Below are 72089 nucleotides of genomic sequence, written 5' to 3' on the forward strand. Positions count from 1 at the left end.
GTTGATAAAATAAAAATTATATGAAAATCTTTCTCATAGCTTATTTAGTTAAAATAAAAGCAAATATAGTAGATGCTCTGTAAATATTGGTTGAATAGATAAAATGCAAACTTAAAAAATATTAAACTACCCTTAAAAGTATAAATTCTACCCCAGAGCAGGAAAAATCTATTGTATAAGCAGTTTCTCAAGTGGGGCTTCCTAAATGGGGATAGAAGATGTATCATGATCGGGGGTGGTGGGGGGACGGTGGCAGGTGGACTTCTCAAAGTCTTTGTTAAACATACTGTATCTTCTGGAATACAAATATTCTAAGCTTTTATTTATATATGAAAAACAGTAGGTATGAGATTTAAACAAATATTTAAGATAAACAAGACTTTAGAGAAGTGTTTATTTCCTAAAGAGTGTGTTGGGCCACTTTCCCAGGGCTGTGCATTTACACACATGGGTGTGTGTGTGTGTGTGTGTGTGTGTGTGTAGCTGGCACTCTTCTCTCCCAGGACGTCACTGGAAAAGTTTAAGAAACACTGAGAGAAATAATAAACATCAGACTTGGACAAGCTTAGTAGGCATAGGGAGGGATTGACAGAACCCTTTAAAAATCCTTCATTTGAAGAAAGGAGTGAAGCATTATACAGTGTAACCAACTTGGTTATTTTTGTATGTGGCACTAATGAGACTCAATCATTAATTCTGTTGCTGAGCAGACTGGTTAATTGAACTCCTCAGTTTTGCTGAGATGGCCCAACCTTGGCCAGCCTAGTGTGTCACTGCTTGGCCATTAGCCAAAGTGAAGGAGAGAATGTGGAAGACACAGCACAACACAATAGGGCTTTGGACAAACAACGAAACAAATGTTTTAGGAGGGTAAGCAGTGCTTTCTTCATGGAGATCTGCACCCTGAGTTCTCAGTTCCACTGAGGCACTGTGAAATCCCAAGTGAGGGCCATCCTTCTTTCTGTTTTCTCAGTTCTGCAACACGGAATTGGTGATAGTAGGCAGGAGAGTCAGAAAACAAGAAACAGTATCAGGGGATAGGTGGCTTGGTCTTCGTTTTGCCTAGGACACTAAGTAGTGATCAAGTTCAATCAACTTTGCTAGGCCCCTTTTTCCTCATTTGCAAACGAGCGTTCTGGTCACCAGAAACATCTCTAAAGTTCCTTTAATTCTAATGTTCTGGATTATTTTTGAACACCTCCCTGCAAAGTTCTCCTTCACGTTTGTAAACACCACCTCTCCCCCCCCCCCCCCAAAGTGTAAACTTAATGAGATTCAAAAAAGCCCTAATCAGATAGCTTTCACGAACTCTGTTAGGATCAGTGGGTTTCCAAGCTTCTCAAAAAACCCATAGTTTTGGATTTTGAATTGGAAGTATCAGGATGAAAGAATGATGTATATTAAAAAAAAGTATTTCCTAGCTCTGTGCCCCAAAGAGGTGTAGAAATAGAGACCAAACCAGGAGCAGTGGGCACTCCTATCACCCAGACTAAGGTCTCTAAGTATTAGTTTTTTCTAAAAGTAATCAAGGCACAGAGTGGATACCGTGTATACCCCCCAGATTCTCCTTTCAGGAGGATGTCCTCATTCCCCGCCATGCTGAGGACATCAGCAGCTGTTGGCTCTCAGCTCAGTCACTATCCAGGCATTGCCCTAAAACAATTTCTCAACCTCAGTACTATTGATATTTTGGACTGGATAATTATTTGTTGTAAATGACAACCCTTGCAATGTGATAATCATTTGAGGAACAAACTGACTGTAATCTTGGCAGGTTCTCGCTTTTTCTCTAAAGGCTTCTTGCTGTGTTCTTTAGAGAACTCAATTGTTCTGAAGTAGGATCTCCCTTAATAAAACAGTTAAACATTCTTAGTTCTCCTTTCACAGTTGGTCACTGTTGAAGCTAGGTGAAAGGTACTTCAGGTCCTTTTTTCTACTTGTCTAATTTTGTACATACTCTTCAACTTCCATAAGAAAATATTAGGATATAGCGGGGCTACACACAGCGCCAAAGATACGGTTAGTGCTTTCAGGCAACACAGGGTTTAATCCGGTTTTAACTAGTTTCCATACTTGAAGTCTACTTTGAGGCTGTGTTCAATTGTAGAGCAGAGGCTACTGGAGATGATAAACCATCATAAAGATGGCACTGGAGTTGGCTACATAGAATCGAGGAAAGTTATCTTTTGTGGTAGTGAAGCTGAGGTTTTCTGGCCTCACTAGTGATGTTAGGTTCCTCAATGTCAAGCAATGAAGGGAGCCAGAATTTCCCTCGTACTTGCTATAGTCAGTGTGCATGTAAATATATACGGTCTTTCAGTTATGATGGTTCAACTTGTAATTTTTCGACTTTACAATGATGCAAAAGTGAGCAAAAAATCATACACATTCAGTACAGTGTACTTCTGGTTTTGAACTGTGATCTTTTCCCGGGCTAGTCCTACATCGTACCTCCTCTTCCGTGACGTCGTGTGGCTCCCCGTCAGCCGCACAACCATGAGGGTAAACAATCGATATACTGACAGCCACCCTGAACCTACACAACCACTCTCTCTGTCACTCTCAGTATCAATTCCATGAGACGCTTAACATTTTATGATAAAACGGGCTTTGTGTTAGAGGATTTTGCTCAACTGCAGGCTGATGCATGTGTTCTGAGCACATCTAAGGTAGGCTAGTCTATTAGTGTATTAAAAGCATTTTCCACTTACATTTTTCCATTTATGATAAGTTTATCGGGATGTAATCCCATCGTAAGTCGAGGAAGATCTGTTGATCCAAAAGCTATGGCAACTGAAAACTATTTGTTTTAATCAGTGTTTGGGAAACAAAAGCTGGTATTTGGCTTCAGGATTGGCTTCTTCAGCATTGATATTGGCAGATCCAATTCACAATAAAGTCCTACAGCACTTGTGTTGTTTTTAAAAATCCCATATGGACTTACTTTGTAAACCTCTTGGCACATGAGCACATTTTTGTTTCCTGGAGGTTCCTTTGGATTTGTTTGGCTTTGGTATCATGATTATTTATTATATTTTCCCTTGAAATACAGAAAGAAAGAATACACTTGTTACATTTTGTCATTAATGTATTTAACAAGTATTTATTGATCTGTGTCCAAGCCGTTGTTCTTGGCACTCTGCAAAGATGTAAAAATGAATCTGATAAATATTGTGATCTCAAGGTACTTTCAGCCCAATAATGAAGACAAGTGATGGGCCAAGCATTGAACCCTAGTTCAATGTTTATAAATACAGAGATTAGAGAAGGCTTTGTGGGCAGAATAATCTGGAAACTGTAGTTCTAAAGGAAAAATTTGAGTTGGCCAGAAAAAGTGGAGTGGGATAGAAGGTGTCCTTTAAGAAGTAGAAAAATGAATACACGGAGAAGTGTTGGGATGACTTGATGTAATGAGCACTGGGTGTTGTATATAACTGATGAATCACTAAAGTCTACCCTTAAACTATTTAAAAAAAAAAGTGTTGGGATGGGGGAAAAGATGGTGTCGTTTATTTGCAGATCTAGAAGCCTGATCCTTCAGGTGTCAGGGTGGATTGCAATCAGTCTGGAGATAGAGCCACAGGAATCAAATCATGGTGGTCTTACACATAAAGCGACTAATACCTTGATAATCCTATTAAGGAAATAAGTATCATGCAGACCAGAATGCCCATGACCTGAGTATTTCTCTTCCCATCAACAGATCTGAGAAGCTTTTTTATGCTTATTGAGATTGCTTTGTAATCCTGGCATCACAAGTGGGGGTTAGTTGCATGATTCTGTGGTTCTAGTCTAGCAGTGCTGATGCATGCATCTCTGCAAAATGGATGGAATTACTACCAGGTATAGATTGACAATTTTTTTTTTTTTGAGAGAGAGAGAGAGAGAGGGAGATAAATACTGAGTGCATGTTGGGGGTGGGTAGGGGGAGAAGGGGAGAGGGAGAGAGAATCTTAAGCAGGATCCATGCATGGAGGCTGATTTGGGGCTTGATCTCACAACCCTGAGATCATGACTTGAGCCAAAAATCAAGAGTTGGACTCTTAACTGAGCTACCCAGGCACCCTTAGACTGATGAAGTTTGAGGACCCTATCTCTTTAAGTAGTGCTAGATGTTACACATTGATCACGTTTTTTCTTTTTAAAGATTTTATTTTTAAGCAATCTCTACACACCCCCGCCCCCGCCCCAGAACTCAAAACCAAGATCAAGAGCTGCATGCTCTACTGACTGAGCCAGCCAGGTGCCCGGATCACCATATTTTTTTCTGTGACTACCTCTCTTCTGTTTTTCTGCACTGACCATCCAGGTTATAATTGTCATCTTATTTTTTTATATGACCAGTCAATTGCCAAGTCTTACTAGTTCAGCTTCTTTAATGTCTCTTGAATTTACATACTTTTAATCACCACTGTCTTCATAATCTCTTGCCCTCATTATTGACATAATCTCCTAAATGGTCATATTCTCCCCCAGTTTTGTCCTCCTCTAATTTCTTCACACTATGGCCATGATGAGCTTTCTAAAGTACAAATCTGATCATGTGATGCCACTGTTAAACCCTTCACTGTCTCACCGTAGTCTTTGGGATTATATCAGTGAGGGTCTTGTTAAGAAACATTAACCTCAGATAGGTCGGTGGAGGAGACTTTAATGAGAGTGCTACTTGCAGATACACAGATAGGGTGAAGAAAGCAAATGAGGAATGGGAGCTACCAAGAGATTAGCCACAGGAGCAGGTTGTTACCACCCTAGGGTGGAGGGAACAAGGAGAAGGAAGGGATTTACTGGCTCTGAGCAAGAGCTGGAGGAAGGGCCAATTGGTGGAGCTTGAATTGCAGAGGGCGCAATTACTGTTACAGATAAGACATCAAAGCAGAAAGGGAGTAGGGAAGAGATACCATGACCTTTCCTTCCTCCTATCCCCAGGTGATCTCCTGGGGCTTCCCATTATCCAAACTGTATGAGAAATCAGCTGGCAAGGGAGTTGGGTAACACAGTCTGCAGTGGTTAGCTTGGTGGGGCACAGAGCAGGACAGAATAGGGTAGAAAATGGAGTGGAGCAGGGGTGAGGGTGAGATATGGCAAATGACGAATAATCAGCATGGGGATTCAGAACATTTAGCTTGCTTAACAGTGTTATTAAGGGGACTAAAGGAGGTGTTGGTGAAAGTACTTATCAGAGTGGGCACTCAGTGAGTTGTCTTTTTTTTTTTTTTTTTAATCATAACCCAGCTCCTGGTAGCAAGTGGATGCTAGCTAAATGTTTGATAAGCCAGTTCTAGAGTTTCTCTTTATGCCATTTTATTATTATTTCCCGTAAGGAGAAGTTTAGTGGACTTTTTACACCTCTCTCCTTTCGGGCCCTAAAAAAAGAACTTCCTTCCCTGTCAGGACTGGAGATCAGTGATTCTTCTTCCCTTTCTGATGTTTAAAGATTTAATGGAAACTTTCAAGCATACATAAAAACAGAATAAAACGAACATCCATAGGTCTCCCATTCACTCTAAGAAATTAAACAACAGCTTGCTTATTTTGTTTTCCATTCACCCGCTCTACCTTTTTTTCTCCCTAGCACATTTTAAAACAAACCCTAGAAATCAGGTCATTACAGTATAAACCTCTTTAGCCAACAAAGCATTTTATCTTTTACCAAACCATTCCCCCTTTTCACTTTTAATAAAACAAAGGTAAATCTTCAATTTTATCAAATGTCCAATCCATGTTCAAACTTTTCAAATTGTCTCAAGCTGTCTTTTCTGGTTGGTTTGTTCATGTCAGCAATGGAACAAAGTCCCCACATCTGTAATTCCTTTTAAATTCTAATTCAGCCTGAGAATGGGGTCTGCCCTGGAGGCAAATTGTGGCAAGGACCTGGGTATAGGACATTGTGGGGCCGCCCTCACAGGTAATAGTTCCTCCCATGTTCTTTATCATCCACACGAAGGAGGCAAGCAGCTCTAGATCCCCCAAACTGCTGGTAGCTTTCCAGCCTACCCAGTGTGGTGGAATCTTCTGAATCTAAGGAGGAGGTGATTTGATGTGAGTTATCTGCCAAATAGGACAATGTGCAGTGCTATCTCTTCCAACTCTGTTTAAGACTTTTGGTCATTGCCTTGTAGGTAGGGGCTGGGGCTGAAATGGTAAGGATGCTTAGTTTAGGTGGCATAGGTTTAGGTGAAGTTCCTCAACCTTAATCCTACCTACTGATCGCAGTTGCTCATAAAGTCAGCTGTTAGAGATTCTAGAAGAAAAAGATAAATTACCACCAAGCTTCTTTGGCCCTTTTCCTTTTGTGACTTCTTTAGGGTCAAAGGGAAATGACTGAAATTCATGCACTGAGATGAAGAGGGAAGTTACAGTTTATTAAATCCAAACTTCGAACCAGCAGGAGGCTGCGTCTGGTAATAAGAACCAACACCTTTGCAAGCAAGTGGTCAAATGACTCAAAACCACATCTGGGGGCTCCAAATCCTACCCCCCCAGGGGGCCAGGGGGCCTCTGTGTGAGCCTCTTGAGGGAACGAAGACCTGTAGCTCTCATGGTCAGCAGGTGTCCTCCTGTGTTTCAGTGAAATCCTTCTTCCTCTGTTGGGAGGTTTGCTCTGTTGTTCCGCAGAACATCACAATTTTGGGGGTGGGAGATATAAATCTATGATAGCTGGAACATGCACTTTAATTTATAGTAAGACAGTCTTGTTGCCTCAGTACAATTAGATTAAAAGCGTACCAGGCTACCAAGCACAAACAGTGTGCACAGGGGACACCATACACAAGACCGCTCCTTCAAGTTTTGAAGAAGTAGCCAGTTTGCCTAATCCATAGAAAAAAGTCAAGCAAGATGGGGAGATGGAAGAATATGCTCCAGAAAAAAGAACAAGAAAAAAAAGCTCAGAAAAAGAAGTGAAACAGAGATAAGTAAGATGCCTGATAAAAAATTACAAGTAATGATCCTAAAGGTCCTCACTGGGCTGGAGAAAAGAGGAAGAACTCCATGGAAGTTTAATAAAGCAATAGAAAATATTAAAAAGAATCAGAGTTGAAGAATACAGTAATGAACTAAGCAGCACAGTAGAGGGAATCACCAGCAGACTAGCGGATGCAGAAGAATGTATCCATGATCCGGAAAAGAGTGTAATGGGAAGCACACAGCTGAATAGCAAGAAGAGAAGAATGTTTTTAAAGATGAGGAGAGAAAAAAAAAAGGAAAGATTAAGAGATCTCTTGGACAACAAGCAAGCAAACCTTTCCATCATAGAGATCTGAGAAGAAGAAAAGAGAAAGATGTAGAAAACTCATTTGAAGAAATCAGTAACTGAAAACTTCTCTAACCTAGGAAGGGAAATAGACATCCAAGTCTAAGAAACACAGAGGGCTCCCAACAAGATAAGCCCAAGGAGGTCCATGCCATGGCATATAATAAAAGTGTCAAAGATTAAAGATGAAGAGTCTTAAAAGCAGCAAGAGAGGGGCGCCTGGGTGGCACAGCGGTTAAGCGTCTGCCTTCGGCTCAGGGCATGATCCCAGCGTTCTGGGTTCGAGCCCCACATCAGGCTCCTCTGCTATGAGCCTGCTTCTTCCTCTCCCACTCCCCCTGCTTGTGTTTCCTCTCTCGTTGGCTGTCTCTATCTCTGTTAAATAAATAAATAAAATCTTAAAAAAAAAAAAAAAGCAGCAAGAGAGAAACAAAAAGTTACCTACAAGGGAAAACCTATAAAGCTATCAGCTGACTTTTGGGAGGGAGTGGCATGATATAGTTAAAATGCTGAAAGGAAAAAAAACCTACAACCAAGAACACTCTACCTGGCAAGAGTATCATTCAGGTTTTTTTAAAAAATTAAATATTTAATTTTTTTTTAAAGATTTTATTTGAGAGACAGAGCAGGGGAAGGGGGAGAAGGAGAGAGAGAATTTCAAGCAGGCTCTGCAATCAGTGGGGCTCACCCTTGTGACCCTGAGATCATGACCTGAGCTGAAACCAAGAGTTAGACACTTAACTGACTGAGCCATCCAAGCACCCCTATTTATTGAGAGAGAGAGAGAGAGAGAGAGAGAGAGAAAGAAGACAAGGACTGGGGGTGGGGGAAGAGAGAGAGAATTCCAAGCAGGCTCCATACCTGGTGTGGAGCCTGATGCGGGGCTTGATCTCACAACCCTAAGATCATGATCTGAGCCAAAAATCAAGAGTCAGATGCTTAACTGACTGAGCCACCCAGGTATCCCTATCATTGAAATGAGAGATAATGAGTTTCCCCAGACACACACACACAAAATGATAAGGGAGTTTATCACCACTAAACCAGCCTTATAAGAAATGTTAAGGAAACTTCTTTAAGTGGAAAAGAAATGGCCGTAATTAGACATAAGAAAACTATGAATAAAAAGATGTAAAGTATGACATCATATACATAAAATGTAGAAAAAGGAGTAAAAAGAGAAGAGAGGCGAAAAAAGGATTTTTTCTATTTAGAATGTATTTTAATTTCAATGACCAGTTTAATTTTAGAATGTATTTTAATTTCAATGACCAGTTTAACATGGATTGCTATTTACTCAGGATGTTGTAAAGGAGCCTTGTGGTAACCACAAACCCAAAACATATGATACACAAAAACTGGAAAGAAAGCCAAAACACTACAGATACTCAGAGAAAGAGAAGGAACAAAGAACTACAAAAACAAGAAACTTTTTAAAAATGGCAATAAGTACATAATTATCAATAATTACTTTAAATGTAAATGGCCTAAGTGCTCCAATCAAAAGACACAGAATGGCAGAATGGATTTAAAAAAAAGCCAGACCGATCTCCACGCCGCTACACAAGACTCACCTCAGCCCTAAAAACATACAGACTGAAAGTGATGGGATGGAAAACATTCACCGCACAGACGGAAGCAAACAACAGCAACAACAAAAGCAAAGTCTAATTTGGTAAGAGCATTAACTGTTTTTTATTTGAGAGAGAGTGAGAGGGAGAGAGAAAGCATGGGAGGGGGAGGGTCTGAGAGGCCGATTCCGTGCTGAGCAGAGAGCCAGATGTACTCAGTCCCGGGACTCCAGGATCATGACCTGGGCCGAAGGCAGACGCTTAACCGACTGAGCCACCCAGGTGCTCCAAGTTAGACTTCTTTATTTTTAAGATTTTATTTATGAGAGAGAGAGAGCATGCAGGTACACGAGTGTGGGGTGGGAGGGGAAAAGGGAGAGGGAAAAGCAGACCTCCCGCTGAGCAGGGAGGCCGATGCACTGCTCGATCCCAAGACCCTGAGATCATGACCTGAGCAGAAGGCAGACACTTAACCGACCGAGCCACCCAGGTGCCCCCAAATTAGACTTTAAAACAAAAACAGGAAACAGAAGGGTATTACATAATGATAAAGGGATAAATCCAACAACAGGATATAACAACTGTAAATATCTACACACCTAACACTAGAGCACCTACGCAAGGCACCTGAGGCAAACAGTAACAGACACGAAAGGAGAAATTGATGGTAAGACAGTAATAGCAGGGGCCTTTCACGCTCCACTCATATCAATGGATAGATCACCCAGACAATCAATATGGAACCAATGTCTTTCAATGACACGTTGGACCAGAAGGACATAACATATACATAGAACATTCCGTCCAAAACCAGAACACATACTCTTTGTAAGTGCAAGTGGAACATTCTCCAGAATAGATCACATATTAGGCCATAAAACAAGCCTCAATAAATTTCAGATTGAAATCATAACATAAATCTTTTCCAACCACAGTAGTATGAAACTAGAAATCAATCACAGGAAAAAAAAAAAAACCTGGAAAAAACACAAACTTGTGGAGACTAAACAACCAACCAATTGATCAATGAAGTCATCAAAAAACACATGGGGACAGATGAAGATGAAAACACAAAGGTACACAATCTCTGGGACACAGAGAAAGCAGTTCTAAGAGTGAAGTATATAGCAATACAGGTCTACCTCAAGAAACAAGAAAAACCACCACCACCACCACCACCACCACCACCATCACCACCACCACCACCTAATCTTATACCTAAAGGAACTAGAAAAAGAAAAAACAAAGCCCAAGGTGAGTAGAGAAAAGGAAATAAAGATCAGAGCAGAAATAAGTGAAACAGAGACTTAAAAAGTAATAGGAAAAAAACCAAAACAAAACAATGAAACCAAGAGCTGGTTCTTTGAAAAGACAAACAAAATTGACATCCTTATCCAGACTCGGGGCGGGGGGGGGGGGGAAGAAAGGACCCAAATAAAAAAAATGAAAGGGAAGTAACAACTACTAGAAGTAATGAATTCAATCTGATGTTCACAGACAGGAGTTTTATGGATCAAGGACAAGGAAGAGCTCGATGCCGTGGTGACCCCTCAGCTAGGATCTGCTGCTGGTTGATTGCCCAAGGGGACAGTTGGGCAGATCAAGCCACCAAGTTGGCAACCCACACAAAGACTCCAAACCCCGCTAACTAAATATCAACCCCAATATTCCTGGAAGGATGGGAAGACCCCAGAAGAGCTAAGGAATGGGGATTTAAACACTATGGTGCCCCTAAAGCTGACTGGAAATATAATGAATCCTTATCCTAGAAAAATTTATGGAAGAAAGGATTCCCGCATTCACCAATGTACCCATTATGGGTAAGAGGCTGCTGTTTGGCATTCCCACAAGAATCCACAGGTTCCCTACACTCTGTTAGCAAGGAGAACATTGAAAAGAACACTGCTTGGACCAGCAAGCTTCTGATAGACCGGGAACTACTACTCAGGGGAGAGCTTGTCTGAAGAAACTGATAAATACAACAAGCCACTTGACTACAACCAACCTCCCTTAAAGACCTTAGATAAAATACAACACAAGAGCTCACAAATTGTGATACTGCAGAATGCTGGGTTTCAACCTGGGACTAAGGAATATTTCTGAATATATGCAGAAATGTTCCATTCCTCCAACCCTGATCTTGGCTTGGAAGTAACTACAGCAGTTGTGAAGTTGAATTTTGGGAAGTATTTCTGAAATACCAGAAGGTTTTAAAGCACAGGACTAAATAAGATCATAGATCATTGCAAAACTTAGTTATCTATTGAGCCAAGGTGGCAATAAGATTCTAAAGGCAAAGGCAGAAGGTTATATAGTTAACAAGACTTAGCTCTTTTAATATTGAGAAGATTCAACTTTAATAAAACTTAGTTTTTCTAGGCAGATGAAAGATAAAAACCTTTCTTTACAACTTAGACCAATAATCTAAGAAAACTGTCATTTCAACAGGGAGAAAAGTCAAACTCCAATCTTATATCAGTGTACTTCTGATATTAAAACTCATGCATTCCAACAAGAGGAGTTAAAAAAGCTTATGCAGTCTCTCTCTCCCTCCCCGTCATCTCCCATGTTGATAAAGGATGTTCTGATCAGAATCTCCATCAGGAATGAAGGGCTCTCAGCTGTAGGAATGTTGTCAACAGGCCTTAACTCTCAGAGGCCATGAGGAATTTGACTGAAGATAGCTGCCTCGCCAGGGTCATGCCCTCTTCCCAGGTGGTCACATCCAATGACTGTTATAAAAGTCCAGGCCTTTTGCCCTCATTTAGGATGGTTCTGAAGGGCAACCCTGCTCGGGAACTCCTCAATCAGTTAAGGCTTCTGTTGATACCATATCACTGCCCGGACATCGGCCTGATCTTCTCTTACTTTCCCTTCTCTTCCCCAAGTGTCGATAACTCCCAAATAAACTCTTTTACGTATATACTTGTCCCCATAATCTTCATCAGTCCTGACCATGCACCAAAGTCTTTTCAAAAGATTCCCTCTTACAGTCTTCTACAACTTTCCTTTTTACATACGAGTTTGTCTTAAGGTTTCCCTCTTTGAACAACCAGTCTTGCTTTCCTCACAACGAATTGTTTCCCTTATTATTTCCAGTAGTCTTAGTTACATGTATTAACGTTATTTACATTTGTTTATTTGTTCTTAGATTACCCATAAATCTTCATCAGGCATCAAAGTACTAAGGTTTTTCTCTGAAGCAAAAACAAATGAACGAACAAAACAGAAACAAACTCAAATAAGAGCTGGTGGTAGAAAGACAAATACCACACGCCTTTTCTTTTCTGATGAGTTTTGCAACAGAGAGCACGTGAACCTGCTTGACTTTCAGTAAACACATGCAGAACAGAAAATCTACATCTAACGCTGACAACGCTAAAGACAGGTGTATTTTAATGAAACCAACAACCTGAAATGAGCTTTAATATCAAACATTTTCCCAGATGACATAAACTTGAAAAATGTTTGGGTTTCTATTTTTCTGAGTTTTAGAATGCCCAATTATTATAAGTGTTTGCCCTTCAGCCAACTAAACGGAGCTCTTTTACAAATGAATTTTAGCAATACCAGCCAGAGATAGAGAAAACAGCTCACATTGACAATATACATGGACGCAAATACACAAAGATGCAAACAAAATCTTGAAGGCCTAACTTCCAAATATCATTTTACAAAACAAATCCATTGCAAGATGGGATTATAACTTATAGATCCATTAATTGGGCATTTTTCTCAGGAGTCTAATGACTATTGTAGCCAAGCAGTATTGCAAAAACAAAAAACCACCCAATTTTAGAGAATACACCCCAAAGGGCTGCCTATGGGGGTCAAACTGTCATTTCCCATATCCCAATGAGAACATGGCTCGTTTTATTCAAAGATACCAAAACTTGCAGCAACAAACCAAATGAAGCCCAGGGTCCCCCTGTGAGCACTGATTCCTCCCCAAAAGTCAGAGCTTCACTGAATGAACCAAGCAGAAGAAACAGGGTCAGTGCCATCGCACATGAAGTACTCACCAAGGGACGTCCGTCCAAACCATGCCCCCAAACTAGTTCCTTGCCACACGAGTTACATTCCGCGCCCAAGGTTGGCTGGACCCGGGTGGGGTGGGGGCCCCCGGTGATTGTCCCTAGGACCAAGAGCCTAGGCAGCCGCTTGGACGGTCACCGGACATCCCTTACTGGCTGGGGGCCGATGAACCGTGAGCAAGGAGCTTGGGTCACCAAACCCAAGGTGTCTGCCTGAGACATCGAGTAGGCAGCAAGGAAAGGGCTTATCGGAGAGGCGACCAGAAGCGGAGCCCCACGGACAACCTCAACTCCACCTCCTCCAAAGGAGACTGAGAGTCGGGGAAATTTAAAGGCAAATAAAAGGGGCCTGGGTAAAAAATGGCGGCTGTGCTTAGCCTCATTAACCCTCTGGTTACCAGCTTCGGCAACATAAAGTAAGTTGTTAACACAATTCACCAGCTTCTGTTTGTTACCATGCTTCCCTCTTCCTAGGTGAAAGGAACGCCTTTTAAACTAAAATAACCCACTGACCTCCCCGACTCGGGCAGAGTGTGAACAAGTCCTGCAAACCTTTAAGCTGACGTATAGAGGCGACTCTACATCGATCTGAAAAATGAACCGTCCATGCATTCAACAAATACTGTCTGCTCTGTGCCAGGTGCTGTCTTGGGTGTGGGAGGTACGACGCTGACAGGGCAGATAGGATCCCTATCCCGATGGAGGGGCAGCCTTTTAGGGGCCCGAGGAGGGCGGCACAGGGCATAAAAGGACAGATTAGAGAGCCAGGACATCTGAAGAAAGTGGGAACTTCGATGTTTTGGAGCAATTAATCAGTCCTTCAGATCACGGGGTCATCCTTTTTGCTTTAAGTGTTGTAAGTCGGGGCACCTGGGTGGCTCAGTCGGTGAAGCGTCTGCCTTCAGCTCAGGTCATGATCTCAGGGTCCTGGGATCGAGCCAGGCATCGGGCTCCCTGCTCAGCGGGGAGCCGGCTTCTCCCTCTCCCTCTGCTGCTCCCCCTGCTTGTGCTCTCTCTCTGCCAAATAAGTAAATAAAATCTTTAAAAAAATGTTGTAAGTCCACAAAATACACTTCCTGGAAGCAGGCCTAAGTGACGTGTTTGTCGCCCACCCTGTTCTCTGCCCCCGTGTGGCGGGTACTTGGGCGGTGATTCCCATCACTGCACGTGAAGCTGCTCTGACCCAGGCCGGCAGCGCGGGGCTCCACACGTCAGGCAAATGACCAAGCGCGAGAAACAAGATCTACGGAAAGCTTAAAATACCAAGCTAGAGGGGTTTGCTGGTGATAATAAGTAAGAGCCCTCAGACCTTCACGTAAACAACCGGTGTTAGGCCAAGAAACTTCTCTGTGAATTTGAGTCCAAAAGGATACGAAAGAGGTCCCTACAACCAAAAGGAAGAATCATGACCGTTATCAGCAATATCGTGTTGATGCTTCGGTAGGAGAAACACAAAAGCAGAACGAGGCGCGCTATCAGCGCTCGGCACGCACAGACGCCTGGAAGCCGAGACTCAGATTCAGTTCCAGTTTGTAAAGTACTTCCAAGTTGGATATTTCCAAGTTTGGATGTGAGGAGAAAGAAAAAGAGGTCCCCTGAGGCCACATGCAGAGGAAGGGCTGTAGACACAGACAGACTAACATTCTGCTTCCTGCTTTTGATTTGATTTGATTCTCTGAAAAAAACAGACCTAAGAATTGCGATGCACAGGCCAGCCCGATGCCAGGGGACGTGGGCTTTGCAAAGATTCTGTAATTTCTGTCTCTTTATGATCAGAAGTGCTGCTGTACAGAGTAAGAAAAACAGAACCTAGAGGTGGGATTCCCAAGTCCCGCAGCCACAACCTTATCCCTACCAAGGAAAGCACATCCCTTGAAAGTCAGAAATAACCCATCAATTGATATTTATTTTCTACTATGTGCCTGACCACAGGCAAGGTGCTTTCTCGTAAGGTTGATCTGGGGGAGAAGATGGGATGGGGGTACGGCCAAACCCGGGGATCCAATGGGGGCTAATGGAGATCACATGCTCACCCCCACGACCTGATATGAGCATTTGCATAGACATTCTGAGTCTTTTCCTCATAGAAAGCAGGAGAAGCTTGCTCCTCTTTTCTTTCGCATTCCCATTTGTTCAAGTGTTTCTCATGCGTCCTAATAACCATATATTTCATTTTCCACCCATCCAGACTCCTTGCTCCTCCCCATTCGGTCTGGGGAGAATTCGTAAATGTCATTGGTCACAAAGCCACTCTCCACGCTCGCCAGAGTCACGAATCCACTTTCGGAGGGGTTCACAGCTATGTTGTCATAATCACAAGACGTGTCATCGGGAGTGGCTTCGCCCGAACACACTCGGAATGAAATGTTCTTCAGGTCTGGCCGGGTCTCAGCTAAATCGGCTTCACTTTGTTTTCGTATGATGTTGTAAACCTCTAGGTCTGGGCTGTTCCCTTGCTGAGGAGAGGGCCAGATGGTGTGCTGCTCCTTTGTGCTGGGGCCTGGTTGCTCCCGTTTCCTAGGAGGGGAGAAAACCAGGGCTGAGTATTTTGGACAAGGGGATGGAGAATATCCCCGTGTCTCCTGCTCAGACAGGAGGAAGTAGTCCCGGGCAATCAGTACCCTGCACTTCTCACCTACGGAAACTTCTGGGTCAGGGCTCCGGGGGTGGGGGGTGGGTACCAAAACAGGAAAGTGATTGCATATCTACCATTCACTGCTGCCAAAGCAGAGAACAGAGGTGGTTGTGCTGGGATACCCAGAGCTTCCAGAGCATCCATGGATAAAATTGGATGGTGAAAAGTATCACATTTTTAAAAACCCATCTTCAAGTGAAAGTTAGCCTGTCCTCCAATTCTAAACATAGGCAATAAATTGGAGTAGAATTAGTAATATCTTTGACTTGATCACCAACAGAATCACGGATATTTTCATATCACATCACAGTTATCATGGATGCCTTAAAATATTCTATCCTCATCTCTACTTCAAAATTATGCTAATTATGCCCACCACTAAACAAAGAAGCATTAATAAAGAAACATGTGTATTACCGAATCACTTTCATTTTTTGGAAATATTTTGCTAAACTGTTATATCAGTACAATTGCTTCCCTTGCAATCCAATATATTTTATTTTATATATTTAGAGATATTGTTCTGGGAAGGGGTCCATAGGCTTTACCTAACTGTTACAGAGGTCTGTGGCACAAAAAGGTTAAAAACCCCTGAGACAGACTCCAGCTTCAGAGTCACAATTCCCAAATCCTGGTGAGGTGCTAAACAGACTAAGAAAGGGAAACAACAATAACAACAACAACAAAAAAAACAAAAGACAACTGCAGAGTAAGCAGTTGGGAAATATATTCCTAATTTTTAAATTGAATTCTGTTTTTAGATCAAAATGAATTAACTAATAAAAATGATCATAGTAAGAGCTAACATTTTTGAGTGCTTATTATATGCCCGTTCTGCATGAATTAACTGTTTTAATTCTTCTCATAATCCTATTAGGAAGATATTATTAAATGCAGCACGTTCTACTGTTGACCCTTGAACAATGAGGAGATTACGGGTACCAACCCCCATGCAGTTGAAAATCTGCATGTAACCTTGACCCTAAACTGAAGCATTAATAGCCTACCGCTGACTGGAAGCCTAACCCATATTTTGTATGTTGTATGTAATATATACTGTATCCTTACAATAAAGTAAGTGAGAGAAAAGAAAATGTTATTAAGTCATAAAGAAGAGAAAATGCATTTACAGTGCTATATTGTATTTATTGAAAAATCCCCAAAACACGTATAAGTGGACCCACACAGTTCAAACTCATGTTGTTCTAGGGTCAACTGTGCGTTGAAACCTTACTAATTTATCATAAAATGGTCATCAAAGGGAGCCGGATCTTTAACTGGAACTCAGTTGTCCTGTTGTAAAATGGGCAGACCAGCCTTCTTCTGTGTATGGCATGATGCTGGGGAACAAAAAGGCAACTGAGAAGAGCTGTGGGAACCTCAAAAATGGTGGCACACGATCCATAAATAGAGATGCTCTGGGCCACTTGGCACGACTATTTGGTAGCAATCTATAACTGCAGACTCAATTAAAAGCAAAGGCAACTAAAAGGCTTTAGCTATTTCACTTTGAATAAAGTGACTCGGTTTCAATTGTTTGCCAGAAGGCTTTGGGACAGTCATTTTTCAACGGCTCACTCTTTATTCCTTCACCCAACTAACAAACATTTTTGGAGTGAGAGCATACGTTCACGAAAGCACTTTGCTGAGTGATGTGTGGATCCAAAGGGGGTGAATAACAGTTTCACCCCTCAAGTCATTTGAAATCTTGCACACACAAAAATGAAAGACTCTAAGATCACTCCCTTAATCACAACCAAGCACAAACGCTTAGTACTTCTGAATGCCCTGAGGCCACCAGAGAATCGACTCTCCAATCTGCGATGGTAATTCTCTTGGAGCTGTTGTGGCATTTCATGAAGCAAACAGAGCAATGCCCAAATCTCAAAGAGTCCAGAAGATACGCAGGTTTACACAATGAGGGTTTTACTTGCCTCCTTCTAAAGATCCAAACCCAAAACACAACCGTGATGACCACGAGGAGAAGGACGGTGCTGGGGATTAGAATGTAAGCGAGATTCAAGGCAGCTTCTGAAAGGAAGACCATATTATTATCAGCATTAGTGATGTTTTTATGAACTTCAAAACAGGCTTAAAAAAGCATAATCGACACAGAGTGTTGCAAAGAGCATATTCCTGAAAGGAGATATGTATACACTTAGCCAGTCAGCAAAGCCTTCTCGTTTCAATGAGTGAGCATTTTCTGCCTGTCCTATGGCCCCTAAGTAATAGAGAAAAGAAGTTTACATGTTGGAGTTTCTTGCAAAATATCAGAAGGGCACTGTTTTTTTTTTTTTTTAAAGATTTTATTTATTTATTCGACAGAGAGAGAGACAGCCAGCGAGAGAGGGAACACAAGCAGGGGGAGTGGGAGAGGAAGAAGCAGGCTCATAGCAGAGGAGCCTGATGTGGGGCTCGATCCCAGAACGCCGGGATCACGCCCTGAGCCGAAGGCAAACACTTAACCGCTGTGCCACCCAGGCGCCCCAGAAGGGCACTGTTTTAATCACGTTTTTTTTTTTTCCCAGAGGTAAGAGATTCTCTCTTTTCTTGTTCTTGCTCTCCCTTAACGAAGGGGCTGCTTGGGCAGTGTTGATGGCTTTGGCTCTGAGGACAGAAATGGTAGTTCTCGAGGTGGGGCGGGGAGGAGGGAGGGAGGGAGGGAGGGAGGGAGAAGCAAGTCTCAGTGCTATTACCAGGAAAGAGGTCACATGAAGCACATGAATCAGACTGTAACCTTCCCAACAAATCTGACTAAGGCTAATTGGATCCAGTTGGGGCCAAGAGCAGTGACTGTGGAGGGCTTTCAGAGCCTGCTTTCCTGACCTTACCTGTCCTTTAAGATTTAGAACCAAAGAATTTTCTGTCATGGGGCTTTAGGAAGAATCAAGGACTGGGGACTGACCCCTTTCTTACTCCCACTGGTCCAAGGTTCCCAACCTTCTAGAAGCTGCTGCTTTGTTTTCCTGTGAGGCTGCAAACCTGACAACCACACACACACACGCAAAGGGCCCAAAACGAAATCCAGTTTAAACGCTACCATGATAACGTTGAGCAACGAAAACGCCACCCATCCCTACACAGCACTTTGTACTTTTTTCAAAGCATTTTCAGCATGTTTAACTGTTCTATAATAAAAAAAGTAAATGAGTGACCTTTGTCCTTGGTTCCTGAAAGAGAGGCTCTAAATCTCTGCAATTTCTTTGTTATTCATGAGCCCCTCAGACCACATCAGAGTTTATGCTGATGTCTCAGGACAGTTGGGGTGGGGGCGCTAGAGATTGAGTTCAGTTACATGGTCATTGGACTAAGTCAGTCATGTCTGTGTAATAAATAACACCGCAGTAAGTCTCTGCACACCAAAGCTCAACGGAGCCTTCTGGTTGGTGAACACATTGATGTGCCAGGAGGGTGAGAATGCATCCTGATTCCACAGGGACAGGTTGCAGAAACTCCCTTTATGGGCCTTCCTGGACCTCACCCTACCTGTCTCTGCAGCTGGCTGCCCCTGACTTGGACCCTTTACAGTAAAATACAGTCCTAATATAGTGTTTTCCTGAAGTCTAGGAGTCGTTCCAGCGAGTTATCAAAACAGAGGGTTGTGGGCATCTTCCTGATCTGTAGCCGGCTGATCTGAAGTGGGAACGGCCTGGGGACCCCTGAACTTGTGACTGACGTCTGAAAGGGAAGGCAGTCTTGTCGGGGACTGAGCCCTTCAACTGTGGGGTCTGCCCAAAGTTGGGGCGGCTGGTGTCAGAAGTGCACTGCAGTATTACAAGATCTTATTTCATTGCGGGGACATGGTAATGCTCTCAGATAGGTGAGAAACACGGCATTACTTCCATGATGCAAAAGAGGACACCACAGCCCAGAGAAATGACGTGGATTTTCAACGTCATCCAGTGACATAAGCCCAGATCTCCCTCTTAGCATTCAAGGTGAGAGGCTTGAGGATGAAATTCCATTAGCACTCCAGTTTATCACCCCGTTTTTCTTTGATCCTTTATGATTTGAGTTGTAAAATGTTTTTGCCCATTTCCTCTATTTTTTTCACAAGTGAGCATCAAGTGCGGACGTCACGCATCCCGCATCCCGCCTGGGCTTTTCTGTGCTTGTTTCTGTGTAGCCGCTCTCCCAGGACCCGGCCTCCACCCCATGACTGCTCAGGGCTCCCCCCACCCATCCTCACGCAGGCATTTCACTTCCTGGCCAGCCTACTCTCCCCAGGCGCTTCCCTGACAAACCCCAACGCTGCACACGCTTTCCGCAAAGCCTCAGATGTCCTGTCTAGTTCATTTTTTTAAGTTGCTGTGGGAAAGAACAAAGTAGAAAATGTAACCCTGTGTAATTTGTGATCAAGAGAGTCCCATCGTCTATTTTCCCCAGAAGAGTTTTGTCCGTACCGTCGTTTCCTTTAAATGTCTCTCTGGCATCTTCTTTCCCCGTGTCTTCCGGAAGCATGGGTGTTGCTGGCTCTGTTCCTTCATCTGGAAACAGACACATGGACTTGAGAACCCGGGGGAAGGCCTCACAATCCATATAGTCTCTGAGGTCCCACCAGGTTGTCGGGGGTATGACAAAAAGCAGTGGCGATTTGACCAAGGCCATTTATGAACATAGAAAAGTAAAGGGTTGAATTTGCTGGCCTACAGGTTTAATTGCCTTCATCTTCCTGGTGAGATTTTCGCTGCCAAGAATCCTTTACTGAAACAGACAGCAGGCAGCTGGCGTTGAGGCACATAAAATGCAGAGGTGCCAAAGGGCAGGGACAATGACTCACTTCTAGGACCATAAATTATCTGTGTAGCTCATTTCTTTTCTCATTAGATTGAATTATTCCTCTCATATTGTCAATAATGACAAGCCGCATCCCAACCTGAATTTGTGGTTGTTGCTTTTCAGCTTTGGGAGAAATCGGCGACACGGAAGAGAAAGATTAATGAACTGCTTGACAGGGCTGGGTGTGGATACACCTCTCCAAATGGTCTGACTTCACACCAGCTCTCTTCCTGTTGGAAAATCGGGTCTAAAGAACATACGGTTCTAAACCCATAAAAGGGGCCTGGGAAACAGCCCAAATTAACCCAAATCCCAAATGATAGGCTTACCTCCAGGCATTGTAGAAGGAGCTGTTGGTTTCTCTGTGGCAGAAAGAAACAAATATGAAAATAGTAACTAAATTTCCATGCCATCTGGATGAAATTGGCCAGATCGTGGCATGTACTTATTTACTCATTCAGTCATCTGATAAACTTTATTCAGTGTTACTAGATGCCAAGATCGGGGTTAGTAAATCACAAGAATCACTTTTGCAGCAAGACTAGCCTTCCCTCAGCTTTACTTGGGTATTTTTTAAAAAGTATTTTAAAATTTTAAATATGGGAGTTTCCAAATAGATACCAAAATGGAAAGACTGGCAGAATGAACCAGCTTGTACCATCACTCAGCTTCAACCCTTATCAACATATGGCTAATCTAGTTTCAGAAGTAACCCCGACCGCTTCCCAGCGACACGCATGCCTGGATTACTTTAAAGCAATCAAAGACTTTTTAACAATTCCCACTGGGGATGTTTCAGAGAGTAACAAACACTGATCTCCCAGGTGTGGAACTGGTTGTGGTGGGGGGCGGGGAAGCAGACCGCTGCCAGCCCCAAGGAGGACGCTGGTGATCTAGAACCTGAGTCATCTTAAATATCTCCAAGAGCCTCAGGACAATCAGGCGGCACAGATAATCTCCATCCAATGTTTTTACCTTTGGCTGGGAGTGCGTCCCCTATGGTACTGGCAGTAAATCTCTCATGCTCAAACACATGCTCTGGGGTTCACAGGGAAGGGGTCCTTAAGGGCGTGATTTTGGAATTCACAGTCCTAAGGCCAGGATGCCAAGGCTATTCTGAAGCTTCTGAAGAAACTTTTAATCCTCTTCCTGTGTGTGTGTGTCCGTGCACATGTAAGCATGCAAAGGTGATGCAAATCTACTCATTTATTTTAAAAAACCCCACCTATGCGGTGCCTTCTATATGATAGAAACATCGTCATGTTCTAAGTGTTTTATAAAAACAAACGCGATTTACCCTGGCAACAGCCTTATGAGGTGGGTGCTATAATTCTGGTGATTTTGTACGTCACATATCCGAGGTACAGGGAGATTAAACTACTTGCCTAAATCTCACAGCTAGTGAGTAGCTGAGCTGGAATTTGAACCAAATAAATTCAAGTGAAAATTCAAATTGCAAGGAGACGAACTGTGCTAGGTAGTGGCGGTACAAGAGCAAATGAGAATAGGTCTAGTCTTCTTTGGCTCTTAGGCTCTACAGGCTGGCCGTAACATACGGAAATATGGGGTAATATTAACAAATATTAACTTTGTGATATTACACTATAATACATAGGATATTCAATAACATGACACGACCCTCCATCGTTCAATCCACTGTGCAAAACGGCATTAAACATGGCTGCACATTAATGCATTTCCATCAGTCCCTGCAATGCATCTGCAGTGCGTTGCCTCCGCTGATTTGTCTCTGATTTTCACTGAAGACACCGACGCCTTCAGCAGACCCCAGAAGTGAGCAGGGCTCCGATCTGGCTAGCACGCACCTACTCCACACGGTCCTGTTGTCAAGGCCAGTGTTAGATGCTCTTCAGCCAGTCCCTTGCCCAGAGAGATCTGCCATCTATAATGCCAGATATGCTTTATCCGGCTTGATAGCTTCATATGCTATTATCTGGAATAATCGATGGTGTGACATCCTGTGGGAACTGCACTGGATGACCTTCCCCTCACCTATCAAGTACAAGCATTAACTGGTCAAACATGTATGTCTCTAGACCACATGCCAACCATGTAGTGAAGGGGACAAACTTATAAACAGGGAGTTAAAGTACTAGCTGTGTGAGGTGCTGAAACCTAACTTGCTTCTGAGGGGCCCCTGGAAAGTTTCCCGGAGGAAATTTTCTTAACTTCTTATTTTGAAAAATTTCAGATTTATGAAAATATATGTCACCCAGATGTTACGATTTTTATCAGATTTCATTGATTTATTCTATTATCTCTAAATTTATATCTATCTATATTTTTATTTATGTCTATATATATACCCACATATGTATGAAAAACACATAGAGACATATGTGTAACTTTTTTCCTGAGATTAAGTTGCAGACATGGTTACTCTTTACTTCTAATTACTTCAATATCTATTTAAAAAGATGGGGGGGGGGCAGGCTCTTACGTAACCACGGTAGAGTGACCAGAACCAAGAAACCAACACTGATAGTCTAATACCTAATCTACAGACCTTATTCAGATTCTGCCAATCGTCCTAATACTGCCGTTTATGGGAAACCATCATCATCGTCCAGGTTTCAATCTACAATCACCTGTTGCACTTAGCTGTGTTATGAAAGAAGATAACGTTCAGCATGAACCCGAAAGGTAAGAATGAGTTGTATGGGAAAGGGTAGGAATGTTCCAAGCACAGGGAACAGCAGTTAGGGTCTCTCGGACAACTTCACAAAGTACACAGGGGAAGGATGAGGGAGGAGGGGGGAAAACATCTTGTAGCAGCAAAAATCACAGCAAAAGCATAGCCAAGTTCAAACAATTTTAGGATTACTTAGTCTTCAACCAGACATAACTAACAAGTCATTCTATTCTGGCCAGGAAACGGTGCAGAACTGGGACCCGGCAGTTGGCTTCGGGGATCTGAGAAACTTCAGGGACAGATCAGAACTCACCTCAAGTTTAGATCTAAGTCAGTTATGAGGGAGGAGTTTGGGAAACCCCAGCAGAGTGAGACTGCAGGCTTGTAGCCAATTCAAAACACTTCACAGATCTAGAAGCAAATGCCAGTTGAATTTGCAAGGCATAGCTAGAGGGTGGTGTAAGCCTGTTCCTCAAGGTGACTGCTGTCTGTCCGACGCCAGTAAAATCAGGGTACTCCATCATCTACCTCCTCTGGTCATTATCCTGTTGCCGTAAAGCCCCAGACAATCATGTCACGTGGCTGTTAGAAGACTTGCAGGAACAAGGGCCAGCTTCCTTTCACATTTCTTCTTTTTTCCAAGTTCCTACAGCCAACCTCACATGTGGAAAGAATAAGAATTTGTGATTGTCCACTTAGAGGGCTTTTTGTTTCCTGCACTTCTCATAATTCTCGCTTTGTCATACATAAATTAGACCCTCTCTCTTCTTCATGCCTTCTCTTGGCATCAGACACTCCCCTCCCTTGCTAGGAATACTCCTCGGTGAGGAATTGTCACTGCATTCCCCAGTGTTTAACACGGCTGGCATCTGCAACAACCTTTCTCAGAGACCACGTAACAAATTCTGGGGGCTAGCGGCTGCTTATGAAGTAAGAGAGGAAGTTGACCGTTCAGCCACATAACTTGGGAAGGGACTCATTACCATCGGAATATTTGCAAATGAAATTGTTCTTCATGTTGCATCGGTCATCATTCCACTGGAACATATAGGCGCCCCCGACACCAGCAGGTGCAGACGGCTGATGGTACATGACCACGCAGACCTCGCTGCCGCACGAAGGTTCATCCACATACCAGTTCCTGTAGGAAAGGGGTCAAGAGTGGACACCATTGGAGGAGGAGACCCTAAGACTTCAAAACCTTTGTTTTCCCATCAAGTTCCGTTGAGCCACGAACTTAGAACTCTGCTTCAGAAGACAAGAGAGGAGAGGCAGGGTTTGAAGTCCTGCCAATAAGTAGAACCACGTGCTCTCTAATATGGACATCTCGATCAATCATCTGACATGTACCACAACCTCTTTGTAGGGAGGAATATATTACCATATGATATCTGCAAAGTAATTATGAGAAAAAGCAGCTAGCAGGGCCAGTCCGGTTGATCTTATTTCTTCCTTGCTTTTTGCTAACTGGCTTTTGTTTCTCTTTGGTTTAGAAATCAGAGGCACTGAGAAGAGGCATGGTTTATCTCAGCCAGAGCTTGCCCTGCTCACATCTCTCTGTGCTTTCCAACTGTCAAAACTGACTTTCTAGCTCCGGGAAGTAAATGGAACATTCAAGTGTCTGAGCAAGACTTTCCAAAATGTAGAGGCTGCCAAAGCAGGTGTGGGGGGAGGGGGAACAGGAGCAGAAGGCCCACATAGTCTTTTTCAGTTTTTAAGCTGTTTCCACTTTATCAGGCAGATGAGCCCTCCTTCTGCCTCTGCTGCCAGATTTCTTGTCTTTGTCTTCCTAGCTCCTGGACCGGGGGGGGGGGGGGCAGTAGCCACCGGAGCTCACTCTGCAGTGATGCTTGGAACTAAACGGTGCTACCGCCCAGCTGGACATAACAATGCCAGGGTAAGGCCTTGGATTCCAGAGTCTAAATGCTGTGAGCACTCGCTGCACGCACTGAACCAAGGCTGGGCTCCGTCGTCTGCGTGGTTACCCACCTGAGCTGCTTCCTTCAGAGGCTCAGGTCTCGCCCTGATGCTCAGATTGTTCAGCTGGGTCCTGCTGCTCTGCCTCGATCTCATCAGAGCCCCTCCTTAAGAGGCAGCTGAGAGACGGGTCTCCTTGTGGTACCTCAGCGTGGCTCTGCTTGAGTGCTGCTACCCTCCCCCGAAGGGAAGAGCCTTTGTTGCACCCACTGGGTTGAATTTGCCTGGACAATAACTGACCTTGCAGCAGTGCTCGGATGCGGTGCTTAGACAGCTGGGGGCCCTGACTTAGTCTGGGTTCGGACCCATTAGTTACCTCCAGGCCATTTTCCAGCTCAGTTGGTGGACCTCCTACCTTGACTTGCCATGTTCTCTTCCCCACTGACCTTATGGCTTTATGTTATTTCATTTCACAGATGATGGAATGGATGAAATCTTATGCACCCAGTTTGTGACTCAAGCCAGCTCTCAGGCTTGGAACTCACTGATAGAAGAGGAGGCCAGGTTCTCAGGAGGAAGGACCCTGCAACATCACCGCTGGTACGCATGGTAATAATTTTTCCTGTTCTGCTGAAGGGACCTATGACCATTTAGTACAGTATCCATGCACTGGGGGAAGGGGAATATCCAAATGTTATAAGAAATATTGCGCACAGGGTACAAGGTGACTTTTACATTCTAAGACTTGAAATGTCATCAAGGCTACCCATTAGAGTGGGAGCTTATTGAAGCCAGGTAGTAAATGGAGTTCTGGCTCAGGACCAGCTCATGGTGGGACCCAACCAGTGTCATTTCCCCAGTCCCCAAATACATGACTTGAACAGCCAGATTTGGTAGTTGGTATAGTCCCATGCTGGTTCCTTAGCCTATGAGGTAAGAGCTATAATAGTGGACTAGGTCAAGTGCAACTTTCTGAAACTGCACTCCTTCCCACCCTTTCCAAAGTAATAAATAAGAAACTAATATCTTATTCAGGGGAAGATGGCAGAAAGTAGTACCACCCTTGAAGATCTAGAGAATGCCGGGGGTGGGGTAGTCTCCATCATATCTCTAGTTAGTTCACTGGTCTGGCTCCTGCAAAGACCAGGCAGATCCTGAAGGATGATACTGGAGTAGCATAAACACGGCTGAGCAGAAGTCTCAGTTACAGCTGCTGTGCCGTGTGTGCTATCTTTGCCACAGCAGGTTAACATGCCCTTGGCTACTTAATGGGCAGATCCGGTGAACACAATATTTTCCATCAGAAAGAGAATCAGAAACAGTTTGCATTCATTTGGAATGGACAACGGTATACACTTACGGCTTTGCCTCAGGCCTAATGTCATAACATGGTATGAGGAGATCCGGATTACCCAGACATCTTGCAGAAAATCACACTGGTCTATTATATTTCTGACATGCTACTGAACCAGGTAAGCTCAGTAAGACACTCATGTGTCCAGAAGGTTAGAGATAAACTCTGTGAAGATTCAAGAGCCTGCCACTTCATGAAAATGTGTAGGTTTCTAGTGATCTAGGGAATGCCAGAACATCCCTTTCATGTTAAAGGACAAATGTTGCATCTTGAAGCATCTTACAGGAATGTGAAGAAGGAGGCATAGCAACTAGTAGGGCTCTCTGGGTTCTAGAAGTAGTATATTTCACAGCTGGGGATACTGCTCTGGCCCATATAGCAGCTGACACAAGGGACAGCCAGCTTTGAGTGACGTCCAGAGCTTAAAAGGACCCTGAAGCAGGTTCTAGGCTGTGGTGCAAGAGGATCTGCCGGTTGGATCATATCATCTAGAAGATCCTATTAGTGGAGGTTTCAGTGATGGGAAAAATAATGCCATATAGAATTTGTGGCAAGCCCCAATGAGAGAATCACAGTGTAGACCCCTAGGATTCTACAACAAGGTCACGTCATCTGTAGCTGCACTATGACCCCACTGAGACTTGGCCTTGAAAGATCAAGGGGTAAGAGGACATTCTCCCCATGGCTGCAGCTTAGATGGTGCGCCTAGTTAATGACCTTGCATGGAAAGAGAAGTTACTGGAGGTTAGAATATAAATGGACTCGGGGTAAAGCAGGAGCTTGGCCAGCTGATCAGGAGTGTAAACGGAGAAAGAGAAGACTGGGGATGAGGACTCTTGGATAGAGTGATGTGATGTGAATAGACGTATGGGAATAGGCGGAAAGTATGAGGGTCTGTTGCATGTTAAAACCCACCAGAAAGCACCTAGCATGGAAAAGGCACCGGACAGCCAGGGAGACAAACGACTCAGCTAGTGGATGTCAGCTAGCCGTGACCAGCTGCCCCAGTGCTGGCACAACAGGTACGTGCTAGGGCAGCCATGGCGGCAGGGAGGGAGCTTGGGCATGAGCTCAAAAGTACCCATTTCCACCCGCCAAGTCTGATCTGGCTCCTGCCAAACATCTAACCGGCCAGCAGCAGAGACTAATGCTAAATCCCCGAACGAACACCAACCTTAGGACACCAACCTGGCATTTGGTAGCAAGTTGACTACGTTGGACTCCTTCCATTCTGAAAGGCGCAATGATTCACTTTGACAGGAATAGATATACAATCTGTGTATGGATTTGCCTTTCCTGCCTCAGGGCCTCGGTCAGCACCACTATCCATTATTTGATCTACCGGCACAGAATCCCAAATAACACCTCATCAGACCAAGGGACCTATTTTATAGCAAAGGAGGTGTGGGAGCAGGCTGGTCGCCAGGGAATTTACTAGTCATGTCACATGTTGCACCATCTGGAAGTTGCAAGCCTGACCGAATGATGGAAGAATTTGTTGAAGCTGAAGCATTAGGTTGGGGGGAATACTTGGCAAGGAGGCTGCATTATCCTCCAAGACTCAGTGCACACTTTGAACCAATGACCTTTGTATCATTCCATGTCCCCAAGGGTAAGAATACATGGGTCTGAGAGCCAATGGGTGAAAACAGAAGTAGCCTTGCTTACCATCACTAGTAGGGACCCACTTGGGGAATTTGTTCTTCTCGTCTCTGCAATGCTGGGCTCTATAAGTTTTAGATGTCCTGCTACCCAAAGGTGAAATACTTCCACCAGAAGATACAGGAAAAGTCTTACTGTAAAACTATGAGTGACGGCTGCCACTTGGGTACTTGGGATCCTTGTGTCCGGAGACCGGCAGGCGAGAAGAGCAGTGATTATCTTTGTAGGAGGTAACTGGCCCTCAGCACAGGAGGAGGTAGCTTTGCTGTCACCCATTCTGGGCAGAGAGAAATGTGTTTGGCATCCAGGTTATCTACTTGGGTTCCTGTGGGTCCTCACATACCCCATCTTGATGGTAAATAGAAAAGTGCACTCACTCCAGGCTGAGAAGTGCAAATTGACGCAGACCCTCACATTCCTCAGGGCTGAGGGTCTGCGTCCTGCCACAAGGTCAGCCACTGAGGCTCCCTGAGCAGAGAGTGAGGGAAATCTAGACTGAATAGTAGAGGAGGGAGGTCAATGAGTATCAGCGGGGGCCCTGGGACCAGCTAGAGTGGTGGGGAGTGTAGTTCATCCTACTAACACTTTCTTATTTACTTATTTATTTTTAATTAGAGAGGGGAGCGGAGAGGGAGAGAGAGAATCCTAAGGACGCTCCATGCCCAGCATGGAGTCTGACACAGGGCTCCATCTCACAATCCTGAGATCAGACCTGAGCTGAAATTAAGAGTGGGACCCTTAACTGACTGAGCCACTCGGGCACCCCACTAACTTTCCTTTTTAAAGTTTCTTCCAGGAAGAGAAGCCCAAGAGAGCCCCGGAGGGGCCACCCCTGGCACGTAGATGGAAGACATGGATCTGATTAGCATAATAGGTCAACTCCAACAGAGGCTGACCTGCTGTTTTCAAGGTAACAGGTAAAAAACATGTATTTTAATCTGCATTCTTTTGATTGATAATGAGTTTAAACTTTTTTTTTTCCCATGTGATCATTTGCCAGTTAGATTTTCTATTTTTCAACTGCTCAGGTCTTTTGCCTCTTTATCTTTTGGGGTTTATTGACTCACATAAACTTTTAGTGTCTTAATGACTTATATAAACTCTTTATTGTAAAAAGATAATTACTCCGTAATTTGTTAGTTTTCCAGTCTTATGTCTGCCTTTTAACTTCAATATCTTTTGACGTTTATCCATGTCACTGCATTTCCTAGGGAGGGACGATGGCGACGTCATGGTGGTGCCTGGGTGGGGTGTGAAATGAATGAGTCCTGACGCTATTGGCTTAGGAGGGTCCTCCAAAATGCAGCCTTTCTTAAGTCCCCCTTTGGCCCATCCAGGCCCACTCCCTGTGATCTGCAGCCCTATACTGAATCTCAGCTCCACAGCTGGGGTTCTCTAGTTGGGGTTCTAATCCAAAAGGCTGGATAACCAGAACCCCTGACTTCAAGCATCACGTGCTATTAAAACAATGCTCTGGGCCACATCGACCTGGACAGAGCTCTTGGGACATGAGATGGGCACAGATCCAGGCTGATTGACCACCTTCACCTCCCTGCTTTGGCCAGTGCTATCCTCTCCGGGTTCTGCCTGGCTGAGCCTCCCCCCCCACCCCCGACCGGGCACCGTGGATTCAGCCTGCCTCCCTTCTGAGCTACGTCAAGTGAGTGAGCTGCTGCGGCTTGTCCACACTTACCTGAATGTTGCCGTGCTGCCGTCCGTCCATGCATAAAGGTCCTGGCAGGCTGTGCTATTGCTTTGCTTCTCCTCACGCCTCCTGAGCCCAATCCAGAAATCACCATCAGACGCCAGGAGGTTTTCAATGAACTTTTCTATCAGTCTCTGTTCATCCTCAGACTCAATGCTGACTAGCTGGCCCCCATCCCTCCTGCAGGCTGTGTTGGCTTCCTCAAAGTTCAGTCGTCGAGAAGCATCGTGGAAGTAAATGACTTTATAACAAGGCCTCTGTGTCCCTCCCCGGCAGACTGGCTGCCCTGGAGGGAAAAAAAAAAAAAAAAGCGAACCTATCTCAGTACTCCCAAAGTATCCCAGGGCAGGGACGCTCAGCGGCAATGGGCACGAGGCTGCCCCTGGGCAGGGATTCTGATTACTCATCCATGGACTGTATAATGTCATTTAGCCTCTCAGAGCACATTGATACCCCTTCCGGCATGGAGGCAGCGATTTAAACTCAGGCGCCTGCATTGCGTGGGGACTCCATGTGTTATTTGTTCCATTACAGGTCTTGAAAAGCAGACATTTTTGACTATCCTTGAAAAGAGAGGTAGCTGAAGATTCATGGTTTTGCTAAAAAGCCACACACATATAACACTTCTACCTCATCAGGAAGTCTTCGGGGACAGTGTGGGATAGAGGCAGCTTTCTCCGTGTGGTGCTTCCTTCGGGTAAGAGATGTATTCTGAAGTTGGGAATGGGCTCCTCTATCCTGGAACCCTCTGCTGTATAGCAGGGCTGAGATTTTACCCAGGCTGTGGTATAAGCAGAAGCTAAGAGCATCAGGTCGATGGGGTTTTCTGCTATGATCGATCTTGCCTAAAGACACAGCTAAGGTTTACTCAGCTCTCACCATGTGGCATGAACTATGCTAAAGGCTTTTACGTTTATATCTATCCTTTATCTCCTTGAACTTTCATAGTGATTCCCTGATGCAGCTCTTGTTTATGCCCCATTTTACAGAGGAGAAAACTAAGGCTCAGAGAACTTAAGTCATTTGGCCAAGGTCACATAGCTACCGGTAGTACCACCTGAGTGATGACGAAGTCAAGCCCCTAACCGTTGAACTACACGGCCCAGTTCCCACTCCGCCGCGGTTTCAGGCTGCACTGGGAGCCTATGTAACGTGTCTTATCGGACTGGCACCCGAAGGGCTGAATACCACCTCAGACAAATGGATGGGATTCCATTGAGCAGGGACAAACTGTTCACTGGTACATACCCCCCGAGCTAGCATCTGGGTAAAGCCTTGCTGTTTGCGAACTTTGTTCCAGCAACATGTATTGCGTATCCACTCTGTGCCTGGCATTGTGCTAGGTGCTGGGAATACAGAAACAAACACCAGTTCCTAGCCTGCAGAAGCATACAGCATATGCTCCTGGACCCAAATGTACAAGTGAAAACCAAATTTCAACAAGGGAAGTCCCTTGCAAGGCAAGAGCCAGACTGTGGGCTGTGGGTGTGAACTGCTGCCACGGAGAAAGGGATGAAGGATTTCGGTTTGGGAGCCTCTTCCCAGCCCTCAAAGACTGTTCTCATTTTCCTAATTTGTTTTGCAGCTGTGCAGGGAACCAGAGAGCATTCATCATTCCCAACACTGACCAGAATACGGGGCAAAGGCTACAGACTGTTAACTGCATTTTCAGGGCTTAAATGGGAACAGAGCACATGCAGATAACCCAGGAGACTCCTGTGAAGTCTTGTTTCTACTACTTCTTTTATCGCTTTTGTAAGGAAATTCTCAATAAGCAACAAGTTAGAAGAGTTTTGCCTCTTCTCCCTTTCTCTGCTATTCTGCTATTGCTAGAACTCTAACAGGACTGGCCCATCAGCAAATTAGGAGGCCTCAAAAGCAGGACATCTTCACTAAGATGTTTTTCCAGAGAGAATGGGGGCCACTGGCCAGAGAGGCTGTGGCTGGCACGCTGCCTGGGGAGAAGACTGGGCCAGCCCAACTCCTGTGATTCCTTCAAGGGGGCTCCACATGAAGCAGCAGAAGGAAAATGAGCTCCAGGTACCTCCAGCCTGGCCACCGGCATAACATAAGGTGAAGTTGAATTTACTGGCAGTCCCCCTTTTTCTACCGTTGGTTTATCAAGGGAAACCTAACACGTTAAAGGGGTTTCCTGTATGGTCCAGCCTGGCCACACATTGCAAGTCTGCCGGTGAGTGCCAGAGAGAGCCAGAGCTGGAAGGGAGCCTGAGGCGCATCTGGTTCCCCTGCCTTCAGGAAGTGTTTTTCTCTTCTCATTTGCAGGAAGGGGAAGGGTGGGGGCTTCGGTTCCCCACGACCTAGGACAAAGCCCATGCAGCCTAACCCAGGCAGCATAATTCAGATGCACCCCACCTTCTGCCTCCGCGCAGCCCATCCCCATCCCGAAACACACTTTAGATCCTTTCCATCAGCTCTGCAAGCAGGGATGACGGAGTGGAGGTTGTCATTCTCCGCCATCTGTCCGCGCCCCTTAGACTTGAGAAAGAGGCACGGACATCCTCCCCTCGACATGCAGAACAAACAGAAGAGGCAAGAAGCCAGAGCACTGTACCTCCTCTGAGGTCCAAGTCCGAGGCTGCAGAGACACGACAGGAGGAAGGAAGCAGAGAGTCATTCCCCTGAGTCAGGCGGGGCTTGTCCCGCGCTAACTAGACTTCTTTCTTGATCTCTAAGCGCTCTGGTTCCAGAGCTGGGTCCCGCCATTCCCCCGCGATGAGACCAGGAGTAACAGGCTGGATTCCCACCGCACCGCCCACCCAGAATCCCCACCGTACCCGCCGTCTCGGGGAACAGGAGACCTCCCCCGGGCGCTGGAGGGGAGTTGGTGAGCCTGCCCCTGCGCCGGGGTCCAGGCAGTTACTGCGCCGCATTCAGTGGGGCGGGCCGAGGGGGTGCCTCCTGGGGCCGATTTGCCCACTGCCTCACCAAGCCTAAGTCCCCGAACGTCCGGAACTCTGGGCGGGGAACGGACTTTGAGTGTTCCAGGGTACGCAAGGACCCGCGCTGGTGTTAGCCACGGGGCGACGGCACCCCTACAAGCAGGGGGCGCAGGAGGGCTGGGTCCACCAGCAGAGGCGGGGACGCCCCTCGCCTCCGCAGGGGGCCAGAGAAAAGGTGCCGCTGCCTTGAAGACGGCACGCAGCCCCTGGGTGCGGTGGGTGCATCTGCGGAGCCCGACCGGGAACAAGCCCCCGCCCCAGCCCCGCCCCAGCGTGCTCACTCACCACTTAACAGGCGACCGGTGGCGCCCCGGGGCCCCGCCAGCAGGGCGGCCAACAGCATGGCCTGTAGCGCGGCTCCCGGCTGCATGGCCCGGCTCGGGTGCGCCCTCGGACACCGCGGCGCCACGGCGGTGGAGCGGACGGACCCGTAGCCGCGTGCACAGCAAATGCAAAGGCGGCAGCAACATCTCCCGAGGACCGACGGACCGGCACCCGGAGAAGGCGGGGAGGGCGCGGAGCCAGCGTGCCGTCCTCCGCCCCCTGGGACGTCAGCGAGGGGAGGGCAGCGCTGCCGCTGGCCCGCCCCTGATGGCCTCCTCCGGCGTGCTGGGCACCGCAGACCTGGCCCGCCCGAGGGGAGCGAGCAAAGGAGGGGAGCCAGCTTCCCGCCCGCCCCACTGCTGTCCCCCCCCACCTCTGAGCTTCCCATGGAGGTCCTGCGTTTGCCCAGGGCGCAGGGCAGAGTACTATCCCAGTCTGGCTTCTCTGAAATCTGATGAAGAGGGCACTGTGGCTCAAAACAGGACCACATCGCCACCCCACTCCTCGCAGACATGGCCAGATTCACCCGGAGCCTTAGGATCTGCAGTGTGGGCCAGTGCGAGAGGCGAGGCGCTGAGACCTCCCTGGGGCTCGGTAGGCTGCAGTCCCGGTGCTTAGGGCTACCCCTGAGAAAGGAATGGGGATACAGAGAAGAGATAGATGCTCAAGTGGGCAGTGTGCCCTGGCTGGCAAGTTATGGGACAGTGTGGGTAGTGTCCGGGGGGGAGGGGGTGGCTGAGTTGGAGTTCTGGCTGAGAAGAGAGCAGCTCCACCTGAAGCCAAACTGTGTCTCTGAACTCAGCAAGGAAATAATCCTGCTCTTTGCAGGGCACCTGCTGGCAGGTGGGGTAATTGTTCAGCCTTGGACTGGTGGTAGAAGGGAGAGGAGCCTTACGAAAGAATGATCCCTCTCTGTGAAAAAGCTTTCCTCACCAACTCAGCCCTCAATGAACCCCTCTTCTAAACTGCTACAGTACTTGGGTTTCCATTTGCTTCTTACCGTAAACACGTTTTCAAATATATTCAAATAATAAAGCGAGTCTCCTGTCCAAAACCTGAAGTACTAAGTGGCAGAAGGTGGGTCTGATTTCCTTGCCTTTTCCCCCATACCACACTGCTGTGAATCACTGAAGAAACTGTTTTGACCACAGACTTCCTGGGCTTTGGTCTCAGCTTGAACCACTGCAATTTTAGAGAAAGAACACTGAATGCATATAGCCTGGGGCGGGGGAATCTATTTCAGTTTCGACTGATGATATAGGGAAGCCCTGTTACCGCAGAAAAAAAGCAGCATCAGCAGGATGAGGACTGACCTTTATGGCACGCTGATTTACAGCCCGTCTTTACGTCTGAAATAGCATATCTCATATCCAACACGCATTCTTTCTAGAAACTCCTGGTTCTCAAAACAAAGAGAGGACTGCCATGGTGAGGGAAGCGCTTGAATTGGCATCTGATATTCTGCTTTTCTTCACTTAAAGTCGAGGTGGCCTTTGGCTATTCTAAGTTTCAATTAACTCTTGGTGTTACCTTAAGAGTTTTGTGAAGGTTTGATGGGGCAAACAGACATGTAAGGGTGCAGATAGCTGGTTACTTAATGTCAATTGAAAAGGATGTATTTCCAATATTATAACACCTATTACAACTTAGGAAAGCTGTTACCTTGGCCCAAATAATTAAATTGTGCCCTGAGTTCTCCCTTTGATACCTTGGCCCTTGGTCCACATTGCCTTTGTTAAGGTACGTGGTCAACCTAATGTGCTAGACGACAATAGCAACTCCAATCCTGCCCAGGTCCGACATCCACTCCCTTTACCGTGTGACCTTGCAATTCTCCTTACTAAAGGGACTAAGTATATTTCCCTAACTCGTCTCTGTATTAGACTATGTGACTTGTTTGGCCAACAGAGTAAGTCGGAGGTTTCTGAGCCTACAATGGAAAAGGCCTCACATGCGCTTGCCTGTTCTTCTGCTTCTCTGCCACTGTCTGAGCGGAACATAGCTCAGCTATCCCACTGGACCACGTACATCCCAAAGATGAGGACGCACGGAGCAGAGCTGCCTCAGTCAATCGACAGACATATAGTGAGAAGCAGACTTGCCCTAAGTGCTGTAGCTTGAAGCAGAGCCGCCTGGCCAAGCCCAGATCGCCAACCCCCCAGCTAACCTGCAGCTGGGCGAGCAATAACAGACGCTTTAGATCACTTTGTCAGATCGTTGCAGCAATACTAGCCGTTATACCTGGTAACACAGAGAGGTTTCCACTGGGGAAGCCTGGGTGGCTTACGTCGTCAAATTTTTCTTGGTAAAATTATGTTGGTCCAGGTTCCCATCCTTAGTTTGACAAGCCCAAACCCAATTTAAGAGACTAATGTATTTATACATTGAGAAATATCATCAAGCAAACCGAGGTTTGCGTTAATCTGTTGAGCACACATCCTATCTCTGGGCAAGAGATTTCCCAGTGAGCATGGAGTCAGAACAAAAGGGCTTGGTTATAGGGTTTGAAAGTTAAAGCTTTGATAGCTTGTTCTATCCATCTCTACAAGAGAGAGATATCTGTCTGGCAGACAAATATATCACCCTGATAGCGTGCCTGTTATGCTTCACAGTGCTGACACGAGACTGCCAATTTCTAATTTTGTAAATTTCCCTTTTCCAGGCCTACCTTCCAAATGGTGCTGTGGCTGAAACTACTAGTCATCCACCAATATCCATTTTCCACTTCTTTTAGTGAGAGTCCTGAATGTTAACTGGGCAGATGATCTTCCATTTAAAGACTGTTTTCCAGCCTCCCTTGCAATTTGGTTTGTCCATGTGATAAGTTTGGACTAGTGGGTCATCCGCTCCTCTGTGGGTGCTGTGGGTGGGAGCTGCATCCGATGGGGGTTATGTCCAGGAGTGGCAGGTGGGGGCCAAGAGCCAAGAGCCAAGTGAACGGTGGTCCTCAGTGGAGCTGGGAGCTTCAGTAGAGCACTGGAGTAGAGCATACAACCCTGAGTAAGCCTGTCAGTTACACAGCACAGAAGGGACAAATGCTTAACCTTCTCTTTTCCAATATATACCAAAGGGAATGACCTTTGAAAATTAGGGAGGTTGGCAATGGGATCGTGCACATGTGTGTAAGATATAGGAATGTTAAGCCAGCTTTTTTACAGAACAGGAAGTCATTAATTTCTGACTTCAGACATGTTCCAGAAACTGAATAAACCAAATTTTGGAAAATGGATTATATATATATATATATATAATTTTTTTTTTTTTTTTTTTTACAGCAAGAAGACTTTACCATTTTCAGGATTTTTTACTAGTGGTCTCGAGTTGGGGCATATAAAGCCCCTGTTTCTTGTTTATCTGATATTCATGATATAGATCAAATGTAGCAGTTCTGGACATACCCTTCCAATGAAAACAAGATAAAGAGACGTCTGAGAAGTGTTAGATGAGAGTGATGATTGTGTGGCGTCAAATACAGTAGTATCCACCAAGTAAAGTAGACACAAGTGTTCAATAACTGCTAATATTCCTAGAAGTCTGCATATTTAACTTTTATTTCTTTGTTTTAACAAAGTGATCCCAATGATCTTGACATGAGAGAAGGTCGTTTCAAAAGTCAAGATCTAAGTGAGCCATCCTCTTCCATGTGTCGATCACATTAGTCCAAGGCTTTGACCTCCTCTTGGTCTTCCTTATCTGACTCTGATATCACTTTCCTGTCGGCAGTAAGATGAATCAGTTTAAAGACACAGAATTCTGTAGTTGTGAACACCATGCAGCACGGAGACAACTTCTGAAAGTTTCCCTAGTAAAGATTTACTGTCTTGGATTCTGACTACGCATTAGATTTTGCAACCAAGTATAAACTTACAACTGGGAGGAATGGTCATTATGCTGTGAAGTGATTTGAAGGGTTTGGGAAAAGACCGCCTACCCTAAATATATTTTGCTCACCCGAGAGACACACTTCTGATTATCACTGATAATTGATTTCTTTGGATTAACAATTGGTCCTTCTTTCCTTCCAATCAGACCTCTTCTAAAATGCAAGTATTCCTGTGGTGGACAATAAACATATTGATACTAAAACCTTACTGCAAACACCCTTTCTATTTCTAGTTCTTTCTGACAAAAGGGGACCTGGATTATTCTAAGAAGATCTGTTGGAGGAGGATGGTAAAGGTGTGTATTCCTGTGTGCAGGGGGTGTTGGGAAAACAAGAAATGATGGAGGGAGGAAAAAGAGGACAAAAGTATTTTACAATTGTATCTAAAATATTTCAAAAATTAAAAAATGTTTATAACGTACAGTATAAAAGCATCACCTTCTAAATTAGCTAATACTGAACTACATGACTTTATGAACTAAAATTTTTGTTACCAATATTTTCTGAATTCCTACAGGTAGTCAGTGTGCTAGGCATTTTGGATGACCCAGTTTCTCATTGAGCTTGCAATATAGTTGATGGACAAGTCAAAAATACATGAGGGGCGCCTGGGTGGCTCAGTGGGTTAAGTGCCTGAGTCTTGATTTCAGCTCAGGCCATGATCTCAGGGTGGTGAGATTGAGCCCCGTGTTGGGCTATGTGCTGAGCATGGAGCCTGCTTAAGATTCTCTCTCTCCTTCGCTGCCCCCCCCCACTTGTGCGCTCTCTTGCTCTCTCTCTCAGAAAAATACATGAAGAGTTAAGTAATGTAAGAGTTAATGAGTTGAGTAATCATAAAATGTGGTTGCATAGTAGTGTATGGTTATTTGCTGAAAGAACGGTACAGATGGTAACTCAGAGAAGGAAGATGTCCCAGTGAAATGGAATGAAATCTAAGGCTTCAGGGCAGAGGAGGGAAAGTGGGCACAGTGAATACAAAGGAATTAGGCAAACACGGAAGGAATTATCCATTCAAGCTGTGAAATAATGTTTTACTCTTAGGTGAATCAACAGGGGTGATACCAGGAATGTTCTGAGCATTCCTATAAAAATACGCCCAGAAACCTAAGGCACCCGGACTCATCGCTGATGCTATGTAAGTACCAGTCTTCAGCCATTATTTGAATCAGATAAACGCATCTTTCCATTGACTAGTTTTGCTCTACCCTTAGAAGCTGATTCAAATCATCTGACTAAAAAGCAAGAAATTAAACTGGTGAGTGTTATGTAGACAACACAGCCAGGTGATTAAGTGATCTTTTCATTTCTTTTAAAACTTTTAAAAATTACTGTGGATATACTTATTTTTTAAGAGTATTACTTTGATAACATTAAAGGGAGTCAGCCTCAATACCAGAGAGATAAGAATCTAAATTCTCTTACGAAGTGTTCTTTCCTGAATACAGCATGCAAACATATATATTTATCAATTTAATGTTGAGTTAGCCACATTGGTTTTCAGTCATAATATGAAAAATGGAGAGATTCTTTTTCTTAGGGCTTCTTGAATGATTAACTGGTATAAGTGGTTTCCTTAAAACTCTTCGGGACCAAGTGCCTCCTTCCTGCTCTAACATTATTCCAGGAATAAGACTATTAACCCCTCACTGTGAGGCTACAGCCCTTGCTACATGAACCGAAGTTTAGCAACCTTAGGGATGCTTTTGATGGTATGGGAGCCGGTAATCTAAAAGACCTGCTGAGTGCTACAGATAAGGGAGCGAGGTGTGAGGAGGACAGAGTGGAGCTGAGAGGCCATGTTGGCAGGTGAATACGTAGCCCAGAATGGGGAAGGAGGGGAAGGGAGTGTGTACAAAGATTCAGGCTTGATCTGCTGTCACGTTTGACCATTTTACGCTGGCCTACTGCACAGATATGCAAGTGGGTACACAGTCTTCAATGTAGATGAGGAGAAGTTTTATTCAAGGCAAGAAATCTGTAAATACAGTGCGTGGGGTTTTAGAAGATTTGAGGGTAAGAGGCAGAGGGAGTACGAAAAAAAAGTGCTTTTCTATGGGGGGAACTAGAAAGGTTAGAACATATTTGGCAGAAGTAAACTTACTTTGTTTTGTGTACTTTGGCCTTTGGCTTATAAGGAAGGGAAACCAGTTCTTTCTAAAAACAAAACAAAATGGAACTCAGAAAGGACAATTTTTACTTCTTGCACTGACTGACATTTCCTTACTTGAAAAAAAACCTAAGGTCGAATTATCACAGAGTTTATACAGACTAGCTTCTTAAATCTGGAGACACCGGGCTTAGAAATATTCCAGATGAAGGGTATTTGGGGTTCACAGGAGAGCAGGTGTTTGTACACCTGTACATTTATAGGGTGCTATGATTTGTTTTACTATTTTTATTATGTTTCTCTTCATTTAGCATTTGCTTTTGTATGCCCTAAGCAGGATCAATCATTGTAAAACAAAGAGGAGCACTGTAGTAGCCTGTGTGAGTACCCCACAGCTTTCCCACACGGGACGACGACAGCCTGCTGACACCGCCACCTCATTTCTGTCCCAGCAGAGCTGCACACTCCGGAGAACTCTGATGCCTCAAGGATGACCAAACTGCCTGGTGTCTATATCCTGCCCCCACACCAGGAGATCGAAGGCTCTGGACTATGAGTGTTTAGATTTATAGGGACAATCCATAAAACCTCTGAGAATTTGCCATAGTCCCCTCTCCCCAGATAGATTGACCTGAGCGCCTATCAGTCTTACCGAGATCCTTTCTTCTCTTTGTTTTCTTAAAAGTTGGAGAATCTCATCCCTCTTTTTAGCCTGTTTAAAGGGGAAAAAAAAGTGGGTGAGTTTTTTGACTCAATAATAATGCTTTTGTCTGTAAAGGGTAGATTTTTTTGCATTTTCCTTCTGGAATTATTTGGTACGATTTTTAAAAACGCGTTTTCCATGATAGATTCATACTTTCCGTTTGTAATGCAGTCCGTTTCAGAGGACGCTACTTTACAAAATGATGTGATTTTGATACTAATGGAAGGGTGTTTTTTGGTGCCCATCTAATAATCTAATAATAACTTTTATTAAGACTTTACATGAATTATGCTGAGAACTTTATGTACCTTATGCCACTATTTTCTTATAATAACTCAGCAGTGACATTACTATTACCCCATTTTACAAAGGAGGAAACGAAGGTCGAAAAACTTCCAGGCCATTAGGTGGCAGAACTGTGGTTGATCCCAGCTCTGTTTGACCACAAAGCCCCAGCTACTGTCCACCCCACTCAGTTGCCATTGAATAGTTGAGACCAGCAAACTCATACAGCATGCCACAACCTAAGCCCACGACAAGACTCTTATAGCTTACAAATGGAGTCTCAGTCTCTCATGTCTCCTCTGCCTTTAATTTTGAGACATGCAGACTCTCAGGGAAATTTTTCTAAGTGTAACAACGAATTTAGTGTAGGCATGAAGATTTATCAAGATACAGACTATAAAAAAGGGGCAAATATAGATACAAAAATTCTTTCATAAAACCTAGTTATGTTCCGTTTCGGAGACATCCAGGTAGAAAATCGCACCTGCAGCTATTTGAGAACAAAAGAAAGACCTGAGAATCAGACAAATAAAATTTGTACCTTCAAGTTGCCAAATAAAATGAAAGAAACTCTGTTTAGATCAGGGCTAGAGGCAAGAAATAACAGAATAGATGCAGACTTGTCATAGGTAAAAATTCAAAGTCACCCACCCATTCAAATTTGTTGAGCACGGCCCTGTTTTCCTAGGGCTTTTATGTGACAAAGCACCATAAACTGGCCAGCTTAAAACACCAGGTATTTATTGCCTCAAGATTCTGGTCACTAGAAGTCCAAAGTCAAGGTGTCGGCAGGGCCAATTGGACCGTGACAAGGAATTCTCCCTTGCCTCCGCCTAGCCTCTGGTGTGGCTGGCAATCTGTGTCGCTCCTTGCTGGCAACTGTCACTCCAAACTCGCCTGCCTGTGTAGGCACATGGCTTTCTCCCTGAGTCTCTGCCGTCTGGTGGCTGTCTTATTAGGATACCCTCCCTACTCCAGTAATAACTTACCTAATTCCATCGACAGCGACTCTATTTCCAAATAAGGTCACATCCTGAGGAACTGGGGTTTAGGACTTCAATGTATCTTTTTTAAAGGGAGACACATTTCAATCCATAAAGAGCACCTGTGATGTACCATTACCGTGCTAGGGGCTGAACAACGCAGTTCCGCCTGCAAGGTCATTACAGAGAAGAGTTGCAAATATGCTACGATGTGGTTCGTATAGGGTGCGATCAGAGGCCTGAAAAGAGACCCTTAATTCGGACTAGGGTGTGTATGTATCTACGGGGAGACTCAAAGTTGGCCCAGAGGAGACACACTTGTTCCTCCAAGCCGTAGTCCCCAGATGGCAGTAGAGCCAGGATGGGGATGAAAGCTTCTGAGGCAGCGGAGACAGGGTGCACAAGGCGCTGGAGGCTGCTGCATGGCTGAGTGGTTCCTCGGGAGGAGCCCTCAGCCCAGAGCCCCGCAGGGGAAGCTACGAACCTCGGGCGTCCACAGAGACACTGGGGCGGAGGAGCCCGAGCAGGGCCGAGCGATCAGCACCTGGGGCAGGTACACCTGTGCCTCGGCTTCGCCTCATTTTGTTCATGCCGTATGAATCTTGCCTTTATAAGCCTATGCCGTTTTTATGTTGGGACAGGATTTCTACTTTTACTTGAGCTTTAGGCCTCATATGCCACAGTCATTGAAAGAAAACGAATCTGGGGTACTTGTAAACACGAAGCTAAATTTCATAATACCTGTGTACTTGCGAGGGACTGAATAAAATACTGTCTGTAGATAAGGACTTGGGATGTTTTCAGTGTAGGTATTCAAGGTCGGGTTCTTTTCCGGCTTTTCCATTCTGCACGTACTCAGCTGGAATTACTGCTCCCGTGCTGGGATTACATAGCACTTGATACCTTTATTAAGGTATTGATCTTACTGTCCTTGTTTTATCTCATAGCTGCTAACATGACTCTTTCAGTCTATTCATCTTATCCTTCCTCAGAGCTCAGCAGTGCCTTGCAGATGATATTCAATGAATTTTTGTGGAACTGAATTGATCGAGTCATAATGTCTGAATGAAATCATTGCACTAATACACAACTATTAGCCTAAGCAAAAAAAAAAAAAAAAGAAAGAAAGAAAAAGAAAAACGTTTAAGAAAGTGAAATTAAACAATGGATAGTTCTTAAAATCCTCATGAACAAAACTACGTGATTATTTTGTGTGTTAACTACTGGGTAGCCATAGGCAGGTTAGACTGTCATAATGCTTCTCATATACAAATAGACATGTATGTAGTTATGAGATCTAAAATAATAGTAAAATTAAAAATTCATTTGTCTTAAAAAGAGAGAGGTGTTTATTCTATGATTGGTCCAGGCCACATGCATGTTCACGGTAGGACAGTCACACCAGTCACAGAGTCCGGAGTTTGGCCAGCGCTGGGGCACCCGCTTCATGGTGTAGAGTGAGTTCTCACGGCCTGTGCCACCTGACCACAGCCTCCCATTATAGAATTTGTTTTTAAGGGTGGGGGAAGGAACAGTTCTCATCTCCTCCCCTGCCCTTCCTTTCTTGGTAAAAAATTACTCAAACAGATTTTATGGTAAAAAACAAATGCATTTTTTTCTTTTGATTTCAGGTCCTTTTTTATTATAATGGATTTTAGTACCAAATCAGTTTTATAATATAATGCACGAGAAACAAAGCTTTCAAATATGATTTGATTTCTGCTTCCTGGACATGTTTTCTGGGAATGAATAAGAAAACTACTGTAAGCAACAGTGTCATCAGAACAAAAACACTGCCAACTATTCTAATAAAGTCTCTGCCTTGATAACAGATAAATTCAGCGGTAAGAGAAAATCCTTACAATTTACCCTATTAGTAGGGATAAATAATTTACTTGTAACTTTATAACAACAAAAGAATAATCATTTCTAGGGGCACCTGGGTGGCTCCGTGGGTGAAGCGTCTGCCTTCGGCTCAGATCATGATCTCAGGGTCCTGGGATCAAGTCCTGCATTGAGTCTGCTTCTTTCTCTCCCTCTGCTGCTCTCCCTGCTTGTCCTCTCTCTCTCTCTCTGACAAATAAATAAATAAACCTTTAAAAAAATAATCATTTCTAATTGCAGCATTTTGGTTGTGTTCATTAGTGGAATATTATATTTATAAGGCATTTTAGTCATTAAATTTATTAATTCTTAAAATAATATAGGGAGATCAGAATTTATAATATTTTAACATAATATTTTCTTATATATTTATATATTTAATTAATATTATTTATATACTATTCTTGGAAAAATATATTGTGGAATAAAAATTGATTCCAGGAAATTAGGATATGATAATATATACATTTAATATCTCATTGATGGTTAATGATTTTAGTGTCACATCAAGAATTAAATTGCTTAGTTCTCTCTTTTTGGCTTTTCAGAGCCAAATGACTTGGGTTGCTAAACATCTGGGTTTGAATCTCAATTCTGCTGTATGATTAATGGCAAATAATACCTTCACTATCCCTCCTGGTTCCTCCTTTCTTCCCTCTAACTGTAATCACTAACCCACAGGTTAGAGGTTTATGATCCAGAGGAAATCAGAGAGCCACTTTCTGAGCCTTGGCTTTCTCATTTCTAAGGAAGGTTGTTGTGGAAACTGGACATCATGCAAAAACTGCTTACATAGTGCATGGCATACAGTAAATAGTTAAAAATGGTAGCTGTTATTATTATCAGAGGAAATGTTTCTTCCAATGCTTTCAAAATGGGGATGAGTGGGGAAAAAAAAGAAGAGAAGGACAGATTGCCCACCCTCTGTGGACAGGTGTGGAGGATACATGACTCCACCTCTGGCCTACAGGTGAGCTGGTGAAGAGAGCTGGGTGGAAGAAAGGGGGAGACAAGGAGGGATGCCCAAGAGATTATTTGCCCTTGATTATGCAATGCAAATTCCTCTGTCCACGAATTCTCCAGTGTATTATAGACGTTCTCCATAGGTAATCTTCAGATATTAAAGAAACTCTTAAAAAACACTAGACTTTAAAAGAAAGTCTTTCTTCACAAGACCTGGTTCTTAAACGAAAACTCCATTTCTTCTTTGGCTTATGACTGAAATTTTTTGAGTGAAACATTAATCAGAAATAGCATATGTGTCTATTCCTCTGATTACTTATCTACATTACCAAAAGAAATTTTCTCTTGACTACCACAGTATAAGCTGAACTACTGAATTTAATCCTAAGACTATCTTAGAAGAGTATTGATTTCAAAACCCATTCTTCGCCTAATCACCTGGCAACCATCCCAATGCTCAGAGAATCTAGACATTCTTGGAACTAGCATGGTAGAAAAGTATGGAAGCACCTTGGTTCATTGTCAGATGGACCCAGATTCAAACTGTCTTTACTATATTTTAGCTATGTAACTTTGAAAAAGTCACTTACATGTTTCAACCTCAGCTTCTTCATGTATTAAACAGGGGCAATTATGGTACTTCTCAGAGTTGTTCTGAGGATTAAATAAGAATGGGAGTAAAGGACTTATAGTGTATGTGCTATGTAGTTAGTTCTCAAAATATTATTATTACATAATGAGAGGAACAGATGGTCTGAAAGGAAAATAAACACGAAGAAAATAGACTAAAAAATACTGGAGGAAATATATTAATTCACATAGAAATATGAATTCTTTCCATTGACTATAAATGCAATATATGGTGGTGGCACAAATATCAGAAAATGAAAAAAAGCACATAAAAATATTTAAACACATCCACTGCTGCAACTAAATCTTAATATAAGTTTATAATTTTATTTTATTTTTTTTAAGATTTTATTTATTAATTTGATGGAGAGAGAGACAGCCAGCGAGAGAGAGAACACAGGCAGGGGGAGTGGGAGCAGAAGAGCAGGCTCCCAGCGGAGGAGCCTGATGTGGGGCTCGATCCCAGGACTCTGGGATCACGCCCTGAGCCGAAGGCAGACGCTCAACAACTGAGCCACCCAGGCGTGCCTAATATAAGTTTATAATTTTAAAACCTGTAGAAATTTCAGAAGAACATTAAAGGACCTCCAAAATAAGCAATCTAAGGATTTAAACTCATGCACCAAAGGGAGAAAGGCAGCTAGAAAAGCAGCGGGCTAACTTAATGCTCATAACACAAAAAGTGTGCTCAGCGATGGAAAGAAGATAGCAGTCTAGTTAAAAATAAATGGAGACATGGAGATAGGAATGAGCAGAAAGATGCTTAAAGATGATGACAAGCCTGGCTTGCCTGGGACAAGATGTGTGTTTTGGGGAACAGGAATATAAAGGGTAGGATAGTTGGATGGCATCATACTGAGGATATTGACATAAAGGTGACTCTGTTTAAACTTGGTTTAGTAGAAAACAGGAACTATGTTTCTGATTGCAATATAATTTAGAAATAAGAAACCAAATGTCTTAAGAAGACTTCATACATTTGGAAATTAAAAAGCATACTTCTGAATAATTCTTGGGGCAAATTAGAAATCAAAGTAGAAATTTAGAAATACTTAAAAATGGAATAATAATGAAAATACTATATGGCTTGTGAGATGCAGCTAAAACAGTATTTTGAGGGATATTTATAGCTGTAAATACCTTAGAAAAGAGATAAAATGGAAAATTAAGAAACAAGCTAAAAAGAGAAGGAAGGTAGAAGGACAATAAAATCCAATATTGAAGGAAGAATTAATAAAAATCAGTAACTAGTACCACAGAAGCCAAAAATATGATGGAGAATAATAAAGCTGAGTATTGGTTTTTTGAAGACTATTAAAATAGATAATCATTTGGCATAATTATTAAGAAGAAATACAAATAATTAGAAATGAAAAGGAGTAATAACTAGAGCTACAACAGAGATTAAAAAGATGATTAAAAAACACTGAATCCTTTATGCAATACATTTGGAAATATAGATGAAATGGACAATATTCTAGGGAAAAATAACTTAGCAAACTAACTCAAGAAATAACAGGCTCATCCATCTAAAACACAAAAAAATAAACAAGGAAACCAAACCTATGCTACTTATTCAGTTTAGGGTCGTATTTGTTATTTTAATTTTAATGGTGACTCTCATTTTAGCCACCATGTAGCTCATCGGTTGGGTTTGCCTCGGGCTGAACTGGGTCTAATCGCTGTTGCTGTTCACCACCTCTGATAGAGCCTTGGTTTCTGTACTAGAGTCTTTGTCTTGGTTTCTAGGAACTGTTGCAAACGGTCTGTATAGTTGAAAATAGTCCTTTCCCAGTTGATTTCTGATAGGGTTTTGGTTGGGAACTACTGATCCAGACCTTCATCATGACTTGCACAGAGAGTGGCATTACGATAAATTTAAGTACCTTTTATTTACCTGAAGGGTTACCTAACTCTGCCCATGCATTTTTCTTCCATAGTTGAAATTTCAAAATATATTTTCAGTGATATATATATCTATATATATAGATGTATATATATTTTTTAATTTTTATTTTTATTAAATTTTTATTTTTTTTATTTTTGCAGGTGATAAATAAAAATAGGATTATGGGGAAATACTATGAAATCTCCTTAACACTATGGACAAGCCAATCGTGATTGTGTCTTTCAATCAGGATGTGGAAATCTGGGGGATTGTACCTTTTGTGTCTACATCATTTCATAATCTATATTATCATCATTTTACTCCTTTATCAAAGCATTTCATTTAATACTAAAGCTTATTTTATACCCGCTACAATTTTATCTTTCCATTATGGGTTAAAAGAAAACCAAAAGGGAGCAGAGAAGATAAAACAAACTTTCATTGAGTAACTGCTGGGTAACAGGCCCTGTGTGAGGGATTACTCATTTAATCCTCATGACACAGTGAAGTGGGTGTTATTATTATCACTGCTTTACAGATGGAAAGAGCTCAACCACATAAAAATTAACCACTTTTCTCAGGTCACTTAACTGGCAGGACCAAGGATTCAGACTCATTCCCAATACTGTTGGTTTGACTCCATATCCCATGCTTCTTTTGCTAGACCCCTTCAAACACATCCTTGAGATTTGGAACACTTACACACACACACACACACACACATACACACACACAGAGTGACAGGTGGTTTCTTCATTTAATCTTCATTTTGAAAATGAAGAATTAATAATTAGGATTAGCCATGGTGAATAAGACAAGTATAGTCAACTCTCAGAAAATATTATATTCTAGTAGAAAATGATATTATGCGAATACACAGAGTGGGGAGCTTGAGGTCAGTTTTGATCAAAGTTTGTTTGTTTTTTGGTATCATGTAGCATTTTGCCAAAAGTGTGTTAAACGGTAAAGAATAGTTGAATTATAGTAGTATTTTTTTTTTCAAGTAGGCTCCATGTTCAGCACGGAGCCCAATGCGGGGCTTGAAATTATGACCCTGAGATCAAGACCTGAGCTGAGACCAAGAGTCGGACACTTAACCAACTAGGCCACCCAGGTGCCCCAATAGTAGTACTTTTAAACTGATGAGGCTTCTCTCTCTTTTTTTTTTGAGCTTTCTAAGATCTTATTTAGTATAAATTAAATATATGATAGAATTTTTTGATGAGAAGTTAACTATTAAATGAGAATTACGTTCCAAATTTAGAATATTATCTAGGCAGAGCCAAGGCTCTATGGTTTAACAGAGGTTAAGAACGTTATCTGATTTTTTTTTCTTGAGGCTCCTAAATTTAATTTTTAATTCTATGCCTATGATTAGGAGTCCAATAGGAGCACTAGGGAATTTCAGTTCTTAGTCGACAGATGTAGTCCTCAGCAGGTTCCATTTCTCTTCCACATTACACGTGCCAACTTGAGGAAGGTGAGAATTATCATTGGCTTTAGGTAAAATTATGCATCATCAATAAAAAGTCTCACATCTGGGCTTGATTCCAAAAGGCAGTATGTACCTGCCGGCTTGCTGATTTTGATAACGCTTCAATGATGAATTTCCTCTATAACTTTACTGCCATTCCCCGTGCCTATTAATTGAAATCTGCTATGTAGATTCCACAATTTCCATATAGTATAGTAAGATACAGAACCGTTGGATTTCAAATGATCTACTATATACCTTAAAAGATAGCCTGAATAACCAGTGAAAAGGCTTTCTCCAGCATGAGTTTTCAGAGGTAAACCTAGCAACAGCAATCTATGAGAGAGGATGGAGGATGCCAGAGGATTATTGACTAGAGAGAGAATGCTGACTGGCAGGAAAAAGATGCATATCTAAGCACCTTTCCATACCTCCTGGAAAGATTGATCCTGGCTCAAGGCCCAGCTCTGATATATATAATTTTCATTTAAAAATGACAGCTTACTAAAATGAGAAAAACATATCCGTCATTACATAAGGGGGAGTCAATACAATTTTTCTTAAATGTAGATTTCAATAAAATATTAACTTATCCCTTGTGAAGAATAAAAAAATATATTTTTCTTGGTTCTGCTACATATTTTTTCTTAGTTCTGTACACATATTTTAATAGAAACCAACAATAATTACCTGAAGAGTATAGCTCGGGTTTTAAAACATTTGCACAAAATAAGTGCATGAAAGTGAAAGTGATTTTAAACTGATTAATGTTGCTTTAAAAGGCACTTATTTTTAAAAAAGCAATAAGTGAGTTTTGAATTTTAATGTTGAGAAAAATAGCATAAAATGAACATTACATTTTAAAATTCAATAGAGTATATACGATTGAATGATATATTATTGATGATTCAGTCTAATTACCAAGGCTTATCTTCCACAAACAAATAACTACTGAGTCCTTAAGGTTTTCATCATATCAATGCATACAGATAACCTAATGGGTTAATAGCACTGACCTCCTCTTTTCAGGTGTGTCTTTCCTGTCTTGCCCATTAGGCTGTAAGAAGGAGGGGGTGGGGGACTCCCAAACCTCATTCTGGCCCTACTTCCCCGAGGGTTTCACGCCTATCTGACAGCTCCACCAGCTCATCTCCAAGGCACCCCAAATGTTAAGTCCCAGCTGAGTTTTTAACCCTCTGCTTTCCAACAGAACAAAACAAAACAAAACAAAACAAAACAAAACAAAACCAAACCCCTAACACCAATGCAACACCTGACCTTTATCCAGTGTCCCTTGTGTCAGACGGTGGGACCTGTTGTGCAATCCAGAGAACTAGGGGTTATCTTTGATAGCTTGCTCGGCCTCACCTTTCATATCCGATATAGAGTTTAAGCCTTAGTTATTTTACTTCCTAATTCTCTAATCCACTTTTTCCTAACCCAAGCTTATCATCGCCCCCCAGCTGGATGACTGCGATGGTCTGCTCTCTGGTTTGCCCCCTTCCGCTCTGGCTGCTTTCAAACCATTCTTCGCTCCGTCATACATCTCTTAGTGGAAACCATTCTCCATCTTATAGTCTCCTGACCTTTCCAAATAAATCCAATATTATCGACCCCCAATGTAAAACCCTTCAGCGGCTTCTTACTGTTCTTACCATGGCCTACCCTTTGCATTACCTCGCTGGCCATTCAGCTTCTGAAAGGCCCTATGGCTTTTGAAGCATAGGATCTCTGCCACGCTGCCTCTGCTGTCTGGAATGCTCTCCCATTGCTCCCTCCACTCCTGCTTCTGGCCTAATTAATGCCCACTCCTCCTTCAACAGAAATCCTTCCTGTTCCCTTCATTGGATCAATACTGCCCTATTAAATGTTGTCCTAACATCACATATAATTCTTTCACAAATCTCTCTCTCCCTGACTAGACGGCAAGTTTCAAATAAGGATAGAGTTTGTATCTTTAAAACATGTTGACTCCACCATTGGACTCTAGTGCCAGGTACATAGAGGTACTCAATAAATATTCGTTGAATAAATCTTGCCCAATTCTTCCAAATCAGACTCTCCTAACTTTTCCCTTATGATTTATTTTACTATGTGGCTTTGCTTGGCCCTTCTTGCCTGACCTTAGCATTGTCCCTTCAGCTTTAAGCCTGAACTTGCCTACATCTCTCTTTTTTTTTTTTTTGAGATTTTATTTATTTATTTGTGAGAGAGGAGAGAGACAGAGACAGAGAGCATGAGCAGGGGGAGGGGCAGAGGGAGAGGGAGAAGCAGACTCTCTGCGGAGTGGGAGCCTGACGTGGGGCTCAATCCCAGGACCCTGAGATCATGACCTGAGCTGAAGGCAGATGCTTAACCAACTGAGCCACCCAGGCACCCTGCCTACATCTCTTTTAAGGCTACAGAGTTTTCAGCTGCTTTGGGCAAACATTCAGCTTGGCCCCGCATGACCCTATATTTCAGTGTAGAGCCTTACCTGTATGGAGTAAGACCTACACAAAGTCCAATTCAACCTCATATTATAGGCTAGTGTCTGTCCCTGAACCAAGTGTTTACATGATGTCTACAGGCAGCATTTATGGTCATAAACTCTACAGAATGCAAAGATAATATATAAAATATTATAACCACCATTAAAAACGATCTTTTTTCTGTTTTTAGTTATTCAGTGCTCTAAAAATATATCCTTTATAATAAAAGTTTCAAGGTTTAGATAAACTATCCTAAATAACAGGTAAATTTTTTCTAATAAATTACCAAATTACAGTAACAATGAAAATACACCTTTATTTATCTAATAGAGTCAACTGTAGATCGATTTATTTTTTTGAGAGAGAGAAAGAGAGTGAGCGAGCATATGAGTGGGAAGGGCAGAGGGAGAGGGAGAGAGAGAATCCTAAGCAGGCTCCATGTTCAGCGTGGAGCCTGATGCAGGGCTTGCTCTCACGACCCTGAGATCCTGACCTGAGCTGAAATCAAGAGTCAGACACTTCATCAACTGAGCCAAATTGATTTTTGAGCATTTTTTTGGCTTGGCCAAGAAAAATTACCCCAGGTCAACTTTTATCTTGTATATTAATGGCTTTAAAATAGTTTTCTGGGTAATGGCAGTAAGGGAATAACACAACTGTTTAGCAATGTCATTGTTAGGGGGGAGGATTTATGCTTCTAGGACTTGGCTTTCTTTTTTATAACCAAACCTCTCTCTTGTATCAAAGTTCTAGTATATGGAAAATAATCTTGTCCCCTGCTGTTCAATTTCTTGTTTTGCCTAGTAGCCCAGATATTCTGGGATAGTGGTCCTGCCTTATTTTCCACAATTGTATTCTAATTTCCATGGCAAGATTTCTCTTACAGGCTGTTGAACCTTTGCACCATGACCTTACATTTCTCTGTTGCCTTTTCTTGGTATCAATTCCTTTGGAGAACATACAATGCTCATTGACTATGACTTTGTTCTGTGACCTGTGGACCGTATTTCCACTACTGTCTTGTCATTAATTTTATTTTATTTTTTATTTATTTTTTTTGTCATTAATTTTAAAACATACACAATCCTTTTGGGCTTCATTCTTCATTCAATGGTTTCATTTAATCATGTTTTACAAGGAGATAATTAGTATGGGTTCTTGACCAGTTGTATCTTAGGGTTTAAAATGTTTTTATTCTGTTCTTAAGATGAATGTATATAGAACATAAAGTGCATAAATCTCTGGAAAAAAAAAGAAAAAGATGCTTTGGGGACTTGTCCAACTCTGGGGCTGGGTCTGTCTTGGGCAATGAATTCGCCTATATGATCCCAAATCTCATCTATTTGATCCCTTTCCCGAAGTATGTTTTCATGGACTGTAGAAGTTACAAAGAAGATTAAGAGGGGAACCTCATCTATCAATGAAAATGTTTCTTTTTTTTTTTAAGATTTTATTTATTTATTCGATAGAGATAGAGACAGCTAGCGAGAGAGGGAACACAAGCAGGGGGAGTGGGAGAGGAAGAAGCAGGCTCCCAGCAGAGGAGCCTGATGTGGGGCTTGATCCCACAACGCCAGGATCACGCCCTGAGCCGAAGGCAGACGCTTAACCGCTGTGCCACGCAGGCGCCCCAATGAAAATGTTTCTTGAGTTTGAATAATGTTTGAAAACAAAGTGTACTATAGATAACATAAGAGTAATTCATATTTATATAATCTAATTATCATTTGCTACCAAATATTTGCTTGTTACTGTGAATGCACACTCTATTTTTATGATTCTTTCACTTGAATTCTTTGACAAATTAGGAACAACAGGAATTTAAATGACTATCTTTTGTTGGTGAAGGAGAAACCTACCGTCTCCTAATGGTATTTACTTTATGGAGGAAAAGGAACTTTGTTAATATTGCATAAGACCATATCAAAACTAAAAAAAAAAAAATGCGAGATAACACTGTTACTGAGAAAATCTAGGTTTGTCTGGGAAGCCAATTCTGATCAATTTGACACCAAAGAGGATTTTCTTTTATCTGAACATCCTGGCAATGACACTGAGGAAATTTCCTACCTCTTTGGTTTGGCTCTATGAAACTGACTTATAATGAGTCTGAGTATCCCTCTTATTTCTTTGAATGTGTAGGATAATGGAGAATAACATTAAAGTTTTCCACTTTCATTTTGTTTCATAAATCAGTAACTAAAAGTATTGTAAAGCTTCTTAGATTCTCCTTTAAGAATCTTCTCATAGCACGACTTCTTCTGGGTCATGGAAGTGCTGTAGAGCAAGCTCACTTTTGAGGAAGACTTACACTATAGTCAGTCTTGGTTGCCCAGGTTGTGTGATAGGATGGATTAAAACCCCATTCCCAATAAAGAGTATATCAGGGATGTTGTTTGGTAGATTGCATAATTTCTTGTAAAAATCTTTAGTTTGTATGCATTCATGTCAGAACTTTGATTCCAGATGGATGTCTCCAATATGCCATCTATATATGCCTTAAAATACTGCTCTGATCTCTTCTTCCTTCTCCCAGCAAATGAATTATTTATAATTCTTTTCATAAAGAGATAATCACCTAAAGAGCTTTCTTAAAGGTGGCAAAACTAAAAAGTAAATTAGTTTTATGATTTCAAAAAATTAGCTGACTATTCATTTATTATAATGTTTTCAGACTACTTTAGAACTCTCAAAGGAAGAATAATAGTCTAGCATAGTGCTATAAGGTTTCCTTTATGGACAGAGTAAGCCATTTAATCTTGACAGACTCAACTGTTTTTGATTTTCTGCCATGGATATCCATCAAAGAAATAGTAGTTGTGATTAATAGCATTTTGTCCACTAACCAAAAGCATTTATAATGTATACCTGGAATACATTCCAAAATGGAGGATAACATTACAGTTGGAAAAAAGTTCAACAACCAAAAAATCAGTATCAATTGGGAAAAAAGGTTTTTATGAAGGTACTTTTAAGACATATGGAAAAGGAATTTTTAGATTTTTCATTAGTTTTAAGAAAAAGTAGAAGAAAAACCTTTAGGAGAATTGATGGGAAATACTTTTTCCCATTTTAAGATGAAAATCATACGAGGTATTTACTTATCAATGTGTATGTCTAAAATATGTAGAAGATTCTCTGAAATTGAATAGAGCATTGTAAATTTTCTATTAGCTAAAAAGAACCTCCCACCGCCACTTACTTTCTGCCATTGAAAATTCTAGAATGGTGAGGGCAGCAGGGCAGGTAGAGTGCTACAGACCTAGAAAAACAGTAGTACCTAAAAATGGACTCTACGTTTTCATAATTACAGGGAGTCACATTTCCTCCCACAACACAGAGACCCATGAGATAAAAGTAAAACTGAGAAGTGATGTGCTAACATGCTCCTCAAGCCGACTTGCAAGCAGATTAGCTTTGGGGAGTATTCTTGCAAAAATTATCAGCCTAGAAAAATTTGCCAGATGGATACATGTCGGAAAGGCAAAACAAAATGGAATTATCATTGTATAGAGCATATGTTCGCTCATTAATTCATTCAATTATGCATTTATTTATTCAATCTACAAATATATATTGAGTTCCAATAACCAGAAAGACACTGGGCTTAAGCATTAAAAAAATGATCTCCATCCTCATGGAGGAGAAGAGAATTTACCTTTGTTAAAGGCAAACTGTGGCTGCATGTAACTTACATCAACTCTGCCAAGTTTTTTTTTACATTCCTCCTTTTATATCTGAGGAAGCTGAGCCTCACAGAGTTAAAGAGGTTGTTCGAGGTCATACAAATAGTAAGTGGCAGAGTCAGACTTCCAGACTTGCTTTGTTTTTGAATCCACTCCACCAAGGTGCCTGTCATCTGGCAGGAAAGGCGGAAGCATGCACAGCGGCCCGTAACACAGACCAGAGACAGACACGAATGCGACCAGAGAGATGGAGGGGACTTGCTGGAGGAGCGCGCAGGAGGAAGCTCTTCATTCTCTTAGTCTCTAGGTCACCTCTCCTGGCCCAGAGAAGTTGGCATTTGAGCTGGGCCTTGAAGGCAAATGGGGAAGAGCATTTCAGGTACGGGTTGAAGCATTTCTTCAGGTTGAAGAAAGAGCTTATAGTGTCACAGGTCTGGGAACAGTGTTTCTCATACTTGTTTTATTCCTACTACAGTTTTATATTTTTGGTTATCTGGCAGCAGACCCGAATAGTGCCATGGCCGGCAGTCATTATAATACGATGAGTCTCATGGGCTTTGGAGTTAGAATAGAGCTTTGAATCTTGGCTCTGCCACTTGCCACTTGTGGGAACTGGAAAATCATTTAGGCTGGTTTGATTTAAATGGGGAGAATCATCAGGAGGCTATTTTAAGGAGAATATGAGTTGAGATATGTAAGTTTATAGCACATGGTACACGCAAACTAAATTGGCTCTTATGACTATCACAGGACAATAATATCTGAGGATATCTGTAGCAGCACTCAGTTCTTGCAGGATTCTCTTGCCTTTTGTACCACGGCATGTCTGAACAGCATTCTACTATCAGTACTGACTAAGCTCTCCTATGTACTCACAAGGCATACCTTCAGTGACATTCTGTTTCTTTCCTGCTGGCTTGCTGTTTTGTTGGGCTTCTTCTACTCTCAACAAACAGAATCTTCTTCTTTACTGCATTGCAGGACCCACTCGACTTAATGTACAATTTGGCAGATAACACAGAATAATGTGTATATTTAGATTCAGCAAAAACTATTTTATCCACTCACTGCTTCGATAGCACATATGGGGAGGATCCAGAGTGTGCCCTAGCCTAGTGGTTGAGAACCAATGGTCCAGAGTGGGCTGCACTGGGGAAGGGGAAAGGGTGCAGGGGAAGGAAAAAGGTGGTAGGAGGAGTCAGTCAGGTTATGGGCAGATTGGAAAGAAACTTAAATACCGTGCTGAAGGATTTGGAATTGATCCTGGAGAAATGGAGAGCCAAGGGAAAAATGAAGGTAGGTGGATAGGTTGAATTATGGCCCCAGCCATTCCTATGTTGAAGCCCCAACTCTGTGTGTAACTGTATTCTGAGATAGGGCTTTTAGGGGGGTAATTAGGGTTAAATGAGGTCGTAAAGGTGGGGTTTTAATATGATAAGATTAGTGTCCTTATAAGAAGAGGAAGAGACACCAGAGTTCTCTCCCTGTGCCATGTGAGGACCCAGTGAGAAGCTGGCCATCCACAGGCCACGAAGAGAGGTTTCATCAGAAACCAACTATGGTGGCATCTTGATCTCAGACTCTCAGCCTTCAGAACTGGGAGAAGATAAAATTCTGTTGTTTATGCCACCCAGGCCGTGGTATCTCGTAACTGCAGCCCTAGCACCCTAATATAGAAGGAGAGAAGCATAACTGGACTTGGGTTTTAGGAAGCAAACTAGTGCACTGTGGAGGACGGCTTTGCATAGTCTTTGTCTAGTCAAGTCTATATGTTCTTTGAAACTCAGCTCCTTTGGGAAGATTTCTTGATTCCTTAAGTTTCATTTTGATGTTCTTCAATGTGCTCCTGCAGTATTGTGTGCATATGCGTCTGTCATAATGATGTATCATAATTCTTGACTTTAATTGGCTGTCTCCCACCAGACTCTAAACTTGCGATCAAGGACCACGTTACCTTTGTATTCTCAGCATCTAGCATGGTACTTGACGCTTGGTACTTCTCAATGAGTATTTATAGAATTAAATAATTAACATAGAAGAACTCGAGGCAAGGAAGCCAGTTCTAAGACTACTGATAAATAGCTCATTAGCAGAACATCCACTTGTAACTCACATCATCTTAACTGTTTGACAAAACATGATGAGAATTGACAATAGTGTGTCTTTAGTCTTTTATTTCTAATGTCTTCCAAAAATGAAATTTAAAAGTGCTGAGGAAGTTGATTTAGTTGAATTCACTAAAAATTAGGCTCCATCCCACCCATTAAGTCCCAGTACAAATACATAGTGCCCAATATCCTCAAGAATGAAGAAAATGCTGACTATAATCACCTCATTTGTTTGGAGGAATCACCAATAGTCTATAAAGTGAATTAATGTGATCAGCAAACACGAATGCATTACTCTGTGATCTGTGTAGAATTCCCGACAGTCGTTCAGGGTTTGCCAGAGTATCCAATGATTAAAGACATTAGGCCCAAGTGAGTCTTCTATCTTTGCTTTTATAGTACAAGAGCAGTTACGGGAATGGAACTTATCCATTAACCAAACAAAACGTTCCTATAAATCATTGTGTTAATTGCAGAGTTAATGTCTGTGCCCGTGTCATGAAAAGCAAACAAGAGACATTGCCAAAAAGAGATGTGTTCTGTGGCTTTGACTATGCTAATTTGTTAAATTTCAACCTTTAGTCAAAATGGTTCTAGATGACAGACTCATTCCTCCAATCTTTTAGTTTTGACTTATTTAGCTGGTCAATTCTATTTGATTTTTCCAGTTACTACAACATTCTTAGAATATTGTATATGGTTGGGGGCTTTATTGGATGTAAGGTGTGTGAATTCGTTTTCTCCCATTTCCCTGACACTCCTGTTCCTGTATATCCTTGGGCTTTTGCAGAGACTGAGAATAGCCAAAATTTAATAGAATTTTTTAATTTTCAATTAAAATTCTAATAAAGTTTCTCTAATTGCTCAAGCTGATGTACCAGAAGTAGAAAAATTTTACATATATGTGTTTAAAATAATAACTGGGATTATTTAGAAAATAATGAATTTCTAATGAAAATCAGATGACCTTCTGAAATATTGGCTTACCTTTTGGAGATACTTTTTTTTCTCCTCAGATTCCTGAATCTTTATGGTTTCAGCAGTGACACCTGTAGTCTCTAAAGGAAATAAGGTCAAATTCAATCCGAAATAATTTTAACATGATTTTATAATAATGTTGATATAAACTGGGATAAATGTTAAAAGGTAACAGAGTAGGAAGGTAAACACAAATACCGACTGTCCTGAAACTTTACAAACCGATTCATAAGTTATTGGAGACTGAATTCGTTAGCTATGGCTGAAGGGAACCTCTAATCTCTTTAGAAGAAGAGTAAGCCTGAGTCCAGAGACAAGAAAAGGTCTCTCAAGAAAACATATTTGCAGTAAAAGAGTTTCCAATTTCTACATTTCTATTCAATGTGTTAAGGGAATTTAGACATTCTCCTCTGGATAAGTAGGATGGTCTCTGAGACAGGGTTTTGGGATGCAATTCACAAAGTTATGCCAAAGTGTAAAGATGTCTCCTTGTTACCTATTTTCTGAAGGATCTAGGAATCAGGATGTTGAAATGCTGAAGACTTGGTACTTACTGTTTTTCTCAAGGCTAAAAGGCTGGAAGTAAATTTTCTCGAAAATATACAAAAGGGAAGTGAAGAAATTATTGGAAAGACCACAGCATTGAAGATATTTAAGTTTTCTATATTTCTCGAAAATATACAAAAGGGAAGTGAAGAAATTATTGGAAAGACCACAGCATTGAAGATATTTAAGCTTTCTACACCTATAAAAATAGCATAATAACAGTTTCCATATCTCAGGCTTACTAAGGTTTTACAGGTCTGGGGACTTGGTTCCTAATATTGATTCTGCTTTCAACTTTCTCCGAAGCTTTCATGTTTGAACTTGGATATGTAAACAACCACCCTTCACACCCTTTCAGTCAACGTATAACGTTTCCCCCAGATTATTCTATACTGTTTAGCCCAACAGATGCCGTAACCTCAGGGATACTTTCCGATGTGGTTTTAGATGTAACACATACACCACTGACGCTTTCCGGGTGGAAGGACTGCTGAGAAGTTAAAAACAAAACAAAACAAAAAAACCCGTTTGTATAGGGTGTTTAGACCTTTGAAAGGAAAGGTTCTTATTTTAGAACTAGATGGGGCGGTTGCTTGTGGGAGCGGCTCTGGTGTCTTGCAGAGGTTGGCTGTTGATGGCGGCCTGAGGCAGCTACTCACCGGGCGGACCGCGCCTGGAGGGCCGGGCCACCGGCAGGCGCTGACTGCTACCTCGGGACAGCACCAGCTGAGATTCGTTAGTAGGATACATCGAGGCCGCGATCCAGAACTGCTTGGCCAGGTTGGCGTCCTGTGCCGAAGTCCCGGTGAACACCAGTAATCCCTGGGGGCAAATTTCAACCGACTCCTTGTGGCTGGGAAGCCTTCCGCCAGCCCCCGTTTCCATGGCAGCTCAGGACGCTTCTCTGCGTTGCCTCACTCTGCCCCCGGCCCCGCCCTGCGGAGAACCGTCGAGCTGGCCACCACCACCTCCAGCAGCCCTTCGATTCCCCGGAGAGAGGCTGGGCTCCAGCGCGTGCCTGTGGGCTATCTGAAGCCCACTTCTGCGGTATCACAGGCTTCGGGACCGGTCGAAGCCTTGGCGTCGAGATAGGAAGAGTCAAACATCGGGTTTGGGGTGGTTCTTGTCCTGTTGGGAGTCAGGATCAGTACTTGAGCTCTCTCACCACCTCAGTCAGCCTTCAACCCACCGCCCCTCCCAGCTTCCTTCCCCCCAAATGTATCTATATATCTAAATAAAGCTTTTCATTCTTAGCCCTACCACCCCAACCCACCTCTCCTTCCACACCAGATTGCCACAGCTCAGCTCGCCCTGCGTGGATAGTGTGGTTGAAGAATTCAATAGGGCAGCTAACACCCTAGTCTATGGGAGCCAGAGCCCCGAACCGGGGAAATATCTGTGTATAAAGTTTTTGCTGCACATATTCCCCCTCTGCCCCATCCTTTAAATCTCATGGAAGAAGCTGAATTTAGATTCTAAGTGCATTTACTAATCAGTCCCACTAAAAGCTGCCTGCACTGCAACAGTCCTAAATGATCACTTAAAAGAAGGACTTCATTTGATGTGTGGACTCAGTCCCTTCCTGAAAAATAAATTATGAAAAATGTTAAATGTATTCTTATAAAAATATTAATAAATCTGAGTAACTTTCCTGGGAGATTTCGTTAATCTAGGAACAATCTAACCATTTTAGCCATAGCCAAGTTGTAATTACCGTGGCAGGAATTGAGATGCACATCATAAAGCCAAGTCAGGAAAGGTAATAACCACAACTTATGACCTTATGGCACTTTATTCTTTCAAAATATTAATACAGTCTCACAGACAGTTCAAAAGTTGATAATTGCAAGTCTATACAATGACATAGATCAGTGAAGGGAAAAAATCCTATTTCCCAATATATCTAAAATTTTTTTGGTTAAGAGCCTGAATTGATAAATTATAAAGACATATAAATTATACATTGTGTATTTAGCTGCTAAAATACTGAGCTTTCTCTTGGATAAGCTATTAATAGGCAATGGGTAATATTGGAGCATTTCCGAACCCCACCTTCCCCCAAACACACTGATGTGCACAGACGACTCATTTGGATGATTCCCAAATCTTTTTACCTGGCCGTGTGGTTAGTGATTGGTACTATTAGCAATCAGCTAACTACACTGCCTAGTAACTAGACTCACAGAAAACAAGGTTTACTTCCATCACGCACTGCAGTCCCAAGTTGGTGCCCCATACGTTGTGATAGACAAATCGTATTGGTTCATTGGTTCAATTGTAGCTCACTTTAGTTGGTGGGTTGGTGAATACCTTACTAAATAATGAAAAAGAGGCACAATAAATCACAGCATACAGCATTAAACGTTACATAGGGGGCTCCTCCCCGAAGTCTAAATGTCATTATAGCTCACAGTTAAAGCCATTAAACTTTACGCTTGTCGCTCTCCTTGCAGGCGGATTGCCCAGTCTTGCTTTTACTCCTGGGGTAGCTAACAGTTTAACTGTATCTAGCAGCAGCCGTCCGGCTGGTTTGCTGGAGTGTCCTCGCAGGTTGACAACGTGCTCGGCGGGCAATGCTGTGCCCAGCAAATGCTGACGCATCAAATCTCGAAGCGCAGCTTTCTCCCAACGCTCGGGGTTGGCCGTTTGCCGCCGAGGGTGGCGTCCTCCCGCCCGCGGGGCGGCGGGTGATGCTGTGCCTTGTTTTGATGGCAGTGGAGTTAGTGATTGTAAGCAGCAGAGTACAATCAGCTAATTACACTGCCTACAAACCGAGCACCGGGCGCCAGCGGGCTGCAGCTCCCGGACGGTGGGCGGCGCCAACGCCGTGGCCCCTAGCCGGCGGGCCGCGGGTTTCGGGCCGCGTCTCCCCCCGGGCGATGCCCGACGGTGCCTGGGCGCGAGCACCTGGGCGCGGGGCCTGGGAAGACGCCCCGGACCCAGCCTGCACCCTCGTCCGACCCCCGCGCACACTTGGCGTGGCAAGGCCAGCGGGCAGCACTCTGAGGGGACCTGCACCCCCGGGCCGCGCCCCGCCCCCCAACTCCAGGTGCTCCCGGCTTCATCCTAGACGCCGCCGAGTCCCCGCGCCCGTCTCCCGTGCCTCCCAGGGCCCTTCCCCGCAGCTTTCCTTCCCGTGTCCTTTCCTCTACGCTTTCTCGGGTCCGGCTCCCACCTCCTCACTCCCCCGTCCGCTCCGCCCCAGAAAACTCTTCAGTCCCCAACCCAAACCCTAGAGCCGGCTCTCTCAACCCCGTGCGCCCCGCAGCTCCGAGTGGCCGAATGACCGTGGCCGTGGCTGGCCAACCGCCCTTGGAACCCCGTGGCGAAGGGGGCGGGGCGCGCGCGAGGTGTGGTGGGGTGGAGGAGGGGCGTGGTGGGGGAGGGGAGGAAGCCGCGAGCAGGGGCCGAGGGCGGGTCCCTGCGGGGAAGAGGCCCTGGAGACCGAGGCACAGATTCCTGAGAAGTTTCTCTTCCTGATAGGGCAGGAGGGACAAAGAGCTCCTTCTCCCCTACCCCTGCCCAAGAAGCCCCACACGCCCACCCAGTTTTCATGCCCATCTTTGTCAGGGAAAACAGCTTGGCCTGGTACCAAATTGTAGGCTCTAATTTTCCAAATGGAGATAGGCCTGGGTGGCCTCTGGCGTGTGGGACGACTGCCTTGGAGAGTCCCATCTGCACCCTCGCCTTGCCCTTGGGTTTCTCTTACACTCTTGGAGGGCCATGCAATAAGGTGGAGGGTTGGGTCTTCTCATCAAATAGTGAGTGGGCCAGATGATGAGTTCGATCAAAGCCTGGTCCTCACATACTTATTTAAACACCTGCTATATGTTCAGCACCTAAGGTCATTCATTCTACCCTCCATATGTATAATCTCGGTGGTAACACAGTGTGAACACCCATTATTTACCAGTCAAGACAGTATATAATAAAGTATTAAATCGGGGAGAAACAGAAGAGGCTGTGGTGGGGCATCAATGAGGACTGTAATTTTCAGGGAAGGTTGACCGAGGAGCCAGGCTCCGATAGGCCCTCCAAACATGAGAAATTAGGATATTCAGGGTGAGGGCTGGGAAGGCCAGAGAAACAATGTCTTGTGACCAGTTATCTTTTCTTTTTCTCACAATTCCACACCTGATGATGTAGATGTATTTATGTGCATATTCGGACTAGATTGAACAAGAGAGGACAGTTACAGAGAATTTCCGGGAGACCTCTACTAATACTTCTTCCCTTGAGTTACTCCTTCCCCTCTTTTCCTTCAATGAATGTGTTAGGAAAGTATAAAGAATATTCTAATTCCACACTTTGTGGAACTCGGTTGTAAGGAGCCTTCCAGTATGGTCTTCATGCATCCGGTATAGAGCACTCATTGTTGACCCCAAAAGCTTAGTTCTAAATTATTCCCCCCCCCCCCCCGAGGAAAACTTCCCAGCTAGGGACTGATTCCCTAAACCCGGGAAACGGTTTCATAGATGCCACTAGTCTCATGAATTAGGGGCCAGTAATCTAGATTGTTCAAAACAAATTCCAAACTTACACTATTAAACCACCAGAAGAACTTCCCAAGGATGAGTTTGAGTTACAGTATTATCTTTCACTATGAAAGACAGCACATTTTTTTTTGCCACATGCATCATGTGTTCTGAGAACACCAAAGTAAAGAGTAAGAAATCAAAGTATAAAATGTACGGTACAGACAACATTAATTCTCACGAGCACGATGTTGTAAAACACACCACATGAACCCCTCACACTTCCTCAACATGTACAGTATCCTGAGCCGTACCAGGCAATATGCTGGAATCAGAGCTAAGTAACCTGCAAGCTCTCTAGAGGCAACCGTAGAACCAATTTTGTATTTGCTAGTTCAAGAGACATACATACGTAAATGCAGGAGTGAAATAGCATCCATTCCATTAGCAACATGCAGACTTACAAGCTTTGGTTAGGACATAATTATAAAAACAATTCTGTTTTTTCAAATTGTTAGTCGCTTTACCCAGTACAATATTAAATACCTCTTCCTGATTGACATCTTATGATTAGTAGTTGATCTTACATTTCTTACCTGACCCGGATTGCTGCCCTCCAAGGTAGTGGTTGCAGTAGATGCCTTGAAATTTATATTCTTAAAGCTTTTCTTCAAAGATAATTTAAAAAATAAAGAAAATGTATGCAAAAGTCAGCAAGATGTATTGCCTCCAGAAATAGATTTTTTTAAATGCAGTCTGGTTTACAGGGAGTGCAACTAAAAAAAGTAAAATAACGAGAAAAAAATTTGTGTGGCCTTGTCCTTTTTTTTTTTTTTTTAAGAATGCTTGTTCTTAGGGTTGCTGTTGATTTGGCCTGTAGTTACTAGAGAAACTCCAAGGATTTCATTCCCTTTATGGTTCATGTCTAGGCATGCCTGGAGACCAGGGAGACCCATGATTTAATCTAAGTAAGAATGCTTGTTGTGTTTTAAATGACCAAACAGAAGATTGCATTTGTTTTAGACAAAACCAGGAAGGTACCTTTCAGAGAGATTGTTTGCTGTTTTATTGAATTTCTGGGCTTTTGGTGATTTGGGTGTTGGGGAAGGAGTGCTAAGGAGAGGATATGAGCCTGATGATTAGGAACAAACCCAGAAGAGTATAGAACACATATACCTTCTGCTTTAGCTTTGGAGAATTTGTATTGGTTAAATTTACCACTCCTCAAGAAAAGACTAGAGTGATGGGGATTGGGAATTACAAAAGATGGAGACAAACTTACTTTTAGCACACACGGACACACCCTCTGAACACTTTCTATCTTCCATAGCTTTTGGAGGATACTGTTCTAGAGGACGAAGTGAAGAATCAGACTGATTAGGAATCATCGGAGGTTAGCAGCTTCTTTTTAAACCTGTTTTCTACATGCATATGTTCTCTTAGGAAATAGAAAACCATGTTTTGATTTTTACATAGATCAATAAACATCAGACTACCTTATTAACATTCATGATACTATATTTAGGAACTAGTTTATACGTTGCTGCAGGCGTAGGTTGGAGTCAACTTAATGCCTTTTTAAGAGCTAAAAAATCAATGAATCTGTTCAGTTATGAGAGGAGATTTTCTTTCTAGCTAAAATGAACTGCCAGGAATTTTTATAATTTCACTCTTTTGATTGCATTTCAGAGCACTCTCATTAGTAAGAGTGTACCAGATTCTTCATTAGCTTCTTACTTATATTTATTGATTAATCAATACTGTTGCTTTCAATATGAAAATGTTAAATTATCTTTGAGTAAATCAGAAACAATCTAAAAAGAAGGCTTTATAACTAAAGTTGCTTGAGCTCTTAAGGCTTCAGCAGTAGGAGCAAGCATTATGCATATTTACCATCTTGAGAGAACACAGTCTAGAGATCTATGGTCTAGTTGGAGAGAGAGACAGTTTGTGTACACAGATAATCAAGATAGCTTTAGTTTAGTAATTATATCAATATTAATATATAATTAATATTGATATATTTACATTATATAGAATTATATTAAATACCAAGATTGTTTGATTGATACTTTAAGACTTCCGAGTACTAATGTAAGCTTCGTTATTATTTTAAAATTAGTTTTTAGTTTTTAAATTTTTAATTAAAGATAGTTGACATATACAGGGTGCCTGGGTGGCTCAGTCAGCTAAGTGTCTGCCTTTGGCTCAGGTCAGGATCTCAGGGTCCTGGGATTGAGCCCCATGTGGTTCCCTGCTCAGCAGGGAATCTGCTCCTCCCCCCTGCTCAACCTCTCTCTCAAATGAATAAATAAACAAATAAAATCTCTAAAGAAAAAAGATAGTTGATATATAATATTAATTTCATGTCTACAACATAGTGATTCGACAATTACATACATTACAAAATACTGTAAGTGTAGCTACCATGTATCACCATACAAAGTTATAACAATATCATTGACTATATTCCCTGTGTTGTATTTTTCATCCCTATGACTTATTTTATAACTGGAAGTTTGTACTTCTTAATCCCCTTTACCTATTTTGCCTATTTCCCCAGCCCTCTCCTCTCTGGCAACCACCAGTTTGTTCTCTGTATTTATGAATCTCTTTCTGTTTTTTGTTTCATTTTTTAGATTCCATATATAACTGAAATCATATGGTGTTTGTCTTTCTGTGTCAGACTTATTTCACTTAGCAAAATGCTCTCTAGGTCCACCCATATTGTCACAAATGGCAAGATTTCCTTCTTATTTATGGCTGAGTAATATTCTGTTATATATCTATATATACACCACATCTTTTTTATTTAAATAGTCATCCATTGATGAATACTTGGGTTGCTTCCATATCTTGACTATTGAAAATAAGTCTGCAATAAATATAGGGGTGCATATATCGCTTCAAATTGGTGTTTTTGTTTTCTTTGGATAAATACCCAGAATTGGAATGATTGGACCAAATGCTATTTTTATTTTTATGTTTTGGAGGAAACTTCATACTGTTTTTTATAGTGGCTGCATAATTTATGTAAGCTTCATTATTGCCAGTATTTAGGGGGAAAAAAGGCAAATCACCGAAGGTGGGGACACCGAGAAGGCTATATGGAAAATATAGGGTCAAGCTGGGTCTAGAAGGAAAAGTAGGACATAGATAAAGGGAGAAGATGGAGGTGGATGTTCTTGGTAGAAGGAGCTAGTTGTGAAGGAAAAATACAAGCCAGTTCTCGGAGACCGTAACGTACATGGTCAGTTGGGAGAGAGATGAATGTGTCCCGCTTGGAGAAGTAAGATTAGAGAGGTAGGTACATAGGAGATAGATCAGGGAGGACTGTAGGTGTCAGGCCACAGAGTTTTAATCTCATTCTCCTGACTGCGGGGGCCCATGACTTATAGGATGTGTTGTTCTGTGGAGGTTAATAAAGTGGCATGGATGAGAAGAGGGGGAGCCTGGGGAGACTTCAGAGTCCATTTAGGCAATTATTTTAATAACATAGGTATAAGTGGTGTAGAAAATATGCTATGAACGGGAGAGACTTTGGGAAGGAAATGGCATAGGACCTGGTGACTAGTTAAAGCCAAGAGAGAGAACAAGATGAACCTCCAGGTTCCAACGACAAACCAAGATGCTGGGAGGCAAATCTAGTCAGAGGCTAATTATGATGCATTTATGTTCAGGCATGTTTAGTTTAGGCGATGAAAGGACATTGGTTGACTCGGATACTGGGGTTGCAACTCTTGAAAGGAGAGATTTAGTGGTTTTCTAAAGTGGCCACTGTTGAGGTCTGAGGTTGAACGAACACCCAACATCTGCTGTGACCTACCCAGCACAGAGCAGGGGCTAGCAGCAGGGTTTTTTTCTTGCATAGAAAACAGAGCAAAGAAAGCAGAAGGCTCAGGACCAGCTTTGAGTGTATCCGTGTCCTCTCTAAGGGCTGGCAGGAAGATGTAGGTCTGAGCCCCCAAGAAGTAGAAGAGACGACTCCCACAGAAGCCAAGCTGCTGTAAACAGGGTCGTTACACATGTGAATTCAAGAGAAACAGCTGTCTGGGCCCCACCACATCAGAAGGTTTGGTCAGCGGGCTGCTGATTGACTGCATTGGCTCTTGCAGAATGTTTGTCTCAGGGCTTTATTCATTGAGTCAGTGAGGGGTCCATGAACTTCTCTAGACTATTAGACAACGGATTAACTTTCCTGGCTGCTTCCCCCACTGGTTAGCTCTGTCCCCTCTCCAAAAAGCCTCATGTAGATTTTTCAGGTTTTTAGGTAAGTTCAGGGGTTCTGAGGACACAGTGGAAGAAAATCTGTTCTTAAGAGCTCTAGAATGTGCTCTGTAACTTTATGAAGTCAAAGAAGGAAATTGATTATCTTGTTAATTAATATACTCATAAGCCTGCAAATACTTTATGCCATTCTTTTAAGCGTCACTGGAGGTCTTCTTATTCTTGTTTTTATTTCTATTCTCATTTGGCTCTTAAGCCTTTTTTCTAGGTGGGTTTATATTCCTTGGTTTTAAAAAATTAAATAACTCTAAGAAGAATCACGTAATTCTGATTTGTTATCTTTATTTCCTCTATATCCATAGAAGTATGGAGCATATCTCAAGGATTTCATCAAGTTCGAACATTTTGTCAAGTTCATACTGTCTTCCCCTCTTAGCTCATCTCTAGCTTGTTTAAATCTCAAGCTCCATTCCTACTTCATGGGTACAATCTTCCTTGGAGCCTGGAGCCTCAGCTTGCCCTTTCCCTTCTCTAACTCCTTCTGCACTTAACATATTCATTCTATAATTACTATCTTCCATTAGTAAGAGAATATTATTCTCCAGTACTTTAATTGCATTTTTGAAATCAGCACTTTATAATAGTAGAGAGTGCTGGTGTATATAACACACATTTATTATATTAGTACAGAGCACTGTATATACATTGTTTTATAGCCTGAATTGTTTGCAGTGGGCTATCTTGGTTTCCAACTTGATGCATTTCATATATATATATATATATATATATATATATATATATATATATATATATACACACACATATATATGTATGTATATGAATGACTTCACTGGCTATATATATATATGTGTATATATTATATACATATATATATAAATGGTCCTTCTAGCATAATACCACTTACATTAAGATTGCTCACTAATGCACATAGAAAATACAAATAAAGTAGGAAAAAGGCCTGTGGGAGATACACTTGCATGGTAACTTTATGAAAAAGAAGTGTCATATAGTTTGATTCATTTAGTTTATCAGTAAATGTTTCACTTAATAGATAAGGCAGTTCTAAACTTAATTTCTTTTGGTTTCAAATAAACATCACATAACTGTAGAATTTTATCAGGTAACATTTTAGCATATGCAATTTTGTTTCAACAATTAGTGTAACTTCCTTAATATGTGGTTTGAACATAATGGGACTGAAGAGTTCATTGTAGAATAGTTCATCACTTTACAAAATGGTGCTTACTTGCAGTTATTAAAAAAATACACTTTCTGTCAGAAGTGGGATTTTTGCTAAAACATCTGTATTTTTTTCCTCATTAGCAATGATTTTCATTTGCAAATGGATGTAATTTGCAACTTAAGGAAGAGATGCTAAGGAAATCAAATAGGTCTGATGATAAGATTGGCTATCACATCAAAAATCCAGTGAATAAAGAAGGGGCGAATGCTCTTACACTGTTGGTGGAAATGCAAACTGGTACAGCCACTCTGTATGGAAGTTCCTCAAAAAGTTAAAAATAGAGCTACCCTACAATCCAGCAATTGTACTACTAGGTATTTATCCAAAGGATACAAACATAGTGATTCAAAGGAGTGCCTGCACTCCAGTGTTCATAGCAGCAATATCCACAATAGCCAAACTTTGGAAAGAGCCCAGATGTCCATGAATGGGTAACGATGAATGGATAAAGAAGATGTGAGACACACACACACACACACACACACACACACACACACACACACAGTGGAATATTACTCAGCCATCAAAAATGAAACATTACCATTTGGCACGATGTGGAGGGAACTAGAGGGTATTTTGCTAAGCAAAATAAGTCAACCAGAGAAAGACAATTACCACATAATCTCACTCATATGCGGAATTTAAGAAACAAAACAGATGAACATGGGGGAAGGGAGGGAAAAATAAAACAGGAAGAAATCAGAGAGGGAGAAAAACCATAAGAGACTCTTAATCATAGGAAACAAACTGAGGGTTGCTGGAGAGGAGGGGGGTGGGCGCTGGGGTAACTTAGTGATGGGCATTAAGGAGGGGGCATGATGTGATGAGCACTGGGTGTTATATGCCCCTGATGAATCATTGAACTCTACCTCTGAAACTAAAGAAAAAAAATAGAGAAGCAAAAGAAATAGTACCCACCGCTGAATTTATTCATTCAATAGATAATTACCGAGCATCAGATGTTATAGTGGAAAGAATTATTAAAAAAAAAAAGACAATTGAGCAGAAAGCTGCCTTGTGAAGTTTAATTCTGAGGGAGCTTTATGAAATGCATTACCTCAAGATGCACTGTATATGTTGGATCCTGCCTGACAGGATCATCTTTTAAAAAGATAAAATAATCTATAATATATGTAAAAAAATCCAGCGAATGTCATGTTCAACATAGATGATATTTTAAAATTATTTAGCCTCTTTTTAAATTATTAAATGCCTAAATATTCTCAATTTTATACTTAAGTTTAGCTAAGATCAAGAAGACAAATGTAGGAGCAGATTTCCAAGGGTTACCATTATTGATGAGCCTTAGGGCTTGGAGGTGCCTTAGCCGCGGGGCTGAAGTCCTTCATGCTAAAAGGAGGAAATGCAATTCGGGAAACTGTTAACTTGTGCAAAGTCATTTCGGCCATTTTCGTGTTTTCTACCATTTGATTCTCTGTTACAGGCTTGATAAGAAGGTAAAATATGTCTTTTTTAAAGATTTTATTTATGTATTTACTTTACATATTTTATTTAAATTCAAATTAGTTACATATAGTGTGTTATTAGTTTCAGGGGCAGTATTTAGTGATTTCTCAGTTGTATATAACACCCAGTGCTCATTACATCACGTGTCCTCCTTAATGCCCATCACCCAGTTACCCCATCCCCCGACCCACCGCCACTCCAGCAACCCTCAATTTGCTTCCTATAGTTAAAAGTCTCTTACAGTTTGCCTCCCTCAAAATATGTCTTTAATGTCCTTCCTCTTCTTTCTGTTCTTCATTCTCATTCTGAATGGCCGAAACCTCATGGTTCTACCAGTTTCTGTGGTGCTTCCCCCAGGCTTCCTCCCCTTTTCCAAACATCTATAGATAGAACATGATTCTTTTGTTCTATTAAGGATAACTCATTTGACATTTTCAGAAGGAAATCCTGAAAAGACAACATCTAATCAAGGGACTAAATGCCTTATAACAGGAATTTTAGACATTACATAGAAATGGTGGAAGAGCTTTTTATTTTTTTGTCTTCAAATTTCTTTGAGAGAGAGAGAGAGAGTGAGCAAGAGAGAAGGGGGGTTGGGGAGGGAGAAGAAGGCCCCCTGCTCAGCAGGGAGCCAGACGTGGGGCTCCCTCCCAGGACTCCAGGATCATGACCTGAGCACAAGGCAGTTTGTCTTCAAATTTCAGCATCTATTTTCTATTCTCCTTAAACATGAGGTTGGTTTAGGATGGTCCAGGCTAGACCTTCTGCTAAATTCTAATATCCTGTCAATGAGCATTACTACCTAGGTGTTTAATTGCCATCGAAAACTCAGTACATCTCAGTCTGAGCCTGCCCCTGTTCTTTTTCTGCCAGCTTTTCTGCTGAACTCAGTTATTGCAATGATAACATTATTGTCTTGGTTACTAAGGCTGGAAACTTGGAGTGATTTTTGAGTATCCCATATCTCAAAACTCTGCATCCAAATAGTCACTTGTGTACAGATCTGATTTCCTCCTCTAGATTATAAGCCTCTTGAAAGGAAAGTTGAAACAGAATTTTTTAACCCCACGGCACCTAGCAGCACCTCACATGCAGCAGATGGTCAGCAGATAGTCGTGGAGTGAATGTCAGTTATCATGGCAGTTCTAGTTGTCCTTTGTGTAGGAGGTGATTAAGGTGTTGAAAATCATCATAAACCAGTAACTGAAGGAAGTCTTGCATGACGTTTAGTTTCTATTTGTTCTTTCCTGAACTCTAAGTACATTGTTATCCCACTGCTCTATTCATAACCTCCCAGGCCTGCCTGGGCCTGCTGCAGACAGGATTGCTAGGAGGGTTCAAAGCCTCCTCGGCTAACGTGTTCCGCCAACTCAAAATGCGCTGTAACAGTAGCTCAGCCTGGAAGGTGAACTGATGAAAGAGTTATTAGACACCTGGCACCACTTCAGTATTATAAATGCAAACAGTAACCGTTGGAAAAGGAAAACTTTGAGGATATGCTAATGCCTATGTTGCCTTTAGTTCCCAAATAAAATTTATTTCAGCAACAGGTGAGTAGTTGTCCTGATTTCCAATTTTTTTTTTTTTACTTCTCACGTAAATTAAACAAACAAACAAAGAAATCAACCTTTGCAAAAAGTTATCCCAGCAAAGGCTAGAAAAGAGGAGGATGAATGATGCAAATTTGTGATAATGATCTTTGTTAAGCTCAAGGCATTACGAAGCAATCAAGAGTGTAAAATAAATGTGAAATCTCTTTAATGGCTAGGAGCTATGTCTCTTAATGCTCTTCGTCTTTGCTGCTGCCCATTAGAATTACTTGCGGAAGCTTTTAAAAGTCCTGATGCTCCATCCCCCTTCAGTCAGAATGTCTGGGGGTAGACTCATGGCAGGCATCAGTATTTTTCAAAGATATTCAGTTGATTCCAAAGTAGAGCAGTTTGGAAACTCCTGTAATAGAGTAAGGGGAATAAGAAATATATCATGGAAAGTTGAGATCAATAAGATACTGTGAAAGTGGAAGGTCGTTTAGGTCCCAGTCACAACTTAATTTTATTTTTATGTTTTGGGCATATGGTAGATACATAAATACTTAATATATTGAACTGAGCTAGCCTTATGAAGTCATGTCATTACTTGATATCCAGGTGCTCAGCCACCATTTCCATAGTCCTTAGATGATCATTTCTCATACCTCCTAAGCATCAAAGATACTACAGTAGCCAGTGCAATCCTACCTGTATTTTCAGTAATAATAGCTATATTTCATCTCCGCTCATCACTGGTGAATGTTTTAAGTTATACCACTTCAGCATGCCAGGAGCCATCCATATCTATATTCTACTACTACTGGCAACGAAGTATTTATTCCAGCCAGCAGGTGAGTAATCCGTTTCCAAATTCCATTTCAGAGTCTGTTTCCTCAAAACGTCCTTGGTACAAACTGTCTTAGATTGGGTTCCTTAGAAACAGACTCTGAGATGGGGAACTGCATGCAGGTTTATTAGGGAATCCTCTTGAGAGATACACCCAAGAGGGAGTTAGAAAGACGGGACTGGGTGGAAGGACAGGTGGACCAATGATGCAGTTGCAGTCAAGGACTCGGTCTATTTAAGGGGAACTCTGGAGATGGGATGGCTCTTCAGAATTGTAAGGGGGCCAGGTTTTTGTATCCCCATGTTAGCCAGTCACAAGCTGCACTGCAGGCCACCCCTTGTGGGGGATGGGAGGAGATCTTTACTGTGAGGTAGTTTCTGAGAGTAAGTCCCAACGAGAAACGCAGCTTTGAGTTAGCATCTGATGGTTCCAGCAGCTGGGGAATGATTGTGTTGATCCTCAAGAGGGGAACTGGTTGAAGGACCTCAGTATCTATTACACTGTTCAAAATGACTTACCTTTGGCCAAGGGGAGCTTTCCATGTAGGCTCATGTCGTTTGACATGATCCACTGGTTTTGCATAACTTTCTTGCTTTCTGGTAAAATACATTGCAGGCTCATCTGATATATTACCTGAACTAGAACTGGAATGAGCCATTTCTCCAAGGAATTTTTTAAAGTGAGAAATGGTATTTATAGACCACAAAATGAATGTTAGGATTGCTTATTGATTCTAGATCTTTCAATGGACAGAACTAATTTTTGGAAAAAAACTCAAGTTCATATTAATACTACCATTTCAAGTTTAACATTATAGGATTTTTACTCAAGGTCCTTGATTT

At 42.5% G+C, this 72089-nt stretch overlaps 2 protein-coding genes across 3 annotated transcripts; both read right to left on the minus strand.

Annotated features, from left to right (window-relative positions):
• Positions 1–10035: 10035 nt before the first annotated feature.
• On the minus strand, positions 10036–33055 carry LAYN (layilin). Of its 2 annotated transcripts, XM_045797743.2 has the most exons (8): positions 32811–33055; positions 32138–32161; positions 29554–29851; positions 23911–24068; positions 20604–20636; positions 19899–19982; positions 17430–17526; positions 10036–15377 (listed from the first exon to the last, which is right to left on the minus strand). In XM_045797743.2, the coding sequence occupies exons 1-8, from the start codon at positions 32893–32895 to the stop codon at positions 15014–15016; spliced, it is 1143 nt and encodes a 380-aa protein (XP_045653699.1). In that variant the 5' UTR covers positions 32896–33055; the 3' UTR covers positions 10036–15013. The 2 variants fall into 2 exon arrangements, with proteins under 2 accessions (XP_045653699.1, XP_045653700.1); XM_045797744.2 differs by lacking the exon at positions 32138–32161 and having other exon boundaries at positions 10037–15377; positions 32811–33054.
• A 21858-nt stretch (positions 33056–54913) lies between these two features.
• On the minus strand, positions 54914–58323 carry HOATZ (HOATZ cilia and flagella associated protein). The gene is made up of 4 exons (XM_087868034.1): positions 58093–58323; positions 57447–57486; positions 56902–56972; positions 54914–54955 (listed from the first exon to the last, which is right to left on the minus strand). The coding sequence occupies exons 1-4, from the start codon at positions 58321–58323 to the stop codon at positions 54914–54916; spliced, it is 384 nt and encodes a 127-aa protein (XP_087724160.1).
• Positions 58324–72089: the final 13766 nt, after the last annotated feature.

This window comes from Ursus americanus, chromosome 16 (assembly GCF_024610735.1).
Source record: "Ursus americanus isolate L20-20 chromosome 16, mUrsAme1.1.p, whole genome shotgun sequence".
Classification (NCBI taxonomy): domain Eukaryota; kingdom Metazoa; phylum Chordata; class Mammalia; order Carnivora; family Ursidae; genus Ursus; species Ursus americanus.

Coding starts and splice junctions, on each gene's coding strand:
- LAYN (XM_045797743.2), bottom strand. CDS start 32,895: ATGCAGCCGGGAGCCGCGCTACAGGCCATGCTGTTGGCCGCCCTGCTG. Junction 32,162..32,810: donor CACCGGTCGCCTGTTAAGTG/GTGAGTGAGCAC, acceptor GTGTCTCTGCAG/CCTCGGACTTGGACCTCAGA. Junction 15,378..17,429: donor GTTTGGATCTTTAGAAGGAG/GCAAGTAAAACC, acceptor CTCCCCTCCTAG/GAAACGGGAGCAACCAGGCC.
- HOATZ (XM_087868034.1), bottom strand. CDS start 58,323: ATGGAAACGGGGGCTGGCGGAAGGCTTCCCAGCCACAAGGAGTCGGTT. Junction 56,973..57,446: donor TTTTAGCCTTGAGAAAAACA/GTAAGTACCAAG, acceptor TATTTCCTTTAG/AGACTACAGGTGTCACTGCT. Junction 54,956..56,901: donor AAAAAAAGTATCTCCAAAAG/GTAAGCCAATAT, acceptor CCCCTTCCCCAG/TGCAGCCCACTCTGGACCAT.